General features: G+C 35.6%; 1 protein-coding gene across 1 annotated transcript; it reads left to right on the top strand.

The window, feature by feature from the left end:
- Window positions 1-15,815: 15,815 nt before the first annotated feature.
- LOC104523897 (neurexin-1) lies at window positions 15,816-60,225 on the top strand (the record flags this gene model as incomplete). Its single annotated transcript, XM_010166624.1, has 5 exons — window positions 15,816-16,296; window positions 26,425-26,808; window positions 34,251-34,454; window positions 36,824-36,850; window positions 60,103-60,225. Coding segments are annotated over exons 1-5 (1,219 nt in total), but the record flags the coding sequence as incomplete, so codon positions are not given.
- Between the last annotated feature and the right edge of the window lie 3,591 nt (window positions 60,226-63,816).

Below are 63,816 nucleotides of genomic sequence, written 5' to 3'. Positions count from 1 at the left end.
CAGGGGAGAATCACCTACCTCGACCTACTGGCGATGCTTCTCTTGGTGCAGCCCAGGATACGGTTATTGGCCTTCTGGGCTGCAAGGGCACATTGCTGGCTCATGTTGAACTTCTTTGTCCACCACCGCCCCCAAGTCCTTTTCTTTGAAGCTGGTCTCAATCCACTCATCACCCAGCCTATATTTATGTTTGGGATTGCCCCGACCCAGGTGCAGGACCTTGCATTTGGCCTTGTTGAACTTCATGGGGTTAGGACAGACCCACCTCTCAAGCCTATCAAGGTCCCTCTGGATGGCATCCCGTCCCTCCAGTGTGTCAACCACACCACACAGCTTGGTCTCATTACCATTAAAAAAAAACACACAAAAACCTTCCAAGATGGGACATGGCTCAGAGGAGTGAAATTTTTGTGTGTTTGTGTGCACATGCCACTTAACAATTAGTGGTGGTGTGTTATTCTACCTTTTTCTGAATCTCATCTGATCCGGAGCAGCTGAATCTGTTAAAAGCAGCTGAAATCTACTATTTTCATTTGTTCAGTAGAAAACAGATGGATTAACTATAATTGTGATTGTTGCTGCAGTTCATTTGTTCTAGCAGCTGTAATTTCTTTCTTTTCTCAGAATTTTAATAGTGAAAGTAAATTGATTGTTTTCTGCTTAATGTTTTGGGAGGAATGTAATACCAGTGGTTGCCTGCAGAATTGTGTTTTAAAGCTGAATACACATGTACCCGCATCATGTAATTTTTAGCTAAAGAAAAACAAGGAGTGAAAATGAAGAATTTGAGGGGTGTTTGTCTCCTTTACCCGCATCATGTAATTTTTAGCTAAAGAATAACAAGGAGTGAAAATGAAGAATCTGAGGGGTGTTTGTCTCCTTCCCCCCCCCCAAAAAAAAAAAAAATAAAACCAACCACAAAGAAAATTAATCAGTACTTATATTTCTTTCAGTAAGTATTATGTTCTAATACTAGACTTTAAGGACATAACACTGAAATGGAGTATTTATTTAGGAAATGGCATTCTACAATCCTCTTTTAATTTAGACAGTTTTTAAGACAAGAATAATAACATCCAGTTACTTGAAATACAGAGCTTGTGCTATAAAATTAATACAATTGTACAAGAATGAAAAAAAACTTCACAAACAACTGTTCTCTTTCCAAGACTGATTCCAGGAGATTCCAGCTTAAGAGCTACTGAGGGCTGAGATGCTTTTTGGTCATCTAGATGTTGTATATTTTCCAAGTTTTGACTGGACATTGTCTTATTTTTTCAAACATTTTAACAAAGATTTATAAAAGTATAAAAAATTTTCCTACTGATCCAACCCAGATATAATCTGTCAGACTGAAAATACAATGTCTTATTTTTTCAAACATTTTAACAAAGATCTATAAAAGTATAAAAAATTTTTTTACTGATCCAACCCAGATATAATCTAACTGTCAGACTGAAAATACAGCTATTTGACTTTTTCCCAGTTGTTTCAATATGTTCAAGTGAAGGTTAGGTTGATATTTCCACCAGTTTTTCATAAAAAAATATGTTTAGTATACTTTTAACACAATGGGAAACTATCAAAATTGATGTTAAAAACCCTAATTGCTAAGTCATTTATATAAATATATCAATATCTCGGTGTTCTAATATGCTCAAATGAGCATATTCTTTAATTCAGAAATTCATAGTCAGTTTTTCAGGTATTTGCAGCTCTAGATATGTGTCTGGCTTGTTGGTATCAAGTGAGACTTGTCTTCATTGGTTGGAAGAATTGTAGCCTGAGCAACTTTGGGTTTTTTTTTTAGTTAGGTGTATAGCTCAGAGATCTTCGAAGTTGCAAATAATAATGCTATGCCTATGAAGACTGCAAAGAGCTATAAAGGAAATTGAAAATTCGATGACATAACTTGTGTGGGTAAAAGCCTAAGTATTTTTTCTCACCTGTGAACATGCAAACAAAATTATTAGCACATCTGACACCTTAAAGTTTTGTAGAAATATTTGTTGTATTTGTGTTTCAGGGTTCCATTCTTAGAAATTTCAAGAATTGAAATGTTGATACGCTGACATTGATAAGAAAACTTCTGAGCAGCATTATTTCAACTAAAAAACTATAGCAGAGATGAGCAGGAACATGTTTTTAGTCCCTGACCAAAAAAAACCCCAAACAAGAAACCCCGCTGCTTGGTACATCGAGGTGTTTTGTAAATAGTTTTTGTAAATTGGTCTCAGTTTAGTGGTAGTAACCTATGATGTAATTCATTATGCCAGTTGAAAAAGATAGTGTTTTCCAATCTCTTAATCAGGTATGTAGTAAATAGCAAATTTAAGCTAAGTATAAAAACAGATACTCTAAGTTTAAATAAATCACATTAATGAGTATGCCACTGTCTCTTTTCTTATAAGCTTAGAGGAAGCTGATAGGAAGTATTAAAGTCAAATTTGACATTCCTGTGAGACAGTTTTAGCAATAGCTTGACTTACAGCAAAAAATCATGCCCTGAAACCACTATCTGTTGATTCTATGATTATAAATATCCAGGGTGGCTAAGAATTTTAGTTGTCATTTGAAAGCATATTGCCATACTCAGCTAGGGCACTGTGCTGTGAGGTCAGTGATGGAGGAATGTTAAAAATATCCTTCAGTGGGTAACTGGTTATACATTTTGCTTGTTCTAAGATCAGCCACTTTATTTGTGTCAAAATGAACTTCAGGAGGAAAAGGTGACAATTAACAATTTTCAATGTAGAACCTTTATCTTAATTTGTACTGATTTCTTTTGAAATATTCTTTCACTAAAAGAAAGCTTAAAGTTTGAATCAGAAATAAAACTATTCACTGTAAAGAAACAGAATAGCTTTTCCAACAATTTTCTTATAGCTGAATTTGGAAACAATTTTAATCTGATTAATCCAGAACTTTTTAAAATTTGTTTAACTTTTTCTGAGAGTTAAAAGTAGTGTGTAGTATTTTGTGTGTATCCTTTCAATCATTATCTTATATAAATTTTGCTGGATTCTAGTTAGAGATACGTATTTTCAAAACAATACTTGGATGTCAGGTCAAGGTCTTGTAGAGATATTTATGCATACTGAACATCCACATGTACTCTTTGAACACTATTCCCATTTTTTTTTTTTTTGCTTGAGAACTAAATCCGCCACTTGTTTGTACAGGTAACAGCCCTGAAAGGTTCTAAAAACAAAGTGGTAGAAGAAACTCAAAGCCTGTTTTGAAAATTCTCTTTTTCTTTTGAAGCAGAAGCTTTCAAGAGATGCTGAGGGAGGGGTGTGTGTGTGTGTGTTTATATCTTGTAAAGCAGCAGTTTCCCTCATTTATCAGTAGTGGATGTCCACCTGGTAACACAGAAAGAACATTCTGCAGAAAGGAAGTGAATACAAATAGAAATAGCATGGTCAGGTTTTAAAAGAGCAAATTATTAATGTCGCAGTTCCCGAAAGCAGTTTGCCTCATGGTATCTCTCATCCTCATGAACCACCTGTCTGAAAGCCAAACACTTCCAGCGAAAAGACTGGATTATGCCTTGGGTCTGATGCTAGTCCAAGCACATAGGGTGTACCCTTTTGTTTTCTGGAGACATCACATGCGTACACATAGTAGGATTTAGTTTCATGCTCTGGTATTATTTATTGGTATATATTAAGACTAATACCTTATATAGATGGGTTTATTCACAGTATTTTTTCTGTACTAAATATTGTGTTCAGATATACTTTTTAGTCAGAATAAGACTATTCTGAATTCATTTGCTTGAGAAAGGCAAATGCTTTTCTTTGTGGGCTACAGTAGTAATGAGCCCCATACCACACTGAATTTTATCTTATCTATTATCTTCTAATGAATTAAAGTTTTTATTAGACATGATCAACAGCTTGATACTTAATTCAGAATCAGTCTTTATAAAGTAGTCTTTCTCGCAGTCTTTAACCAGAAAATAGTGGCTTCAGTGGGACTGAGACCCCACTAGAGAGAGCAGAATCTTGAAAAAAGAATTTGGAAAACTTTTCCAAAGATAATGCAAGCTACGATGCTTTGCATGGTCTTCTATTGTTTTGGGGTTTTTTTAATGTAGTTGCACTGAGATGAACACAAGCAATAGCTGGTAGTATAGATTCTTTCTTTAGGTTTCATGTATACCCTTTATGACTTTTTTATTTATGCATAATTCGGCACATGTCCTGTATGTAGTCCCAATAAAGTATTTTGGTGAAAATGGTCAGAAGCTGATTTTTGCCTGACACTTTTTCTCAATGAAAAGCCTGTTTCCATCCCCCATCCAGTTTTCTAAAGTGATGCTTCAAAACATTTTAAAATATGCTTGATATAAAAGGTAGCCTCAAGTTGAAGTGTTTATTTGAAATAATTAAAAAAATCATTAAAACACCAAAACAAACAAACAAAAAATGTTTAAAGGTGAAAACAAATGTCAGAACACTGCTGAAACATTCAGTTGAAGTACACAATGACATGGGAAAGTGAGAAATGCTTAACTGTACTGTCTAGCCTTTACTAAGAATTAGTCCTCTTTATTTTCCAAATAAACACTGATAGGTGTGTTTATTGTGACAGTCACTTAGGTAAGGAAAAATATTTTAGGAAACATAATATGTATAGAACAATCTACTAGTTTGCATATGTATTAGATTACGATAACCAGTAATAACTTGTGTAAAGGTACTTGGTAGTTCATTTTCTATAGCAAACTGCTCTTCTTTAATGTTATTCGGCAAGGTTTGTTGTGGTATTATATGTTTTTACTGATTATCTGTCAAAAGAATTGATTTTGTTGGAGACTGAGGACCTATTACTTGCTTCAGAACCAAAAAGTGGGTTTTAATATATGGCATTCCCTTAGCAGTAAGCTAATGGCAAAGTCTCAGGCTTGGGGGTCATCTGGCAGAATCAGACCCTTTAAATGCCATATTTAAGTATGTATGCTTTGCTTTGTTCTCTTACTGTGAGATGCCACCTCTTGGAAACCAAATAATACATCCTTGTTCCTTGTCATTACAATGAGGATAATTAATTTGAATTAGTTCAGCAAGTTTATTTTGAAAAACAGCTTTAACGAGTAAAATTTGTTAACTTAAAGATGACCTATAGGTAGGCTCAAGTTAACATGCCTTAAATATGAGATGCCTTAGAAATATCCCGAGTTGATTGTGTTCCTGGAAATTTATAAATTACTTTTAGCCATACACATTGTGCACTACACAGATCAGTGTTTGAAGTGGAAGAGCGCTGCTTTTCCTCTTACTTGTCCATGCAAGTACTGTTTTTTATCTGTCATGTCGGGAAATGGAGGTTGTTTGTAAAAGGAACAGGAGCACAGAACAGAGTGCAAAGTGTGCTTCCCAGTAGCCTCGAGGTCTACCTCTCTAGCATTTAAAAATGCTGAAGGAAAAGCTGCCTCTGGAAAAACGTGGCAGTTTGATACCGTGTTCTGTGTGTTGGAATTACAGTAATAACTTTGCATGCAAAAGTATTACCAAAACCAGCTTCCAGTTGTCACAGGTATCTGAGAAGGCAAAGATTGTTTCAAAACACTGATGTGAGGAGTTACTGAAGTTGCAGTATTGGAAAGCAAAGAAAGTTACGTTAAAAGGATTCATAAGAAATTGCAGATGAAGGTAGGGAAGAATTTTCCTGATAGTCTTCCAGGAGTGTGTCTGTCACTCCACAAGTGAAAGGAAAGTTAGCAGTGTAGTTAGTGGGTGGGAATTTTTTTTTTTTTAACTATTTACCTATCATGATAGGACAGAGTTTAGCCAACAACTGCATAAACTGTTGCTATATTACTATCACAAACTGAAATCAGAGACCTGCTAACCTAGCTAGGTACTGTGCTAGCTCCCAGAATGGGAGAAGGAAAGTTTCTATATCTTGTCAACAAGTAGCAAACTTCACTAAACAGATGGTCATCCAACAGAGCTGAAAGGGAAGGATTCTGTCTACATGGAAGCTTGCCATAAATTCACACAATAGCCATGACATTTTTAGCCTGGCATTAGAGGGCTATTTTCCCCTCAGTAGAACAGAAGGTTCTTTCAAACCAGGAATCAAGAAACAGAGCAGATAAGTCAGAAACAGAAAACAGCCAGAAACACCCACAGCCAAGAGCTAGTTATTCAGCTAGATGCAAGAGTGACCTTTGCAAGTGAGAGAGGAAGAGGAGAAAAAGCCAGTTGAGTGTTTATTATTCTTGAGAAGTAATAATGGTAAGAGCTGTAGGTTGGCAGCTAGTGGTATACTGATGGGAGAGGCTGAAGGAAGGAAAGCTAGTGAAGGTTAGAATAAACCCACCTCATTTCGCTAAAGGATATGCAGAATTGATGTTCTGCATTTAAATTGTAGCCAACAGTTGTTGTTTGTTTGGTTTTTTAGCAAGTTTTTAGTTTGTCTTTAGATCACTGACGTCCCAAACTTAGATTCTGTGTTGGGTACCTTTTAACTTTTCCTTTAATTTCATGTTTATTCTTTTGCTTTTTTTGTGACCTCTTCCATGTTGTTCACATACCCTAATTAAAGGTAGCTCAGTTTTTAAGTGCTCCTGCTGCTTTCAGATATACTTGCGTTGAGATGTTCCTTAGAACATTCATTTTTACATTTACATTATTTTTGCCTTTTCCCGTAATTTATGTTTATATTTTATGACCTTGAATTTAAAGCTTTAAGTGGTAAAAAAAGGAAAAAATCTAACATATAATGAATGTTATGCTAAAGAAATAAGGCTTGAACACTACAATGGTAATTATTGCATTCGGCTTTACAATGCCTCTTTCTTGTAGTCCCTAGAGAGTTCTTGTGCTTGATCTTGAGCAGGAAGGGTTAATGAGGAAAGAGGAAAAATATCATGTTGCTGACTTCTCTGCAGAATTAGTCTTTGGTAACTCTTGCTGCACTGTGAAAGAAAGGGGAGGAAAAAGCTGAAATCCAACACAATGGAGTCTCCTGTAGCCCTTTCTTTTCCCACACAGTCATTGGGAAATATTATTTTTCTTCCTTAGACTTTGTATGATGTATTAATACAAAGCTGGTTTTATCTTATATAATGTTTTGTTTTCCTTTTTGTGATTCTTGTTTCTTTTGGTTTTGTTTCATGACTTATATCTTGGTAAAGGCTTTATTCCTACTTGGGAGCTGACTGAGCTTCCGTGGAATCAACTTGTTCTTAAATTCTGCAATTTAGATGTTGCCAAGAAATTTCTGTGAGTCTTTGCCATGGGAAGTTTTTTTTAAAAAACAAAAAAACAACAACAACAACAAAAAACCCACAAAAAACAAACAAAACAAAACAAAAAAAACCCAAAACTTGAGTTTTTTTTCTTAAAAAGCAGTCAGCATAGCAACCACAGTTAGAAACATTTAGCAGCCTGGCAGCGGACAGCCAGACATACAAAAAATAACAAAGTAGTCTATTAAAGAGGGGAAAAAAGATCTTCAAAAGACTTGTGTCCACAGCAGAGTGAAAAACATAGTAAACCCATTATCAAGGTTGTTAAAAAAAGTTATTTTTTTCCTAACTTGTCCTAATATAACATGTTAAACAATATGCCAGTAACCTAGAACATAAAAAGGCGTTCTCTGACATCCTCTTTAGATGTCTCTATGCAGACAGTCAAAGTGTGTGTGTGGGGGGGGGAGAGAAGAAACACACAGTTCTGAGATCAGCATTGGAAACTCCAGCAAGAGACCAGTTTGCCAGTCAGCTGTCACAACTGTATTAATTCTGAAAATAGATGACTGATGCATGAAACTGAGGTGAATTTCCTGGTACTGCACAGTGAATCTAAAGAAAAGCAAATAAAAAGTTTTTCAAAACAGTACCCTGTAATATGAATGATATGCCTATTAATTTTACTTTGATTCTGTTAATACTGATTTAGTTTCTGTAGCTGTATATAACCGTTTTCCCTACTCATGGCAGGGGGTTGGAACTAGATGACTGTTAAGTTCCCTTCCAACCCAAACCGTTCTATGATTATCAACTTTTTTATTGCCTTGAGGTATCTTCCCTGTACCAAATTGAGTGCTATATGTTGTTCAATTTGAAAAAAAAAAAATATTTTAACATTATTATTTGGCGGTAGGACCAGCAATGATTTTCAGATAGTCTTCAGGACCTTCAGATGTGCTTTTCATTTCATAGTGGAATCCCATTTAATTATGATAATTTTTATCCTTTTTTGTATGCATTTGCCTTCCTAGAATTTACAGTAATATAATAAGCAATTTAAATAGAACTTATATTTGTGTGCATTAAGTATGTCAGTTTTCTGTGAACAGAAGTTTTAAAAAGTCTGATGTGCAATATATCCTGTAATACTAGGAAAGATGATTGCAGAAAATGTTCATGTTGCTTAGTTACAGAAACAATAAACATCACAATTTTTTTGTCTCTAGTTAGCCATTCAGTGTGGCATTAAAGCACTAGCTGCTGTATTATCATGGCATTGTAGATTACACTTTTATGTTTACCTTGAGACATATATTGTTTGAGCCCAGCTTTAATTAAGTGGAGCTTTTGACCAGATTGGGTGCATCTTATGTTTTTATTTGAATGGACAATGTGCTCTGTACCCTGTAGCTGCATATTAGAAAGTTGGACTAGAATACTCTTTTTGTCTTAGTGGCTGCCATCCTCCTTAAAAAGAAAATGGGAGGGGAATGACACCCTGTAGAAAATGTGTGTGTAAATATGACTGTTTTTGGATGAAGCTCCACTAGACCCAGTGCTGGTAATGCCAACTTCATTCTTCATGCAAGTTTCTACTCTGTGAGGAAATGGTGTATCCTTTTTACAGAGAAGTAAGGAGAAGTTAAGTTTTCTGTGAGGCATTCAGGTGCAGGTTCAACCAAAGTTCTTGGATTCCAATAGCAAGAATTATTCTAATTATTCTTTCCTGTCTACCTTGTAGGATAAAGTAATCCGTGCAGAGTTTCTGATTTTAAAATATACTTGTTATAGCTAAAGCTATAAACAGTAGAACAAAGTATATAACCATGCTACATGAGCAATATGTTAGCCTCAAAAAAAGTCCATTTCATATTTTTCAAAAGCCACTGCCCTGAGAGGGGCAGGCCTAATAAAGCCAGTTTACTTGTTTCCAATCATTAAATATTATCTTTTCTCCTATTGGATAACTTAAGCAATGTTCAGTGCTCCTTTGGACTTGGACAAGCCTTCATGTAGGCTTCTTTCCTCTTCTGTTGCCATGGAAAAGTATGATAGTTTACCTTAGCTGGTAGCCAAACAAGACACAACCACTCGGAGCACCACTCCCTGCCTCCCCACCCAGGGAATCAAGGAGAGAATTGGAGGAGTAAAGGTGAGGAGACTTGTAGGTTATGATAAGAACAATTTAATAATTGGAATTAAAAAAAAAATAAATAGTAATGATAATAATGATGACTCTCTCTGTATATGAGAGTGATGCAGTGTACAAGTGCTCACCACCTGCTGATAACAATCCCGGAGGAGTGAAAAAGAGCCCCAAAACCGAAGTTGCAATCGCGGAAAAGCAAGCCCAAGTGATTCCTGAGAGAATCCCCCCCCTTTCCCATCACCCTGGTTAATATACTAAACATGACGTAATGTGATATGGAATATCTTATTGGCATATCCAGCTGTCAGTTCTGGGTTTGATTAACTACTACACTTTTCTTTTCCACTCCCCAGCTTCCAGTCCTCTCTTCTTGGAAACTACCCAAGCACAGTGTCCTTGTAGTTATCAAAACTGTTCTCATAACAATCTCTGCTGAAACCAAAACACAGTGCTTCCTAGCTACTAAGAAGAAAATTAACCCTATCCTAGCAAAAACCAGGAAAAAAGCCAAATCCAATTTTAGTAGATTGCATGAAGAGTTGAGTGTGTTCTGTTTGCGTTCAATGGTTTTGGTTGCTCAGAGTGGACAGGAAGAAAAGGCAGGAGAATGTGAAACTCCCAGATATATATTTAATGGAATTTGTGGTGCTGTAGGTGATTAAACATGGTCCTTTTTTTTTTTTTTTTTTTTTTTTGTAGCTCTATTAAGTTGATATTTTTTTTTTGAGCTGAAACTTGCAGAGCAGTTTCCCAGACCATATTAACTGATCCAAGATAATGCAGCAAAATGCACATGCTACTGTCTTCTTCAAGTGTTTGTTATCTATACTATGGAGCTCTGTCCTGTTGTCCTGAGGCTTACCTCCCACTCAGTAAGACTCTTTTAGACACTCATTTTTTTGTTTTGATGCTCAAAACAAACTCCTTTTGAAATGCCTTATGCTACCACCACCACACAGACACACGTTTATATCCACCCCAGGAAAATGAAAATAATTTCATTTGAGGATGAATTAATTGTTTCCTTGGAGCTTTCATTATACCTGCTAATCTCTTCTCTGTGTTCAGAAAACAAAGCCAGTTTATAAAGTTTAGTAATCCTAGAGGCTTGAATAGCTGTTGCCATTCGTATTGTGTGCTTTCACATTGTGTTCAGAAATACACCCCATTGCATACATTTGAACTAGGACCCTTTAAGTTTTGTGTAAATTATCTCTAGTTTATTATATTCCTTGATATATTAATTTTGGAGCTTGGAAATAAATTGAGGCATATTAGCAAAATGTTAATTCACCTGTGAGAAGCTGATATTCATGGATTAATTCAAAACCATTCAGGAAATATTAAAAAAAAACACCAAAACAACAAAAACATGATAACTCTCAATGGTCAGTTTTGCATTTGGATTTATGGGGAATGTGATGCTGTATGCACCAGGTAGTTCTCAGTGAGCATGGAAATTCTAGTGTCTGTTAAAACGGGATGATAAAACTGCCTCAAGCTTCAGTTGCTCTAAGTACCATTGCTGCAGTTTCTGATGTTAGTAAGTTATCTCCCACTAACTTCACTGTGGAGCATAAAATTGTAGGTTAACAGCACCTGCCTGAGCCATTTTGGATGATACTGGTTTTTCCATTATAGAAAATCAACTGCAATTGTTTGCACTAGGAGATCCATGTGTCATGAAAATATTAAAATACTGCTTTATAGTAACATGAGAATTTGAGATTCATTTTTTCTAACAGATTTAGAATCTGGATTCGTTCATTCATTTTCCTAACTATTAAGTAAATAGACAAGCTCTTCAGAGCAAGATCATAATGCAGGTGCTCTGAAATCCTGTTTCTCTTATCAAGGAAACCTAGATGCTGCAAATTAGGTAATGTGATTTAGCTCCCTAAGGATCATATTTTGTTTTAATAATATGAAGTAATTTGAAAGAAATGCTTCATAGTAATTTAAAGTCTTTTAATCATGGTGATTGAAAGGCTGTAGCTAGCAGTGTTGGTCAGTATTCTGAAATATTTGAGTAATGCCATTTCTTCACTCATTTGATGTACAAAATACAAAAAGAAATCTTTAATGTGGAAAGGGCTGTGCTTTGACTTGAAAATGGTGTTGAAATCCAGATTCTTTCACAACTTTCAGGGTTTTAAAGTTCATGGGATAGGGGTAGTAGAAAGAACTGGTAGTTTTGTTGATATTAATGTTTTTAATATATCAACTTTTTAATTTGAACAGTTGTATATACAGGATACGTCTCTAATATCAACAGTGAATTATTTTTCTTCTCCTTCACTTTTTCTCAAAGTCAATCATACATTGATGATTTATTGATATATTTTCATGGGCTGCTCTGCTACATTTTTTTGTAGTTGAAGACCATGATGACTGGCAAGATCTGTAGTGAATTCTTAATACATTTCTAGAGTTCATTGCATACTAGGCCCCTGGCTCACAATAAGTTGTATACATGACGTGTCTTTGGAAAGCATGAATTAGTTTCACTTTTGCTTCAAGATGACCATAGACCATGTTAAAGAGAACACTGAGCCTTAAGTTAATACTTGCTGTCTCTTAGCTGGACTTATTTATTAAGACTCAGCACTGTGATATTGTAAGTTACCTGGCATGTGGTTGGCCTAGATGGGTAGCAAAGGGAGCTCATATCTTGATTGTAAAATGATTTGTAGGTCTGTTCTTTCTCTCCTGGAAAACAAATTTATTCCTTGCTTTGAATAGCTCGATTGCAAGTTATGTGGGGAATTACTAACTGCTCCTTTTTTCTTGGGAGTTCAGGTGACCTTTTCCAATTTCCAAGAATGAGGTAATTTATATAAAGACTGAGGTCTCCGACCTTAATATTAAGAGGAAAGAATACAGTGAATAGAAGACAAATTCAAGGTGCTCTTAATAGCACAATACAATTCCCTGAGGGCTTGCAGTTTCATGAGCAGGAAAATTATATTGTTGTTGCTCAGTTATGAGAGCGAGGACAAGAGCAAGCAACCTTTTACAATGGCCAGCCCAATAGATGTGCCAAGAAAGCACACAGTGGTGCAAGGATACTGACTGCTAGGTTGTATATAGGAGCAAAGGTGGATGTGACTCAAATATTTCTCCATTGCAAATTACCTTCACTTGACTAATTGTGGATCCATTTCTCTATTGGAAGGAAAATGTATTGAGTTAACATTAAAGAACAGTATGTTGGGTGTCTTAGATGGAAATAGCAGTGGATAATATAAGCCCTATTAAAAGCACGGTTGTCCTTATGTACCTAATGGATAATATAAGTCCTATTAGAAGCATGATTGTCCTTACTCACCCAGAAGGAAAAAAAAAATATTAAAGGGTGGAATCTTTGGAAAATAAATGAGTGAATTATTTGTGCCCTAGAGGTTATAAATTCTGAAGTGTGTTACCTCCATGAGTTATAAAGCAGGTATTAGTCTCAGAATTATTCCTTACTGTTCAGTTTTTAATGACATTTTACTTTTTGTGAACATACTGCTTTTCTCCTTTTTGCTCTGCTTCACTGATGGCTGAGTACATCTTTCATGGACAGGGAGATGGGGAAAGGGGTAAGAATCTCAGCATAACACCAGGAAATGGGCTTCCAAATGCCAGCTGTATACAGTTCTATTCAATTTTGGTTCATGTATTCCTGTTTTAATACTAATCATCCATGATAATTCTGTTCTCAATTTTCATTTTTTTAAGATTAAAAAGAATATAAACATCCTAAAACATAAAACATAAACACTCTAAAACATACATGTAGGCTTTACTTTGGTTCCATACAATGAATATAGTAAGATGCAACCATTCACATCTCGGTAACTACGAAGATTTAATTATGGAATATGGATGTAAGAAATTTTCATATATAATATCTAGGGATTCCAAGAATGGTTTAATGTTGGTGACATAAAATTCCAAATATTTGCCACTCTTGCTGAAGAGCTTTAGCAGTTTTTCCCTTGTATGTTATATATTAAGCTAAAGAGGAGGTGGTAGTGAGCTATTGAGAAAACTATTGCCAGTATTCCTATTTGCACTTTGTCCATCAAGTCCTTGAACCATATTTATTAAAAAATATTGTTTCTGAGTTGGCAAATGGCTTCAAATCCAATAGAGCTGTTTTAGGCATCAAAGAAAGCTTAGCTCTCCTTTTGTCTGCTCAGTCTTTCTAACATAGCTATTAACTTTTAATGTTATTATTCAGTCAACCAAATTTCATTAATACCAGACAATTTGAATTTTTCCATAAACAAGAAATTCTCTTTGTACATTTATTTGTATTGTCCTGGTACCTACCTTTGTCCAGTAGGCAATTAAGAATATTTTCTCCTCATAGTCTTTGTTGCCTTAGTTACTTTAATTGTCAACAACATGATTTAATTTTAATGAGACACCATTTGTTCCTTTTTTTGTCATATCCTCTAGCCTCTCTTTAATGCTTTTCAGTCTATTCTAGAAAGGTTGCTCCCCTGCAACTCCTTCAAATGCGACTAAAGCTATCTAAAATCCCTCTTGCCATAGAAATAGCCAATGTTTTGAGAGACAGATATCTCAGGCTACTGGCTTCTTGCTGCATTCTTCTGCCTTTTGACTTTCTTCGCTCTAAAGACAGAAAGTCACCCCAACGGATGATGACTTATATGTGGTTATTCTCCAGTACTCTTCTAAATTCCTTCGCGTAATCTGTGATCTCCGAGGTGTTACAGAAGTATTTGATAAATGCAAATATGGATCCTTATTCTCTGAGGTTACAAGTTAGTCCAATTCTAGTCACTTCTGCTGTCTTCACTTAAAGAAGGCTACGCATTATCTGTCTGTGGCAGTGTATTATTTCTGCTGTCAGGCATCCACAGTGAGGTTTATTTGTTGTCTTTTAGATGCAGCTCCAGTGGGAGCAGCAGTATTTATACTGAACCCTGAAATAAAATGGAGAAATAGGCTTATTTATTAACTTTTAGGACACATTTTTAATGTCGTAGAATAATTCTGACATAGCTGATGATGAAATTTGCTGAGTGGATAATGATATAATGTGAAAGAACATAATTCTTACAGTAAAAAATTGTCCATCTATCAATCATGTCTTTAGTGTTCTGTTATCACCGTTTTTCAGTAGCAACTGTCACTTGTGAGGATATGCCATCTGCGGGTGTGTATATGCTAGTGTTTTGATTTCTAACAGTAGCAGAGTTCTTCAGTGCATCCCCCATCTCTTGCACTTACTGTGTGTCAGTTCAGTGTGCAGATTGGGTCTTATCTGTGTTCAAATTAGGCTTCAGAGGAAATTAATCCAGAACCCGAAGTTTTCATGAAGCCTTCTCTAACCTCTAATGGGGATTTAAGGTCTAAACCATTGATTGGTAGCCCGAACAGCTTCAGCCTATATTGTATAGTTGGAACACTGGATCAGGGGACAGACATGATCTTGTCCTGAATGGTATAGAATCTGTAGATGAAGAAACCTCAGAACAAAGTGCTTTGATCTGCTGAGATGTTGCTTTTGCTCCAAATTGCTTTCTTAATATAAGCTTAATCTTGGAAACAGAGAAGAAAGTTTAGCTTCTGTCACCATACGTTCATATTCAGCCCTTCAGTGGTCTTTTAGCTTGAGTATATAATTTATTGAATAATTAAAAATCTTGACAAAATACTTGTGCACACCTGTGCTATTGGGGAGCTTCATTTAAACAGTCCTTGTATCCTGAACAACACAGAAATAGCAGCAATTTCAGAATGTACTAAAAAAGACTGGAATCCTGGGAAATAGTTATAACATGACAGGCTTCTGTGGGCAGAGTAAATATGTGTTTTGAAGCAAGAATATTTGCTCTGGAGGTCAACTGGATTTAAAACTAATACTGTCTTTCATTTTATCAGAAAAGTCTTCAGTCAGGGAAAATACGTAAGTGATTTTATTTTTTGTCCAATTGAACTGGCTCAAAGATTGTTCTGTCTTTCTCTGTTTTGATCTTTATGATACTAGTTTCCCTACTTTGTAGCTTCATTAATACCACGGATGCTACTGTTCCTCAGCCCCAAGGGCAAACTGGAAAGATGTTAAAGTATCTGACCTTGGTATATTTTCCTGTACACGAACAGAAGAGTTAAGACAGTGACAAAGGGTTTAGTGGACGAAGAAATCTAATATTTCTCTAACATAGCAGAATGGCTGTGCAAAGAGGGCTTTTAAGCAATCAAGGCCACACAAGCTAATTTGTGACTGAGTATAAATTATGTGCAGATTCTTTCAGATTGTTTGAATTAACTCTAGGGATATTTTTAGAGCAACTTTGTTTGGTTTAATGAAAACTATTATTAAATCATTAGTCAATGAAAACAGTTATTTCATTTTCTGTACGTGTAAATTATCATATTCATGTGCTATCATTATTTTCCTTTAAATAATATGCCTATTCAGGATTATATCTGTTTGGTTAAATGGTCAAGTTCCTTTTAGTAACTTCTGTGCTTTGCTTGCAGGTTGTATATAAAAATAACGATGTCAGGTTGGAGTTATCTCGGCTTGCCAAGCAAGGAGATCCTAAAATGAAGATTCATGGGGTTGTAGCATTTAAATGTGAGAATGTTGCAACCTTAGATCCAATCACATTTGAAACACCAGAGTCTTTCATCTCTTTGCCAAAGTGGAATGCCAAGAAAACAGGCTCAATATCATTTGACTTTCGTACAACTGAGCCAAATGGCCTGATTCTTTTCAGTCATGGAAAACCAAGGCACCAAAAAGATGCCAAACACCCACAGATGGTGAAGGTTGATTTTTTTGCCATTGAGATGCTTGATGGCCACCTCTACCTGCTGTTAGACATGGGATCAGGTACTATAAAAATAAAAGCCTTGCAGAAGAAGGTGAATGATGGTGAATGGTACCATGTGGATTTTCAACGGGATGGACGGTCAGGTAAGCTTTTTTAGTACTCAGCATGGTTTTTCATGTTGTATTTGAAAGAATACTGAGTATATATTATATTGCTACCATTAGAATTGTGCATCATCTGAAAAATGAGGGAAATATAAGAAGACATTACTATCAGGTACTGAAATGCAATAACTTTAAGAGTAAAATATCTTATGTTAACATTTATTGGGTAATCAGGTACTTAATCTTGCAAGTAAGTGTGCTGTGTACTTCAAAAACAAACAGTAATCTCCCTCTGTGCTTGCTCACACCAAATAGCTGAAGTGTTGAGTTTCAAGAATAAAAATAAAGCAAAAAAGAATTATTGAGAACAATCCCCAACATAGGGAATAGTTGGCCCACAGAAGCAGCACAGACCTTCCAATCATGTCAGCAAATCTCAGTATAATTAAATGATATGCTAATGAATGGTTAACAACACTTATCAGCAGAAATGGAAATAAGTGACTTGCCATGTTGATTCATGTTCTGTAGTATTTTACTTGACAAATGATCTCACTGAAAAGGGTAAAAATAAAGAATTCATAAATCTTTCCTAATGCTACTGAAATCTGTTATAGCATAAAATGCATTTAACTAGTGAAACTGTCCTTGTGTTTGAGCTGCATTTGATCTTGAGTATGTATGTTGACTACAGTAAATAATCGCTATCCATTAATTGAAGGAAAAATCTATTCTATGGTATCTTTCCTGTAGCTCATGCCAAGATTTGAGGGCAGGGAGGAATGTATTGAGTCTGTAATTCAGTCCATTAAAGAATTTTCTGATTAATATCAGTATCCAGGCTGAAGCTTAGGTACACTTAAAATCCTCTTCTGGATTTTGTGGGGTTTTCCCCACTTTATTCCTTCTAGTGACTCCTTTTCCATTACTTGCATTTATAATTTCTTTCTGAAACTTCACCCCAAAAAAGTTATTCTTTTATGACTTTCTTATTACCCATATATCAGATTTCAGATCAAGCGAGTCTTAGGTGGAGGTTTAAATTGAAGATTTCTGACAGATCCATGCTGAGAGTTAGGCCAAGTTCCATTGATCAGTCTGCCCTAGGATTATGAAAAATTATTTGATTCCTAGGCTGTGCACCTTCAAATTTTGATTGTAGAGTTTGATTTATCATTTGCTTATTTACATTTCTTGAGGCTAAACAAACAGCAAAAAAACCCAAACAGCAAAGCACACAACTTTTCAAAACCCTCAACTGTGATTGAATATCCAGTGGTTATATTATTTATACTACAATCTTCATTTCAGGGTTCCTTCTTAAGTGCTGTTTCAGTGAGTCACATGAGGCAGTAAATCCTGTAATAATTGTGCCTGTGGGACTCTACTGAAAGCAAAGTTTATTCTTGCATCCAATAACACAACTATAAAGAAAAGAAATAAATGAATAACAATTGTTTAAATTTGAAGATACGTCTTGCACTTTCATTGCTTCACAAAAACTGTAACTCACAACTGCCATTAAGAGTTTAGGACATTATTTAAATCTTCAAAACTGCTGATAGACATCAGCAAGAACGTAGAGTAATTTCAGGAAGCAATACACACCTGGCAATCAGGACTACATATTATTTTTAAGTAGAATTGTAAACAGTCAAATATATAGGTAAAAGAAAAAATAATGCAAGTGATGAATTGCCTATGATTGAGATGCTGTGCTTTATTTACCCTGTAACTTTTGAAAACTGACCATAGTATCTATTTGCCCTGAAACGTTGAACTATTACCAGGGTTAGTTAAAAAATGTGTAGACGTATGCATCGACAAACTGAATTTTTAGCTGACAACTGAACCAGACATCAAAGTTTTCCTGTGATTATAATATGTACAATAATACTTTACAGTAGGAGAAATACCAATAACAGTGGCAGTGCTGTTATTTTTCTTAATGAGAATATTAGCTGAATAGCATATTAGACCATCAGATTTAAATAAACAAAATGACTGCCTAACAATTAGAATAAACAATGAACTGTATGTTCCTATTTTCTCCTGATTGGAACAGAAAGTACTGATGTGTTATGTTTAGATTTTTTTCTTCATGATTTATGCATGTTGGTCTATTATGCTTTTTTCCATGAATAATAAAATGCACTTTACTGTTCCAGGAAGATTTTGCATTTACATTCTCTAGCCAAAACCCAGCATACTGGAAATCATAGGAATATGATCACTTTTTATTTGCTTACCTTCAGAATTTTTGTATAAGTGAATAAAAAAGTTTGGGCTTTTCTGAGACTTTCTTGTTGCTGCTGACAAAATACTTCCCAACCTATCAAGTATAAAGGAAGAGATTCTTCTATTAATGAATCAGTAGCTCAAATAACTCTTTAAGTGAAGTTTGGTGTCTTGCAACCTTTTACTCTAGCCTTCAAATCCAATGCAGAGTGATTCCCTCAGATAATAGAAAGCTGTGACATTTACGGAGCTTTGCTAATTTCCTTGACTTTCATATTAGCTGGATCAGCAAGTACTTGATTTATTTTTTTATTTTTTGTTCTCTTCTGGACTCTCAGTCAGAGGGAGAATCCACTCTAAACTACTGACTTTGCCATTTCCTGTTTGGGACTGTAACAAGGAAGATGAAAGGAATGAGAGGACACTTTTAAACCATACTTATCCAGGCCCTATTCACTGGATACTTCTACTGATCCCCTCAGATTTTGGGAGATACAAGAAAGGGGGAAGAGATGATGCCCTTTAATTTCCTTATGCTGAAGGAACCTTTGACCTGTTCTTCTTGTAGAAGGTTTTCACCCTAGAATCCCATCCTGCTGCCTGTAAGACCTACTCTGAGTGCTTCCTTACGTAAAAAGCAGATCTTTGCTGAGAATGAATGCCTGAAATGCTATTTCATACCTTATCCATCACTGTATCTTTCTTGCTAGGTACACAGGAAAGGAAAGGGAACGCATGTTCTCCAGCAGTCTGTCTTTTTTTTTTTTTTTTTTTTTTTTTAATGTATACAGCAGAGGACACAACCTGGTGTGTTGTCATGTGAGCCGAGTTCCCTTCCAGTATCCATGGTTATTCTCAATTCCTGCAAAGGACAGAAGCTTTATAGCTGCTTCACATGTGCTCTGTCTTGGCCACGGGCTGTACGCTGCGGTCACAGTCCTCATCACAGCTATTATATTATGCTTTAGCAAGCAAGGTATGAAGTGTATTTAGAATACCTTGCTCTGATTTTTCACCATTTCTTACTAAGCAAATGTGTTTCACATGCACAAAAACCAACTAAATAGGTCACGTAAGGTAAGCATAGAGAACAGAATATTTCCAATAGCTGTAGTTATTCAGTTATATTTAACCGATCAGAATTGAGACAAGGTTTAGAAATAAGTTTTAGTTTTTTATACTCAGACTTCTGAAAAAGGAAATTGCTGAGATAATGAATGTGATTGGAGAGGCTCATTAATTCATACCTAAGGGAAATATTTGTCTGTTCTGCTCTTAACAGTACTGCCAACTCTGCAGTAAAAGAATTTGGGAAAAAAATTACCAAACTAAAACAAACAAAAAAACCCAAAACAACAACAAAAAAAACATGAAGCAGCTGCAAAGGTCTTTGCTAACAGTGTTTCTTGTAACGCAGTAAAGTTAGGTTTAATAACTGTTTTCTGAGGCTTGAGTATTGTTTAAAATTTTGTTAAACTGTTTACCATATTCAAGGGTAACCTTGCAAGTGTTTTTTGACTAAACTGCTATTCATCCTTTGTAAATCATCATTACACAGGGAATTTGGAGAGGAAACTTATTCTTGTTGTCAACTTCCAATTGTGTATGGCGGTGTAAAATAATGTATCAGAATGCATTCCTAGGTAGGTAGCAGTTAAGGGCTAAGAAGTCACTGAAATTTTGAACTAAAGTTAGAATTTCAGCTTAAATACCAGAAATTATGCCTGAAGTATGTAATTAGAGCTTAATTATAATCAATCTATCCTTACAAGTATTTCTTTGTTGATATCCATTACATGCATTGTTGTTACGGGTTATTTTTTTACATATACCTTCTATATGCTTATTCTTCTGTCTTTCCAACCTTTTAAGAACTGCCAGATTTATGTGTTCCTATTTCAACGAATGTTAATAGTTTATATATTCAAGATAATATCTTGCATTTTAAGGAAGATTCTTCCAATGATCCTGTTAGTGGTTTTTCACTTATTCATAAGTTCATAAAAAAATTGAGACAGCGTGACTGACCTTAAGGGGTCCTCTGTTTTACTCCTGCAATGAAAGCAGTGATAGTGTACTTGTGTCACTCTTGACAGATGTTAGTTGAGTTACCACCAGCAGTGGGTGCTGTACAACATCCCCATGTAACCATTCATAAACTGGATATTTCTATATGCAGAACAAGCCATTTTGTCTGTAATTTCCTTCTTCACAGCAGGCGCAAAATACACCACGCTTTTCTTGCATCATAGCTATATACTTTTCGTTATTTGAATGCTGTCAGTTTCCAGTTTTCTTCGTAGACTAGGAAACCCCAGCTGTTTCCTATGTCTATATGTTATGCTCTGTAGCTATTGACCATTTTTATTGCCATCTTCGGCAGTCTCCTCAGCTGATCTACATCTTTCTTGGAGTTCAAGGTAAATTTTAATGCTCAGTGAAGTGGTGTGATAGTCTTCTCTATACTTTTGAAGATATTTCCATTTTGCTTATATGTATGTTATTGTTTACCTATATTGTTGACTCTTCCTTTGAAGAACTGCCCACTGATCAGTTATCCTTTAAGTCAACAACTTTTGCTGAAAATCATGATTTCTTTAGTTTTCTCAAACTGTTCTGCCAGTGCATAGAGATGTTTCTGAATTTTTAAATTTCATTTTGCTCTCAGGTGAAATGCTATAGAATCAGAGCACCCGCAGGTCATTGTAGGACCCTTAAATTTATATCCAGTTTCTGGAGATAAGAAATGCTACCTTTCTTTAGAGTAAGAAATGCTACCTTTCTCTACCATTCTAGATCATGAATTCCCTGACTAAGTAAATCACCCCACACCTTCCTGTTTTACAGTCTTCCCCTTTTTCTTCTTTTAGGCTGGACAAACCAAATGCTATCAGCTTTTTCCCATTTCTTTTTTCTGGTAGAAATACAGACCATAATTCCTACTTTGAGTATTCAAAAACTTTGCAAGGAAGCTGCTTGTTTCCTGGCAGACATTATTGGTGCAGTGTTGCTCTTTTCAAAGAAATAGTATAACTACTGATCTGGTTATGGGGGCTGTTACACTAGTTACTGCACAAAGAAATAACTGAAAGGATAGTCCTCACTACAGAGATTAAGGTTATATTTTTTTTTTTCTTTCCATTGAGAGGCCAACACTCTTCCAAATCTTCTGCTTCCTCCTCATATTGTGTTGTCTTTAGGTTATTTTGTAAAATGAAATATGTCCAATTCTTTTAGCTCTTATCCAGCTTGACAACTCTGGTGTGAGAAAAGTTGATGTTACATGATTTGCCTGTCTTTACAGGGTAAATTATTAACCTTTTCCTGTGCTGACCACATAAGATGTTTGTATGCTCCATTAGCTTCATTTCTCTGGAAAGTGATGTCTCCTCATATTTGTAAGTAGAAACATCCAAATAGATTGGAGCACACTGGTGATTTGACAGAATGATTCCTTTTAATGTGCCTATAATTCCCAAAGAAAGCAGGATTGAAATCCAGCAAAGGGATTGTGCATTGCTATCCCTGGATTCTGCCATTGTCATGAGGTCCAGCCTAAGATGGTTTCCGTAGAACTAGAAAACTTTCCCTGAAGTAAGACAACAGGGTTTTTTGTGTGTGTATTTATGTTGTTTTTTTTTTAAAAGAAAGAAAACAAACAAACAAACAAACCATCCAGAAACCTCCCCAAAAACCAAACCAAAACCAAAGAAAATACCAGCTGGATGAAACAGCACACTCTACCTCTGTGTCACAGCTCTAGATGCACTGGGAATCCAAAGGTGTTTCTAGACCCATTATTTATTTTCTGTAGGCCCCATGTTATATGAACTTGTTCTATAATATCTCTTAGGATATTTAAAAACAAACAAACAAAAAAAACCTCATAATTTTTTATGTATTTTCAAAGTTGTCTTTTGTGGCCTCTGATTTTTCTTGAATATTTTTCCTCTCCATTTACAAAGCAACTAGTAAGTAATGTTTGTGTTGCAGTTAGAGGTATATAAAAGAGAATTTGGATACCAACAGCAGTAATAGTTGTATGGATATCTGCACATGCTGTTAGAAGTTCAGAGAGAAATTACAGTAACTTAGTAACGATAGGAAAAAAATCTTGGTGCCCAGGCATGGTTTTTCTACTAGCTAGACTAAAACCTATTTGTATTATAGCCATAGTTCATGTTCTAGACAGTGAGCTGTATGTTATTTTGGTCCTACATAACAGCTGAGCCAGCATGAGTTATTAAAGCACCTGAAGAAGACTCAAAGCTATGTGACTTAGTGTAACTCGCAACAAAAAGGATTGAATAAAGCTAACGTACAGTTGCTTGATTAAGGGTTATACACACGGTATTTAGGTCAGTTCAAGTGTTATGGATATGTCCAGCAGTAAATTGGAGATAGTTCAGCTGGGTAATAAGGGTTCCATGGCCTTCCAAAATATGAAAGATGCACAGAAGAGTTGTTGCCTGTTGTGTTTTTCTACCCATAGTCATCAGATGCTATGATTATATTGATATTTCAGAGGACTGCTCCCAAGAAGTATTTTATGTGGTGTCATTTCTTGGGGAGAGGAAAGGAAAGCTTCATTTCTTTAAGAAGCTGTTGATATCTATTAAAAAAAAATAATACTTCAGCTCTCTCCAGGGTAATTCTTTATGACAAAAAAAAATTTCTTGCTTCAATCAATCACCTAACTATAACTCACAGTCACCAGAGTGTAGTGGTGATCTACAGTTCCCTTTATCATTCTGCATCTGGGCAGGACCAACCCCAGTTGTTCCCCCAGTTCCAGTATAAGCTGGGGAATGATCTATTAGAGAGCAGTGTAGGGGAAGGGGATCTGGGAGCCCTGGTGGGCAGCAGGATGACCATGAGCCAGCACTGTGCTCTTGTGGCCAAAAAGGCCAATGCATCCTGGGGTTCATTAGAAGGAGTGTGGTTAGTAGGTCAAGAGAGGTTCTCCTCTCCCTCTACTCTGCCCTGGTGAGGCCGCATCTGGACTATTGTGTCCAGTTCTGGGCCCCACAGTTCCAGAAGGACAGGGAACTGCTTGAGAGAGTCCAGCGCAGAGCCACCAAGATGATGGAGTGGAGCATCTCCCTTCTGAGGAAAGGCTGAGGGAGCTGGGTCTCTTTAGCTTGGAGGAGACTGAGGGGAGACCTTATTAATGTTTATAAATATATAAAGGGTGAGTGTCACAAGGATGGAGCCAGGCTCTTCTTGGTGACAACTAATGATAGGACAAGGGGCAATGGGTGTAAGCTGGAACACAGGAGGTTCCGCTTAAACTTGAGAAGAAACTTCTTTACTGTGAGTGTGACAGAGCACTGGAACAGGCTGCCCAGGGAGGTTGTGGAGTCTCCTTCTCTGGAGACATTCAAGACCCGCCTGGACACCTTTCTATGTGATCTCATTTAGGTTCCTGCTCCAGCAGGGGGATTGGACTAGATAACCTTTTGAGGTCCCTTCCAATCCCTGACATTCTGTGATTCACCTTTCTCAGCTTCCTGTGTTTGTTACACCTACATTTTGAACAACCATGTTAATGTTGCAGCTATACTGGCTGAGATTTATCTGTCTTTTCCTGGGCATTGGAAGCCATCGATACTTAGCTGATTTTTAATTATTTTTTTTTTTAAGTAGAAATGGAGCCCTAGATGTCTTCTAGCATCATGGATAGCTTGAAAACACAAGTGTCTGTGCAGCAGAAAAGAGCACTGTGCAAATGCATAAGCCTTGAGGTTGGAAGCTGCAGCTAACTTGTGCTGCCTGAACATGGATTTAAAGCATTTGGTCCTAAATTAGGCTGTACAGTAACAGGTTGGAGCAAGCAACAATAGTAATACTGTGAGCACAAGTATGATTTATATTTACAGAATCTTTTTTTTTTATTTTAAAGGAGAAATGATCTATTGTCTGTAAGCAGTCCTTCTTAATACCTAGGGTGCTCTCGGAAAAGTTAGCTATCTTGGTTTAACAGGTCATTCACAAGCGTCTTTGAGGCAGCTGATTAATAAAATCAAACCTCAGAATGTTTATGCTTGTATGCCTAAGGTCAAATATATAGCAAGTGTTCCATATGAGTGCTAAGTATTGCTTCAACTATCTGAACAGCAATACAAATATTTAAAGTTAACAAAATATAACAGTCTTTGGAAGAAAAAGGATCTTGGTTCAACATGCCTATTTCTTACAGTTAAGACTGGAAGTTTGTTTTACATCTATGTGATTATTCAGCTGAGACAGAAAACATTTCTGGTAATACATAAAAAGGAAAACTGAAAACTGACCATATCCTCAAACATTCTTTAAACATACTTATAAAGATGCACAAAGGCTATGCAAACCTTTGTTTTCACTTTTTACATCTCTTCTGATAGTAGAGAGACTGTTTGTAGTAGTTGTACTATCCAGCCCTTCTGAAATCCATACACCTCAAGTCTCCCATGAGAGTTAGTTCTCCTGAGACATCTGCCTCCAAGAGCTTTTACTAAAGGTTAATCTATTGAACCACCAAAAGAATAAAATACGTAGCTCCCACAGGACTCCTCTTCATTGCTAAGAGAAGACAAAATTTTAGAATGTGTCCAAGAAAGAGAATGATCTTTTTCTGACCTGCCTCTTTTCTTGCTGAAAACTCATTTTGGTGTTTATCCTATAAGAATTATGAATTTGTTATTCTCATGCACAACTCCCACCACAGCAGAAGTATTTTTAATAATCAATGTTATCTTCTGGAATCTGTCATGCTGACAGTGGAAATAGTGAATTGTGTTAGTTTGGGGTAGATATGTATGATAAAAACATTGTGGAAAATGTGATTCTTCAGTGTATTGTCACCATTAATACACTTTTAATAGTGGACCCAGTGGATAAGTGTTGCATAATTTTTCTGGTCCATTATAATAATCTGGTGACATATATAATGTTTTGATTTACATTTTGCTTGCTTTTGCACCTATATCAAATGGCAAGGAGTCACTTCTGTGAAGATCTACAGGAAGATTCTTTTTTCAAATGATTTTACTTAGTAAATAAAATTAATTTTGGTTGACATAAGTATGTTCTGTGACTCTATGTACTAGATTTGGTTTTCTGCCTATTCAAATTGTAAAAATTTGATAATTACTTTTTTAAAGTACAACAAAAAGGATCTTTACAGTTGATCACAGTTTCTTTGTTCAGGCACTTTGTAGGAACAGGACTTTATTTTGGACTTTATTTCGTTTATTTATTTTTTAAACTTAAATGGAAAAGACACTTCTGACTTCCCGGGGTTCTATATATATCCTCTCTCCCTCTTTTTGTAACATGCACGCATTTCAAGGTAAGTGTCAGAGGCATTGATTTTCCCTCTAGGAGCACATCACTGTCTTCTTAATTATTGCCTGTATGGCAGCCAATTGATAGTATTTTCCTTCTGCACTTAAAGAAAAAAGTCTTACCCAAAGCCTACTTAAAGTGGTGAGAGTCTTTTAAAATATTGTGCTTGGATCCAAACCAAAGACACAGAATTGCTTCCCAGGTTGCAACCTATCAATGCAATATCAGCCTTAATGATTTGAAGCATGTATGAAGTAGTGAAGAGGTTTTTTGTTGCACAAGCAGGATATTTCTAAAAATAACTATGAAAAGCATTCCCCCTACCCCTACAAAATTGGTAAGGTGATTTTTTTACTGGGTTCTTTTATATTGTGACCATGCAGTATTGTGCATAAATGTTTTTACATTGTTTACTTTGTGACAGTATTTGTACTACATTGTGATTAAAATAATGAACTGTATTATAGTATAGCTATACAAATAGAATACGTATTTTTCATGTATAGATATTTGCCAGAAGCTAATGTGGCATGTAGATTAATGAGTAAAACAGTACCAATATCTTGAAAATCATGCTTTTTTTTTTTTGTCTTGTCTTCTCAGGGACCATATCTGTGAACACATTACGTACACCATATACTGCACCAGGGGAAAGTGAAATCCTTGATCTGGATGATGACTTGTACCTTGGAGGCTTACCAGAAAATAAAGCAGGTCTCATCTTCCCAACAGAGGTGTGGACAGCACTTCTCAATTATGGATACGTCGGCTGCATTAGAGATTTATTTATTGATGGTCAAAGCAAAGATATACGACAGATGGCTGAAATTCAAAGTACAGCTGGAGTAAAACCTTCATGCTCAAGAGAAACTGCAAAACCTTGCCTTAGCAACCCCTGTAAAAACAATGGTGTATGCAGGGATGGGTGGAACAGATATGTTTGTGATTGCTCTGGTACAGGGTACCTTGGCAAATCATGCGAAAGAGGTAGGTTCCATGAGATGGCTACATTTCTACTTTTTAATCATTGTGCAGGATTCTATAAATGGCAAAATATCATTAACTCTTCCAAAGCAGAAAAAGCATCTTTGATTTCACTTGGTGTGAGATGGAACCCTGTTCTAGACTGAAAGAAGTAACTCTAGAGGGAAGATCTTAAGGAAGTTGCTAAAATGCTTGAAGAAGTATTAGTTGACTATGACAGAGAAACAGTACTGCTAAATGTCTCTTATAAAATATCTCCTTCTCTGTCTCATCACAAGTTGCTGAGTTCTAAAAAGCTTTGTGAAAGTAATTTCAATCATTATTGCATTACTAAATGGTCACATTCTACTTCCAAACTGAGGTCTTGTTATCTGCCTATTTATGTCAATACCACTGTGTAATTAAATTTCCTTTTGAATTCCACAGTATCTCTTAAATCCATGGCCAGAACTTTAGCTCTGAGTCAAATCAGTGAAAAGAACCAGTGTAGGAATCTATATTTCTTTCTTAACTTTTTTTTAAAGATCATAGTACCCAAGGAAGCAATTTCTACTTATCTTAAATCAATGAGTATCCCTATTTCCTAGAAAAGGTAAGTGTAAAGTTGACAAACTCCATTTATTTAATTGAAAAGGTGAATAGTGGCAAGGAAGACAGATGTTGAGATTAGTTTATAGGAAGAAATCTCTGTAATTTATTTCAAATTACAGAGTATGTTAAGAAAAGATTTTAATTTAAGTAGGAAAACAATTTTTAAAATCTTAGTTAATATTTTAGGTATTTATTTTTATTCTCATTGGAAATGGGAAATGTTTCAATGACAGAAGTTGTATTTTTTCATCTCACAATTGACACAGTACAGTTTATCTTCAAGCCAAAATCTAAATCTAAAGTTTATTGGCTGGGAATGTAACTTCTTTCCATCTATTTTGATGAGGAAACAAATGTATTCTTTAAAAATAATAATAAAAAAACCAACAGATGAATATTTAAGTTGTATGTAAATAGATGTGCATTTATATAGAATTAATACCATATTGTTAGCATTTGCACATAGATTCCCAGTTTCTTGTTTTCTGTCTTATTTTTTGAATATATATGCTTTTGGCTTGTGGCCAGTTATTATGAGATCTCCAGGTTGTTCTGTTACTGGTGGAGTGAAGCTGGCAGAGGGCATAACCGAGCTGTCTGATGCATTACAAAAGCCTTCAGTTAAACATGTCTGGTGTACCACCCTGTGGCAAAATTCTGCTATTGCATATGGCAGAAGTAAAAATAGGATTTGCATTTTTTCAACTTGAGAGCTAGGAAATGGGTGTTAGAGACAAAAACACATACAGATCTGCAAAGAACTTAAAAGCAGGCTTCATCATAGCAATTTCTCATAAATATATTTGACAAGTGGTAGTGTTTTATATAGAAACCTTTGTCTTTATTATTTCCTATACTTTGTTTTCAACTAACTTCCAATGAAGAGCTTGATTTTCCTAGTGTATTCCCCTGGTGGGAATGGTGGTATTACGGTGGCAGTGTTGGCTTTTCTACCATGGTATTTGGCTCTTGTCCAACAGAAATATGTGCAGCACTTTAGACATTATTGGGATCATTTCCTGCTTTTGGGTTTCCCTCTCCAGAGGAAACTACACTGAAAGGACATCTCCTTCCAGTAATATTCATATCCCAAATGGTCATGCATTAATAAGATTATAGCTTTTGGGATTCTGAAAGCGATGCATTGGCATCTTACCACACAAAGTTATAATAACTACTATCCATGTGCACTAACTGATAAACTTTTGTATTTGACGATATAAGCAAAACAATTATAATTGTTCAAACTAATTTAAATAAAATAGGAGCATGTTCATTTCAACAAACAATACAATTTCACAAAAAAAAAAGAGAAAGCATTAGAATAAAATATTGGAGATTAAACAGCTGGAATATTTAACTTAAGTGATTAAGGTATCTTCAGAAAACAAAAGCATGTAGCTACTTTTTAGTACTGTCCTTTATTTTTCATTTCCCCTAAAATAGGAATCCTAACATCCATATGTGGGTGTATCGTGTACAATGCTGTATCTGAAATAATTTTGGTCAGCTTATTAGTGCATAAAAAACATGGAACACAACTCAGTTCTGTTTTAATTTCAGTATACTTAATATTTTTTTAATATCCATGTGCTTTTTATCATGTTGCAAGTTATTCTTGATGTTATTCTAGATTTTCAGCAAGGTTAAACATCAGTATAATCTGTAGATTGGTTTTAGTAGATTATGGAAACTACAGCAGATGGACAGACAGATGTCACAGCAATATAATTTGGCTTCCTGTTGTACTTTGATTGTGGATCACAATACATGACTGCCTCTCAGCAAAGTATTTTACAGGTGTATACTTTTGACTGGATGGCTAGGACAAATGTGCAAGAGTAAATTAATCAAACAGTGATAAGAAGAAGTAGGCATGCAAGGAAAGATTTATCAAAGTGAATTTCTGAAGAGAAAATATATTTAAATTCATGTGTGTAGATATGCATGCACACGCATCTGCATACACATATATACATTAAAGAAATATAGCTTTCATTCCTTGCACTATCTCTAATGTTTAATTTATTTTTTTTTAAGAAAAATACAGCTAATATTATGATAAATGATAAAGAATAATGTGTTCAAAATATTATAGTAATTCCATCTCTGACTTAAACTAACTAATTGGTCTTGTGTGTCAAAGTTCTAGCATCTTTACAATGTGACTTAGGACCTCAGTCCTGAAATAATACCAGTGTAGGAATTGGGAGCAATCATTTCAACTTCTACTTACATATTATCTAGTAACTAACTGCATGATCAAGAGCTGCATATGTTAGATTGATGGAAAGCTTCCTCATGATTCTCCAAGGCTGAAGCTTTGGGCTCAGATAGACTGAAGTATCTGCCATAGAAAACATGCAAACAGCGCTTAGCTGAGTGTATAAAAACTAAAAGTTAGAATTTGAATCAGTAGCCACTGATATGCCTGAATACTCGTACAAGTTATATGAGTAAAATAATATATATCAGTGAGAGTTTTCGGGGCAGGATATTGTTGCTTTGCTTTTACTGGTAAATAAAACAGGGTCAGAGACAAAACCTGAATACTTGATTATTGATGATCGAGATTTTTCACCTAGGTCCTTGCATGCCTCTGAACAGCATTGTCTGTCACTTTCTGGGCAAAGTTTGTGTGTGATTTCAGAGGGAGCAGACACAGAGGGTGATTTCATGCTTTAAAAAAGGCTCTGTGGGCTGCAGCACAGTCTTCATATTATTGCAGACATTTTGAAACTGAAAAAGTAAGAAAAATTAATAATCCTGCCTTTAGGACTTTAGAGGCACCACAAGGGGTGCAGAGGAAAGAAGATCCTGTTTTATTTATTAAAATATGTGCAGTAAACATCCATACTTACCAAGCATCATGTTGTTAAAAACGACACAAACTTGACTGCAAAACTTATGAGGTAGAACATTGAAATTCAAATGCATAGTCCATACTTCTTTCACTTTAATTTAAACAAGCTGTGAATTGAAGAATAACATCTATTTGGAAAATTCTGTTTTCTCCTCATAAATATCACACTGAGCATTTCTGAGGGTAGAAATAGGTGTGGGAAAGTTTCTGAAAGAGCAGGGTGCCTCAGTCACTTCAGCAATTTAGGTAATCCCAGCCCAAGTGAAAATTCAGATCCTGAATCTCCTCTCATATTGGTACTGGTCTGTGCATCCTTGGTAGCAGGCACAGAGCTGATTGAGGTAATATATATATATATATATCTATATCTGTGTGTGTGTATATATGTATGTACATACACACGAAGGAAGAGTATCCAGCCCTGGAGATTTCAATCAGACACAAATTGAAGAAAATGGAGAGGTGAACTTAAACTTTCAGTAGTTTTTTTTTTTTTTGGAGGGGGGTTGGTTCATTTGATTGTTTTGGTTGGTTTGTTTTTAGCACAGAAGCAGCAAGAGTTTTTAACTGTTGGGTTTATAAAAATATCGAAGAAAGAATGTATAAAATAACTTTCATCCATTTAGTTTAATACATACTTTTAGCCAAAATGTTCCTTTGAGGTTTGTATAACTGATGTTACCCCTGCTGCCTCTCATTCAGTTCATCATCTTGTTGACCAGGCCTTGCAAATTAACAAACTATCCCGGACAACTGAAGTAACTGCCAGATGGAAACAATTCTGTTAAACAACTAAAACAGTCTCTAGTTCTAAGAAAGCCAAAACAAAAGTCCTTTTATTTCATCTTGAAAACAGTTTTTTCCTACTGTCAGAAAAACAAAGTTTTCTATTAATATATGCAACGAGGCATAATGATAAGGCATTGCCAGAAAGATTAGAAGGAAGACACCAGTAAGGGAAGAGGGAACTCCTTGTGCTGCCAAAGGTCTCATGTGTACTACTACATGCATTCTGCCCAGCCAAGACCAAGAGAACATGGAAATTAGAGCTGAGAGCAATGCTGGTTCAAGTGGAAGAGATGCTGAGTTGAACAGATGATTCACATGCAAAACCCAACTTGCCATCCTTGGGAGCACAATATTGGTGAAGCATCATCCAACCTTCTTAATGTAGCAATCATAAAAAAAGTTTTTTCCCAACAACACTTGTACCAGCAGACTAATTTCAAGTCAGTAAACTGAAAATAGTTGTATTTTTTTTTTTTATTTTAGTGTCTTCAGTTACAGCTCTCAGGGCAGTGCTAAATCACTTTTATCAAATCATCCCTGCTTTTTGCCAGCTCTGTGGGTTTTTTTTTTCTATGATACCTTTGTATTTAGAGAGTCTGTGACTTGGAGCTCACCTTTTTGATATGAGGGGGTTTTCTTATTGCCCCAGAGCTTTTAAGTCATTTGATCTTCTGTTTAGTCTCCTTGGTCTGTTCTTGGAACATCTGTTTCCAAAATAACTGGTGCAATATGGTTTAGGAGGATTGAGTATCTAATCACAGCAGGTCTGTTCACCATGATGTTAAATACTCACAGGTCATCTCTGTTTAAATTAAGACAGTTCTTTCTCTCTTTTTTCTGTAATTTCCTAAAAGACTGACTAATTATAGGAAAGGCACCAAACAGTACTAGTGCTGATTCTGACAACTTTCTTTATCATAATTTATTAGCAACAGATCTCTGATGTTATTTAGTGCTGTTCATCCTATAACATCTGACTTTGCTCACTTTATGAAAACCTTATTAAAAAACAGTATAAGTGTGGGTTTTTTTGTTTTCTCTGACAAAAACATGTAACTTAAATTTTTATGTTGGACTTCTTTAACCACCTAAATCATGTTTATCTTGATAAAGATCTTGGGAGCTTTTCATGCACAGACTAGACAGCTAGATAGAGGAATGAACTGTAAGCCCCTGCTCCGCCTGAAAGCTCTTTGATTTGAAATCTCTTAGCAGGATGGTGAGAGTTAAGTATTTAATCTGCTTCACAGAAAAAAAAAAAATAGGTTTAGTATATGCATAAAACATCATTACCTGTATGGTTAGTGTTCTTTCAGTATCATTAGAAATCACCAAACCTGTAAATGTGTATTTTCTAACCTGTTAAATCTAACGCCATTCACACCAGTATTAGTAATCTCTCTTTTCCAACATTAAACTGTTTTCTTCAAATTTGTATTGGGGAAGTCTGAAATTATTAGTTAACATACTTTCTATCATTTTTGCCTCTAATATGCTTATAGACTTAGTGGAATATTTTGTATTTTCACCTTCTATGGACTGTGTAGGCTGGAAGTCTTGAAGAGCTTATCTATCTTTAACTGTATACAAGATATGCAATGGAAAAGGTTTTGAAAAACTGTCATAAATATTGATGTTTAAAAAAATATTTAACACCGTTTCAGTTACAACACTAGCATAGTATCAGTCCTTGAAAATATTATTGTATGTGGGACCACAATACACCTTTGCTGTAGACAAGTGACTGCATTACACTGTGGCAAATTGGAGTGTAGAGAAGCTTCCTGCAGATGTTCTCTGCTGTCTTCACTCTCTGCTTGTTGCTCATTTGACCTGTTATTGGGCAAGCAACTGCTATTTTTTTGGTGAGTTGAGGTGCCCTCAGGATTGCATCTTTTTCTAAGAAAGATTCTGTAGCATCCTGTTTAGACCTCGTCATCTAACACTTCAGCAGTTTCTAAGATCAAGACTTTTGGGTGGGTTAAAGAATGTAGAAGATACATGGAAGAAGTTAGAAGGTCTCTAATGAATCAGTGGTAGGTAAGCAATCATTAGTGCATAAAACAAGGCACATTCAGATAGTCTATTTTGCCATTCAGGTAGTGGGTTTAGCTATGTAGTGTGGTTAGTTTTTGTATGTGACTGTGAAGCCTACTGAAATTCCTGGCAATCTGCCTACTCACTCTTGGCTTGGAGTAAAGGATGTTACTCATTCACTGCTTCTTCCACCGCGATGTGCCACTATCCAAAGGCTGTGGTGGTTAACTGGCCACAATGCTTGATCCTCCTGCAAAAAAGAACTTCCTAATACATTTCAGAAACAGATGTGTCCTTAGCTTTCTAGGACCTGCTGTGCCTTCCTGTGAGCAGAAATGCAGTCTTTCTGCTACCTTTCTCGTTACCAGCCTGAAGGCTGGGAAAAGACTTGTGGCTGGTTGCTCTGGGGTCTAACAGACTGTGCCAGGGCCACTTGCCAGGAGGGTTTCTTGTGATGTCTGAAAGTGACAGTTATTTGCTTGTCTCAGGGGTTTTGAGATCTTACCCTCAATATGCCAAGTTCAGTCTTGATCCTCTCATTGAGGCTGTCATAACGTTCATACGCATGTTTTTGATTTTTATCATACTGTGGTCATTGTGGTTGTGAAGCAATCTGTGCTCCTTCTAAACCATACTGAGCATATTTACCCATTTCAGGTGGCTTTTTTCTAACTGGATGGTAATCGTAACTGTGGTAGTAGCGATCCTGATAGGTTTATACATTAAGTATCCCAAGGTATTTATCTAGGTGGATAAATAGGTCAGACATTACCTTCTAATAGGCTATATGTTTTACCTGAATAGCTTTTACTGGTTTTAACCTCTTTTGAGTAGTACGGGCCTGGTCTGGCAAGCATTTCTTCACGTGTGATTTTATCCACTTGAAGATGTGTCCATAAATGGCTGGTTCATTAGAAGAGCGATTTAGTTGCTTTAAAAAGCACCAAAATACACTGCTTAAAAAAATGAAACAAGACAGAAAAATAAACAAAAAAACCAAACCTGAACACAACTTTGCTTTTGTTTCCCAGTAATAATTGTGATATGTAATACATAATATTTGTGTCATACAGAGTGAATATACATTTACCATCTTGTCTTTGAACAGTTTGACTAAATACAATATAGTTCTTTAATAACTTATTTTCTCCTTTAATGTTTTCAGAGGCAACAATTTTAAGCTATGATGGAAGTATGTTTATGAAAATACAACTCCCTGTTGTGATGCATACAGAGGCTGAAGATGTTTCTTTACGGTTCAGGTCTCAGCGAGCTTATGGCATTTTAATGGCAACTACTTCTAGGGAGTCTGCAGATACCCTTCGTTTAGAGTTGGATGCAGGACGAGTTAAATTAACGGTCAACCTAGGTAACAAACTCTTCCTCCAAGAAATTAGCATTTTATTTACATTTTTCTTTTTGCTTGCAAACATTTATGAAACAGCCTGTTTTAGCATTAAAAGTAAACTGAAATGATCTATAAACACATGTCAATGCAACATTTGCATATGTACATATGCACACAAATACATGACCATTATTATACTTAATTTTGTTTTCTTTTGCATTTTTGTATTCTTTATGTAGTCTTAACATAATCCATCACAATATTTTTGTACTGTTGTGTATTCTAAAAAGAGAAGGCTGGTTCATCAGTGGTATTTTTGGGCTAAATTATTATTCTTCATTGAGGAAGATGGGTCTCCCACCACAGCTTTTTTTCACAGTAGCAATTCCACAATTTAAACGTACAAGCAGAAACAACGTGTATGTAGGTCAGTTCAGTTTTACCTCCACCAATTAATGTACAACATGCAAACATACCAAAGAATTTCTAATAACACTGAAAATGTTGCAATTGAATATTCCCACTGATGGATTTCTTGGTCTTCTTTTTTTAGGTGTCAAATCTATAGTAAATCCATTTCTTCTTTTTTAAACAATTCTGTAGTGGTATTTTTGTAGTATCGAACAATAACACAACCCTTCAATGCCCAAAGACTGCGGCCCTCAGCAAACAGCCATGTGAACACAGGAAGCACAAACCCTTTTACAGAAAAAATTGCTTTCCTGGTTTGAAATGTGATGGACAAAATACTAGGTAATGGTTTTGTCTAGTTTAAATAAATAAATTAAAGTGCTTCTGCTGTGCTTACAGATAAATCAAAGTCAGGACCTGAAAGAGAACAGAAATACACCTTGGGAAAATGCTCATTCAGTGCAATCATTCCCGTTCAGTAGAATGCTCTTTTTAAAGGGAATTAAGTATTTTATAGTTTTAATCGCACATAAAATGATTTCCAGAAAGGATGAAGGGGGGAAAAAAACCCAAACAATCACCTAACCCTCCACTTCATAAAAGTGTTGCTCACTGAAATACTGCCTCGGTGTTTAGGTTTTGGAAGGGAAAAGGGAAAGGTTCCCTTGGTTCCTCTTCTCTTACAGTCCCCTCTAGTGTCGAGCAGGGGCTCCTGCAGCTTCACGGAGCCCCCCCACTCCATCCCTCCCCCGGGAGCGCTTTCTGTTAAAGGCGGGGTGCAGGTGTTGGTCCTTGGCTGTTTGCAACCACTTTTCTGATGCGGTTGACGACACATGACAAACTCAGCTATATGGCAACAAAATCTAGGTTTGATGGTATACATGTTCCTCAAAGGTATAAGCCAGGAGTAGCTGTACCAACTAAGAAGCATGGCATAGATTTTTTTTTTTATTTTTATTTTTTTTTCCTCCTGTAATAAATGCAGATAGCCCAGCAGAGGATACTGGTACACATCAGGTCATTCTCTTTATATACCAAACACCACCCTCTGTCAGTTTTTACCTGCTTCTGTAGTTCAAGAAAGTATAAACATCTATGCCTTAGCAATATTGTTTCTTCCCCCAACACCCCTCCTTTTTTTCTTCTACTTTCTTCCTCTCCCTTCTACTTTCTTCCTCTCCCTTCTACTTTCTTCCTCTCCCTTCTACTTTCTTCCTCTCCCTTCTACTTTCTTCCTCTCCCTTCTACTTTCTTCCTCTCCCTTCTACTTTCTTCCTCTCCCTTCTACTTTCTTCCTCTCCCTTCTACTTTCTTCCTCTCCCTTCTACTTTCTTTCCCCTTCAGGCAAGGAAATAATCTGAAAATAGACAGTATTCTCTAATTGTCAGTGTTTATAAATACATTATTATTTTCTCTGTATTAATATAGCCTTAAACATAGTCACTGTTCATTTCTTAAGTCTATACATTAAGCAAACACAAACCCACAAAACCCTATTTTTGTAGGCCTGGGAAATGAGCTTTGTATTTTACTACTCATGTTTTGAAGATCAGCCTTTGAGGTATACTATACACAAGTTGTCCAAGGTGTGTGATTGTGGTCTGGCTTGCTCTATGACCCATTGTGACGGAGCACTTTCTAATTGCACTGAAAGAAATTACCTGTTCTTTCACAGATGGGTAGAAAGCTGCAGCCTGCCTCAGTTAAGCATCTTTGACATTGAATCCTGATTTTTCACTTAGATTTGTCACCATGTAGCTTTGTTTGAAATTGGCCATTTTTACCCTATTTGTCGTTTCTATTTATAAAGATTTATCGCAGTATATCTGGGTTTTAACAGTATGTAAAGACTGATGATATGGAGTGGCCATATTTGCATGTGTCTGTCCCCGGAAGGGTGGACTGTGATTTTATTGGATGTCTGCAGCTATTACCTTGAAGGATAAATTTTCATTTTTCATCTATTCTTCCCCATCTAGACTGTATCAGGATTAACTGTAATTCCAGTAAGTGCCTATTCAAACTTTTTAAAATGTTATTCCACCATTATAAAATATGCAAACTAGATGAAAAAAGATTGTGGACAGCTTGCAAGCACTTGATAATTTATTAATGAAATGTGATTATTAATTATCGTTGTGTAAAAAGTCATCATATACTCTAGTGGGTATCTTTTGTCTATCCTATAGGATACAACTTTTAACTAGAATTTTAAAAAAGGATGTATTCTACAGGTTGTAAACCTACATAGAGGAGATGGTACCTGTAGTACTGTGTTATTCTAGACAGGCTATTCTATTGACAGTAGCCATAGAATTTTTGAACAAGGATTGCTGATAAGTTGTTACACATTTTGCTTTGCACCCTCCTTTTAGTTTTCTTGACATTTTACCTCAAAGTTGTGGTGAGACTACTGGAACATAATTGTTTGTACAATAATTTCTATTTTATAATCTTCCTAGACAATTAACTGTATTTACTGGCTGCTTATAACACAATTGGTTTTGCTAAATCTTTGTTTTATGGAAATGTAATACAATACAATAAGGACATTATTAAGTCTGAGAATAACCATATTTCTATGATGATTTTTTACACTCTAATAATGTAAGAAACATTAAATTGAACAATTTTTCTCTGTGATATGCATGTTTATGAAACAGAGGGAAACATTTGCCAGATGAATGGACTAAATTTTAACTTCTCTGATATTATTTGGATTAAGAGGCTATATTCTGAAAGGAGAAAAAGGACTGTGATTTTATTTTGAGTCTATGGAATTCCTGAATGGTGTCAACAAAATTATTGATAGTAAGTATGGTAGATCTGAGTTTTGGGTGGGTTTTTCTTTACCTTTCTAACAGATTTTGAAGGCCAGAGGCCTGGCTTTATGCAAATAGAAACAAAGCTAAACAACAAACTGCGTAGGTAGAATTTGCAGTTGTTAATACCTTCCCAAAAGTCATTAACAAAACATCCAACAGCTTTACGGTACACAAAGTAAAACAGGGAACTGCAGTTATTTATAATGTGTCATCTACTAATAGATTTTTGCAATGAATAACCTTACAAGACAAAAATACAGCATTTGTACTAAAAAGCAAAGTTTTTTTGGGGCAAGCTTTTAATCTAAACCATACTTAAATCCAGACAGACCTTTCAATACAGTAAAGGAAATGCTTGCAATTAGCAAGGCATAAAGATAGTTTTGTTGTATTAAAAAAAACAAACAACTATTTAAAAAAAATTAAAATTGTTCAGTTATAAAAATAAATATTTCCATTTGCCTAAAATATCCATTGTCCATTGACAAAAAATGTATAAGATCATGAAAAATCTCAGAAACATTTTGTTGGTCTGTCATAGGACGCTATTTTTTTTTTCCTCCTCATGAAGTCCCAATTAGAAAAAGATTTCTAAGTATAAGACAAGCAGCTTTTTTAGCAGAAATGTAATGAGTTTGCCTGCTGCTGGTAAATTCCTTTTTCTCTAGAAAAAGCAGTATTACTTTTTTCTCAACTTTCTTAATAAAATTAGAAAATCTCTTTGAAAAGAGAATAACTAAGACAGTAAAGCCACAATATGATAGGTCTTTTGGTTTTTTAATCTCTTTTGGACAAAATGAGGTGTCATAAAAATAATTGAAATTATTTCTCAGTTCCATTTTTAAGCAGGTTTTGGATCAAAACAGAACCTGCAAATACCGAGTAAGCAATAAGCCTCCTATTAGAGGATTGTAAACAGGAGAAATATATGTACTGAACTGAATTAGCAATTATGAGGAGTTCTTGATCTCATACAGAAGCAGCATAACCTTTGTAAAAATACTCATAATTTTTTTTCCTTTACAATTTGTTTATAGCCTTTTTGTTAATATAAATGAACTTTCATGTTTAGTTGCATCTCCCTTTGGTGCTTGTGTACTGAACAGATTTTTGTGAGCTTTCGGTGTGGTAAGTACTACAATGCTTTCTTATCAGCCCTTCCTGTAGGTTTTCAACAACTAGATAACATTTCATGGGCAATTTCTGTCTTTTAATTTTTAGATTATGAAGAATTATTGCTCTAAGCACTCCTTAGAAGATGCTTTAGACAATATAATGGATTTTAGTGGAAAAGACAATTCATTTCAAAGCAACAGCATCAAGAACTTGAGTCTCAATTTGCTAAACACTGTAATAGTAGTAGTCCAGTGTCTATCTTTTTGGGTCTACTAAGAGCTGGATGTATATCAATCCTGATTTTATGTTGATAGAAGTAAATCTGGTGTTCATTTTGAGAAACTCTTTTCAGATTTTCCCATTTCTGTTGCTTAGAAATTAGTCATGTTAATATAATTCCACTGTTACGATTGAAATACTGTATTATAGTTAGACTAGTAACGGTTAAGGTCAGGATGAAGCTATCTGGTTTGAATTCGGAGAGACAGCTTTAAAAAAAAAATAAAATGAAACATAAACAAAAATTGGGGTTTTGCTTGGGAGAGGGAAAGGAAAATAAGAATCTAAGCATCTTATTACATGCAGTGAATTACAAACCTGGTGAATAAAATATTCCGTCTCTTCCTCCTGTTTTCCCTTGAGTGCAGCCTGAAACCTGTCTTCTGCTCACTGCAGATCAAATGACCAACTGTTGACTGGTCAGAGCTGAGATATTGGTACCAATTTGTTCTGCACTTTGTCATGCCTCCACCTTTAGCTAATGTCCTGTGTTGCAGAAGAGGTGGCATTTTGTGGTCTTCCTTGTTTTAAGTACAGACTTCTTTCAAATTTCGAAATGTTAATCAGATGTCAGGTCACTCCTGAGCTTGTGTCTCATTAACGACATTACAGAGACTGTTCACTTCATGCCATTTTTATGGAACTGAGTGGCATACTAAAGTCAAACTATGTTTTTATTTTGTGCTAGGTTAGAAGATTGGTATCTTTATAAAAATTTACACCACTAGAAATTCTCTCTCATGTCAATCAGAAAATACCATTGCTGACATGTTGAGTCTGTACATCCTTAAATCACTTCACTATGATTTATAACAGATTGATAACAGTTTTTGAATTACTTCTGAATAAATATAGGTGTGCTATGTTTCTATACTCTTCACTGCTGCAATGTTAAGGGCTACTATATTGACTTAATTTAAATTCCCTTTTTTCCAGTTTTAATGTTTCCAAAACACTAGCATCTGAAAAATTCCAGGTACTTGTAACTCTAAAGGCTGTTGGTTTTTATGTGCAGTATACTATTTTCACAGGCATGTGCAGTTATTTCATCTTTTGTAATGAAAATAAATTTTCTACGTTTTTATAAGAATCAGCAGAGTGGGACCATAGGATTTTTATTATTTGTTACATTTTATACAAATAATAATGTTAACTGGTAACTGGTACATAGCTGGCTCACTTCTGAATCTGATACTTTTGTTCAATATGAAAAGATAAAGGCTAATACTTTTTTGAATGCTGCTGTGAAAGATTGCTCTACTAGTGGCACATGCTGGTGTGGGAGTGCTTTAGGTCAGTTCTCTGGTACAGTTTTGCTTCTGTAGGCAATAATTCATAGAGTAATCCCACTGAATTCATTTATACTCAAATGTAGGACTGTCATAAGAAATGAATAAAAGTTGCAGAATGTTAGGAAGCAGAGACTACTGTGGCAGTATGTAAATGTATTCTATTCCCCAGGGAATGTATCAACCAGCTTTGCTAGCTGGGTATCCATCTTTTCAAATTGGAAGAATTTCCTGGGTTTTGAGTCTTTTCTGTTTGTCCTTCCAGTGAAGTGCCCCTTCATTTGTTGTATTTACGTGCACCCATATCCTTCTGTGTCTACACAGTTCTTCATCCATTGTCTATATATTTTTTTCTCTCATTTTATTTTCTCAATCTATTTCATTTCTCTATTTTTCCCTACAATCCTTAATCTCTATTCTTTGTTTTGTATAACCATCCTTTTAGAACTTTGCTGTTTTGCAGCTGTGCGCCTTACAGATGATTAAATTAAATTATTCTGTTTAGAATATGTGACATCTGTTACTGAAGCATTTTTTCCTTGTTAAGGTATCCTACAAATCCAGAGCATGATAATGAGCTATGTCAGATTATTGATAAATAACAGGAGAATTACATATATTGAATAACCAACAATGGTCTTCAATTACAGTATATTTTCAGTTTGCACCTAGATTTTTAAGCAGCAGGAAAGGTTATATGAATACTATGCATCCTTTTGAAAGCTACTGCTTGTAAAAATGCATTTGTTGCAAAGTCCTTCAGCTCTACTCTTATGGATACTGCAAAATCTATTGAGATGAGCAAATCACTAATATGCTTCCATGTATTAACATCTCATTATATGTTGAAAATAATTATTAGAATGTATTATTTGCTCCTTTTTTGTTGTTATTGGCAGTAGAAAATCATTAAAATGACACAATATTGTAGCTCCCCCCAAAATGTAACATTTTGTATTTGGTATGTTTTCTTACAGAGTGCTTATGAATTGTGTGATATGGTTTTGATCTTTTTCTCATTCAATATGGCTGACAGCATGCTAAAAATAGGCAAAAGAGCTTTACCATAGAGGACATACAGCAAATCATCAGGATACTTTCACTGCAAGGGACTCACCTCTACTTGGGGTGTAAAGTTTGAAGTAATAATAATTATAAATAATAATTTTAAAGCTTTGGCTATACTTTGCAGATTCAGCACATGGGGTCATTGGATTCCTTCTCATTCCATAATATCAGTTTAAAGACACCTTTTCACATGATTTCCTGAAAACTGGGGTCTGCTGCTGTGCAACAAAACTGGAAACATATGTTCTGATTACAATCTACTAGTTGCTAATAGAAACCATCCTTTGAATCTAATCAAAGAAAACAGGTTGAAAGACAACAAAAAAGAAAAACTGCTTCTTTGCTCAGAGCTTGTCACTGGAGTCTGTAGTACTTAGTCTTGAAGCTGCTCTAATACCATCCTGTATCTTGTTTCAGGCACTCTGTGGGGTAAGGTTGAAGACATCTAGGCTAGGAAAAAACGTTCAGGTGTGAAAGCAAAATAGGCTGTATAAAACATAATCAAGAGGACTAAAGTAGTTAAGGGACAGCCCATAATTTATTCTGTACAGCCAAAGAAGCCAGTTAGGAAAGATCGTTCTGATTCCTTATTCTCTGTTAAATATAGGATGAAAAGAAGTTATACTATGGAAGCCCATCACATTAATTGCCTTACTGGAGGTTTTATGGCAAGGCCATTCACCTCATCCTTCAGTCTACTTGCTCACCTGCTCTGGAGAAAAGTAGTAGCTGTTTCCCCTTGTTTGTAACCTGCTTTTGCTCCTTGGGAGCACCCAGGGCAAGGTCTATGACTGTTTGTTGTTTTTTTTTAAATAAAAAATCATAAATATGCAGTAGGCATTTCCTGGATGCTGATAGATGTTAACACTCAAAAATACTGAGAAAGTAATCTCTTCTCCTTGAATGGTAGGAATGACTTAGCTGAGAATGCAAAAGGAACCAGCAGGGCTTTTTCAAATGCTCCATATACCATTCTTTGGGGTTTGTGCTGCAGAATTTCATCTATCTCTTAAAAAGTTTTTCATATACTTTAAAATTGTGTTCTTCTAACCCTTTTCCTGTCTGCTGGTCCTGCTCTTGCATTACCTATTGCTTTGCTGCTAGCAAAATGTTCAAGCATCCATGTGGTGAATTTGACTAAAGAAGTGACCCGTTAACAGAATTGTTAATTTTAACCTCCTGCAGTTTTTGAGCAGCTTTATCACATAGCACATATGAACACCTGCTGAAGAATAAAACAAGAAAGGGGGAGGCAGGAAAGATGTGGAAACAGTAGAAAAAGAACCTCTGGTAGAGAGAATGGATTGCTTTTTTCATCAGACTTATGCTGTCCCAAAGTGAATTCATCTGGCCTAAATCTAAGTAAGAACATCCTGGAAAAATATGTTATCGATAGGAAGGCAGAAACATCACTTCTTGAGAAGTAGAATGCTTAATCTATATCAGTTAAGGACAAAATATTTCAGACATCCACAGGGAAATGTTGTAAGGGTTTCTGGGTAAATAACTGCATCTTCAGTTATATACATCACAAATATTTTCCTTCTCTCATGATTTTGGCTCATAAAAACAGTTGTAAGTTGAACCTAGGAAATACCTGAGGCTGTTTTAGAGAGTTTCAAGCTTGAGGGAAAAGCCATTGAGCATTAAGAAGAGGATACATATTAGGAGATGCTAGGTGAGGGGAATGTGCTTTTTGACCATTCACACAAGATAATGGAGGTTCGCAGTCTGTTTCATGTTGTGGCATTTTGTGAAATTTCATATGGAGGTAGTTTGACTTGAGAGAGGCTGGGTGGTTAAAAAAACAAAAACAAAACAAAACAAACAAAAAAAACCACTACAGTCTTGTGATATACTGATTCCTCAGCTAAAATATATGCTTTGGTAAACACAGAAATCTTGCAGGGCAATACTCAAGTTATCTAAAAGGCAGCCATTTTTACCTCTTCCTTATCTAGTTATAATTGTTAAAAAGAAAAAAAAAAAGTAGAAACTTGAACTAATAAAAGACATAGGAAAATGTGAATCAACTAGCTAATTATAAAGAAATCTTGAGAAGTCTTGCAAATGTATAATTTATCAATGCCAGTGGTGAGACAGTCATAAGTTCCTCTCTAGCTCAAACCTGAACCTGGTTGGCTGGAGCATGGGAGAGAATTATCATGTTGACACTCCAAACAAAAGCTCAAACCTCTATTAAAGTGAAAAGAAGTGCTTTAAATTTCCTGGCTGAACATTTAAGAGTCTATGATATTTACTTTCTCCTTACTGACAAAGCTTTCAAGGTTGGCTGCTGGGGATTGAAGGCTTTGCTCTATCAGTTCTTCCAGCTTATATGAAGGACAGCAGTAAAGTTCATTTCCATGCCTGCATTCTATTTGCTGCTTATAAAACCTCATCTGTGTTTGCTTTTTTTTAGCTAGCGGAGAGGAAAATTGTCATTAGTCTTCTGGCAGACTGTCAATGAAATATCATTTCAAGTTCTCTCACTAGAAAACAGATGTTTTTCTTTTTTGTGTGTCTTTCCTTTCTTTTCACTCTTTTCATCCATCTTATTTTTATCTTTCTAAGTCCCACATTCTACAGTACTTCAAAAAATATAACTGATTGAATGAGGGCCTCAGTAATCAAATATATAACAGTAATATATCTGTGGCTTTCTCAAGGCACAGTGGGGTGCTCTGCAATAGCCAAACACAGTAAAAAAAGGCAACAGTAGAAGCTTAAATGTATGGTTATTTAAGTGAATTTGAAAATTCATACAGTAAGGATAGTTGCCCTAATTGGTTGTGAAAAAAATCATGAGATATATGTTCAGATAAAGACTTGCTTTCTTAGTACTACCACATAAATGTTTTCAGGAACTTCTTTAAGATTGCTAAAAAGTAGTAGATTTTCTAGCTGTGGTGTTTCATTGTATAGTTCAATTTTACAAGGCCAGGTATAGATATTTTTCAATGTAGTGTATATGTGGGGATATATGAGTCAGGGCCATAGTGTGGTTATACATCAGCTGGGTCTGAGCATTGGTATGCTGCCAAGGTATTGCCAGCAGAGCCCGAGGGCATGGTCTGGAGTTGACTGAAGTTGTTCTCTCTGAACCTTCAGCCTGAACTCTTAATGGGGGGTAGGGAGCAGGAGATCCTCCAAAATACTAAATTTGACAGGAGGATTCTTGGAGGATAGGAAAGCAAAGATTGCTGCAAGCATGTAATCTCTGATTTTACCAATAGGGACAAAGCAGCCTCCAGGATGTGCTAGATCTGTAAGTGTAGTTTGTCTTGAATTAATAAATCCTGATTTATATGCATGAGAGTTGTATGTGTGTCTAGCTCATACTGTTCCTATCAAATCTTTCATAAAAGGACTTTTCAGAAGACGTAAATCAAATCTTTCTACTATTTTAACAGGAAGAAGCAGTAGAAAGTAAGTTATTTTTAATGTATAGCCAGGTCCTAAATTGATCTTATTTTACTTTCATGTTTCTCTCATTTAGATTTTGAGAAACAAGATTACTTAATCACATTACAGGACTGGTGATTTAAATTATCCTCATTATTTTTTTTCATGACAGAAAGTGGGTATTAGAGTCTAATTTGTGAGGATATTGAAGAGTGGTGTTACAGTCAGTACTAGCAAGCAATTGAATACTATTTTCTTCTAGAGAAGATTATATAAAAGCAAATATAATGTCCCTTATATTAGTGAACTGGGCTGCAATGGCAATCATTTCACAGTAAAACTCTGCTACCAACTGGTCCCACAGGAATCTCTACTGACATGTTCATAAAGGATTGAGAGATTATTTAGGAAAATCAAATTAATTGCTGCATGTGAGATTTTTCTGAAAAGTTTCAAAATGCTGAATGACTGGATAGTAAAATGGTAGGTGGAATTAAATATCAATATGTAGAAAGTAATTCATACTAGAATAAGTAACCTTAATTATGCAAACACAGCAATGGAGTCTGTTAACACTGAGCTGAAGAAATTGTGCAGTCATTGTAAATAGCTCTTGTAAAACGGTTCAGTGCTCAGAAGTGACCAGAAATCCCAAAGGATGTTAGTTGCTATGGGGAAAGGAAGTCAGACCAGAACAGAAAACAGCATTATGCTATTGTGCAGTCATTGTTTATCCACATCTTGAATGCTGCATGTGTTTTTAGTTCCTGTTCCTCATGATGAATAGGAAAAACAGTGAACTGCAACAGGAAGGATTCCAAGTACAAATTGACTTTTCTACATGGAGAAGCTAGGCAAGCTAGGAAAAAAAGATACCTGAGATAATGTATTTTTATAAAGATATGATTATGCAGCTGTAAAGAAGCATCAAGAAGTTAATAAGTAGTGTGAAATTGAAATACATCAAGGACTTTTTGTAATAAGGCAGTTCTGTAGTTCCAATAGTCTCCAATATATTAATCATTGGAAGATGTGCCTGTGTTAAAGTAGAAATTAGTATACTTTGGCCCTGCTTTTCTTAGCTTCTGTTGAAAGCATGGTGCTGGGCTAGCTGGACTTCTGGTCTCACTGCGCAAGACCTCACGTTTCCAAAAACATTTTTTTTATTTTTTTTTTTTAATGGAACAAAGGTTTGTCATTGGTATTAAAGTTGATGATCTAGATCCGGCCTTAGCTCAGAAGGTCTGTAAACTACTAGCTGCTAGAAGGTGGCAGCAATTAGGGAAAAGTCCCTTAAAATTGTTTCCTTCTCTAAACATCAATTGCTACTCATCGTCAAAGGCAGAATGCAAGACAACACAGAACTCGGTTGTAACATTCAGTAGAGCAGCTTTTGTCTTATGCAGCATTTCTTCTCTTATTTTGCAGCTTCTTTTCCTAATTATTTTATTGCTAGTTTATACCCTGTATTCAGAGTAAACAGGAAATTGCTAGTGGAAGTAATACATAAATCTGTCATTAGCTGGGTTGTATAGAGTAATCCTGAAGTGTGTAATAAGATTCTATGAAAATTATAGTATTACCAAACTCACAGCAACAGATGGCACAAGCCAATATTTCGATAATTTCTAAAAAAAATTTAAAATAATAATAACAATAAATTCCATTAACTGATATAAACAGTCAAATTAGGATAAATCAGTAATTAATTTGTCTATTTCATATGTACTAATAGCTGTGAATTTATTTTGGTTTTTACTTATTGCCAAGAGTTTTCTGGCAAGAAATTTTGGTCTGTAGCTCTTTAAAAAGAAAATCATTGTTAGTGTTCAGTATTAAGAAAAAGAACAGTAACTCAGCACTTCTTAGCTGATAGTGCTTCTAAATTCTTTATTTGCTTTTCACCTTATTCCTCTCTTTTTTTTTTTTTTTTTTTTTTAAATTTTCCTTAGGAGACTTTTTCTAAGAAATAATTATGTTGTGATGCTCATTTGTTAGTAATTTATGGAAAACATTTAGAAGTGCTCTATCAATGAAAATTCTGTGGAGAAACACTGCAGTCTTTCTCTTATAGGATTACAGTTTGAAGAGGCTTTTTCAGGTGATAGAAATCTGTCTAAAAAAATACCAAAGTCATTAATAGTTTAGTTCAGAAAGCATTTAAGTGTATTAAGAACACACATAGGACTTTTCCTGAATATGATGCCTTACTGAATCAGTGTGCTTATATCCAGAAGTTTTCAAGGAAAACTGAACAAATTGCCATCTCTCTGCAGGCAGATACTGCTTTTCTGATAAACATATCACATGCTTACAGCCATTATTCTGTCCTAATATATACTTGTAAAGAATTAATATGAGTATTTGGGGTTTTTTGAATGAAAGGGATTTACATGGGTAAGAGATAAGAGAGAGGGGAAATATAGAATCAAAGAGAGTGAAATTTGAATGGGGTGTCTGATTCTCAGTAGCACAGCCAGTGAGCATTGCAATAGGCCTAGTATATGTTGAGGTGAATTGCCAAGTTTGTCTGTCGCTCTCATATTAATAGTTATTATGAATAGAACACTCCTACATTATAAAAAAAGTGCAACCAACTTTGGTGAGAGTTAGGTCAGATCCTATTTACCAGTTTGGTGTGATTAGGAGAACTAAGCTGCTTAGAGAAAGCTTGACTACCTCTTCTTCAGTCAAAGAGGAAAAAAGGAGGGGGGGGAGTATCAAATTAATTGTAATTAAATTAAAATTATTCTGATACCTTTGTAGTGCTGGAAGTCAGGAATAAATCCCTGGTAAGCAATTATCTTACTCCTTAAGCATTAAGGTCACTGGGATCTGATTACAGACAGCAGTGAACAGTACCTGGGCATAGTCTTTGTCTTTTCCATATGTAGTGCTCTAACACAGAAGCAGAGTTCTCTGCCTGTTTGCATAAACACAAGTTCACAGAACCTGGTTTCTGAGCCATGTGTGGCATTTTGATGGCCCCTCCTTTATTGTGTCTGCAGAAAATATTGTATAAGTATGTATTAGCTTTATCTGTATGACTTTCAAAAAGGTGGGCTATTTTATCATCACTTCACTTCTCTGCAGCAAGTCATCATTTTATAAGTTCAATCTTGATGAAGTCTAGCAAGCACTTAGCTACGATATTATTCTCCATTAATGTTATAAGAACAGTAATTCATTTTCCAATGTGCTTTTTTAAAAGAACTAATAGTGTTAAAAACATCTACCCAGTGTGTGTCACTGATGAACAGTTTCTTATATTAAAAACACTTACTCTGTACCTAGTACATTTTGCATTTGTGTCTATTAAAATGCATGAAACATCTATCATAACATTTTAAGCACTCAGGAGCTTATTACTGGAACCACATAACTACTTCCATATTATCTCTTCTTGACAATGATTTTAATGAATTATATTCAGGTAGTTACTAAAACTTCCATCCAAGCACATTTCATTTTTGGATGACATGTCAAGAGGTTAACTTATGCTCCCTTCCAGCCGATTTCTAGGCCTCAATCCATCAGACAAGTCACTTCAAAGGAGATATTACTCTTGAGTTGAGACATCAAGATAAAGTTCGCTTTCTGAGATGCAGTCCCCTTTGGGAAGTGTGCAAAGAGTTCTTCGGCAGTTATTGGTCTAGGCAGTACTGAAGCAACAAGACACAAGGTGAAGACCAAGACATGGAATGAGAAAAAGCTATTAAAAAAAAAAAAAAAGAGAGAGAGAGAGAGAGAGAGATGTGGTTAATGTAGCTTATATTATTTTTGGTATTATTTCTTATTTATGTTCTATTCCATGAGATTTTTCCTCCAAGGAATGAAGTGCATGTATGTAGAAATAACATTTCATTAGCTAAAAGTTCCTCTCCGTCTTTGCATATTAAGTCTTTTCTCACTAATAATAAAATCTGTCTGGAAAAGAAAGACTATATAGGTAAGTCAACAATTTCATCTTTCATTCACATGGCATGAACTGTTTACATGTGACTTGTGGAAATTGGTTCAGAAATGAAGAATAACATGCATTGGTGGTGTGCTTGTTACCATTTAAAGAGTTCTAGTTTTACAAAAATTTAAGCACTATAATTGTTGAGCATAGATGAAAATTACCTGTTGAATTTGTGTTGTGGTTACTGCCATACTTTGAATTCTCAGTGCAGTTTTTGCTATGTAGCATTTCAGCAGCTTTAAAGCAAGTATGCTGTTTCCTAAGAGGGAACAATGTGGACAGACACCACGGGCTCTCAGGGAAGAAGTATTCTTGCATCTCAAGCTAATGTTTTGCAGGTGATAGAAAACACTTAGGAAATCAGTTGACAAGCTAATCAGCTATGAATAAGAGCAGCACTAGCTAAAAAAGACTCCAGTGTGGATTCTCGATTTCCTAAAATTACATTAAAAAGATACAGAGTGCATCTTAAAGTACAAGTAGGAAATTCTGTCAAGAAGATGACTCATTCTTTTCAGTAACAAAGTTGTCATTCACTGACCCTGAGCACAATCTTTAAGAGACAACAAATGGCAAAAGAGTATTTGAGACATTCCCTCAATGTTGAAATGAATTCCATCCACTCAATTTTAAAAGTCATTCTGTTTTACTTTTATATGGGCATGCAAGAGACCGAGCAAGCAACAGCCTGGAAATAATAGATAGCAAAAGGTGCTTGACTGTACTTATTGTTAGTATGCAAATACTTGAGTAGCTATAATTGCAAAATAAAATTCTCAAAAGTTGCCAGTAAACAATGAAAAAGTAAAACTAAAACTCACTATTGCAGATGTCACAGTAACTTCAGTTTAACTCAGCTACCAGAAATATATGTCTGTGAAAGTAATAGGTTTAGAAGCAGCTAAAATGTAGCATGAAAAGTTTGATGTAGAATGCAGGAAAAGGCCTTGTTTGCAGAAAAACACATTGGTCTTTTGGGTGAGAAGTCACATGAAGAAGCTGGAAGAGTTGGTGAAAATTTACCTTTCATGAAATGCCATATTAAACTTCTACAAACTGTCTCAAGCATACATGGTATCTAAGACAGTTGAGTTCTTTTGTTCCCAACAAAATCTTTAAGTATGTAGTATTTTTTTATATATATATATTTTACTTAAGGCTCAGGAATCCTGAAAAAGTATGTCTGAAAAATTGCTATATTTATAGGTAATTATAATAGGTTCCCTGATAATTAGTATTGAGATTGCTTTCTTGCAGATAAGGAACATCAGACCTAACTCAAAATCAAAAGAAATGTTTAAAGAATATTTATAGTATTGTCTACAATTTGTCTGAAAAAATCACGGCCTTTTTCCTGTAAAATAAATTTTCTTTATAAGAAAGATTCAAACTACTATGTAATGTGCATTGTTTATCCCCCCCCCCCCCACTCCTCTTTTTATTTTTTTTTTTTTAAGTAGAACTGGAGCATTGAAATCTCAAGATACATGTTCATTTTGTATGACCCTGATACTGATAATATGCTAAGGCTCTGCCTTATGGCCCATATCACTGAGAATGTCAGTAATCTTAAATTCTGGATGAAATCTGGTGCAGTTGAACTGGTTGGACTTCAGAAATTGAAAAGGTCTAAAAGTAATCCTGAACTATTACACTGTAGTGATGACACTTTACAAAGATAAACATGGAGCAAGAATGACATGACATAGTGATAAAGAAATGTACAAATGAAAGAGTGGTTTTGCTATTAATTTGTGAAATACTTTAGGAATATACAGGAAAATAAGCATAGGCATTATGTTGTCTATTGTGTAAGGCAGAAGAAATCAGACCAATCCCATACCTGTGAAAGTCAGTGGAGACTGTTTACAGAACAAGATTCATCCTTTATCTTCATCTATTTGTAATTTCTGAAAATAATCTGAAATGTCTGATTTAGCACTCCTTGCTTTACTTCTGTCTATGTAGAAGCATCCAAGAATAAGCAGTGTCAAGAAATTGTGCTTTTCTATCTATAATGAGTATAAAAATATTTAAAAACAAATAATCAGCAATCACAAATCTTCAAACATTGTCTTTACCCTTAACTGGGCAAAATGTTATAATTCAGCGTTGTCTTTTTTTCTAAAACAAAGAGTGTGGGATTTAGTTGTTAGATATTTTGTAAAAGCTGTACCTTGGGATGAAGACACCTGTAAAGTAAGAGGAGTTTATTCTTAAAATAAAGTCACAGTCCAAATTCCTTTCCTTTCTGTGCCAACTAGTTGCCAATCTGCTTATTTTTAAGTATGATATGCAAGATATAAGGGTAAAATGAAATATTTAAGTGTTTTTTGCTATTATGTTCATTTTTGCCTAAACATAAAGGTAATGTTTTTTATAAAAAGGTATATTATAGAGAAGCATACTTAAGTTGTGCTTACTTATATTTTTAAACATACTTCAGAGTTTTGACAGTCATGGTTTGATATAAATGGGCACAGTCAATATCAAAGTCAGAAAGGCTAATGTGTGATCAAAGCTGTTTTCTGCTTCTTTCCAGTTGCCAGTTATAATCTAACCAAAGTAAAACAAATATTCCAATTCTCTCAGGGGTGAAAAAAAAAAAAAAAAAAAAAAAAAAAGTGTGTACCAACTTTTTCTGCAAAAATCACTGTAAGTTAGGTTACTTTTCCTTCACTGGGTGGAAAGAATGAGGGCAGACTTAGCAGTAGAAATCAGTAGCACACATTCTTCAAACTCATAAAGGGTGTCTACACCATCAGGGTACACTTAGAGATCTGCTACAGGTGATTACACACTGGTTCCCTGTAGCAGCTGTGTATCTCTGTCTTCTTTCTATTTATTAGCTGATTGACAGTGATTTGTAGACTGGTGATTAAGATCCAGATTATCAAAGTTATTTAAATATAGTTGTCTCATGGTGAAATCTTTCTTCCAAGTCAGGATTCCTCCAGATCTGTTAGGTTCAGAGAAGTCAGTAAAGTTCCTCTGGAAGTTGAGGCACTGTATTTGAATGGTAACTTGTAGAGATGATGTCTAAGGAGCTTGCAAGGTGTATCACTCTCCATTTCTCTGAAAGCTTAGAGGAATATTCTTGGTCTTTTTAGAAAGCCAGGACAGGGAATGTATGTGTTTCTGACTTTTGGATTGTAGGGGTTCAGGGCATTTAGTTTGGGTAGTCAAAACAAGAATAATGAGTCTGCTGAGGTAAAAATCTAACTCTTTTTGGGAAAGCAGAAAATTAACTCATCTTTGGATCACCTGTTTCCCTTAGCTTAAGCCGGTATCTCATAAATCAATACTATTGACAGAACGCTGAGTTCACACAGAATTGATGAATATTGCACATCATGGATGCCATTAAAATAATAGCAGAACAATGAATATTTCCTTTTAAAAAACTGCATTCTTGTATTGCTTAAAATTGGGGTTTCATGTTAGTCTTGATACTATTTTACAGAGGAGTTGCCAACTCATTTCTTATGATTTTCAATCCTATTCCTGTTACAGGAGGTTAAAAAAAAGAAAACATTAATAACTCCAGATGAATTAACCATTCTTTTCTCCACCAGTTTTATAAAGTTTTTTGTTAAATAGCAGTTAAAAGGAATTAATTTTTTACTGAAATAAGAAAGATGCCTGTAATACAAGCATGCTGTGTTGGGAAAATTTCAGTGTTGTAAATTAATTAAAATTTTACATTTTATTCTTCCTTTTGCAATGCAGTAGTTTATAGTGGATTACCCTTTAAAAAACAAACAATTTTGATTATCAAGCCAAATTGGGTTTGGTTCATTTTGTTTTTCCTGTGTATTATTCAGTGTTAGTGTATGTCAAGGTGAGTTGTTTCAGTGACAGTCCAGGTTCTTCAAGTCCCTCTTCTCCTTGGTGGCAAGACTTTCCAGATGACTTATCTTACTGTCATACTTATGATCTTTTCTCAGCTTGGCTACAGGACTGTTCTGGGAAATGGGGAGCTGGCTGAGAAAATGGGATAGCAGGCTTGTGAAATAACTGCTTTCCTAATGTACTGCAGTAGTTTATGTAGAATGAAGTTGAAGATGTTGACTTGAAAGTGTTTATTTTAAGTGCAAATTAATTTTTAAAAAACCCAAAAAAACCCCAACTTAAATATATTCAGCTTAAAATTCTTGGAATTTTTTATTATAGCAGCCATGTCAAACTAAGGTAAAAACAAATTAAGATTTTCTAAAATTCATGCAAGTAGCTTGTGGAAGTGAATCTGCTGAATCCCAATTCAGAGCCCTAGGTTTTGTGCGTACCTTAAAAAAAATTACCATGATTCAAGGGAGAATACCACCTTATGGTGTGTTTGTAGTGCTGTGTGATCTTTGCAAGTACACCTTTTTTTACCTGCAGTAAATACCGAGTAAATAATCTTGTACTGAAGTTTGTTTTAAATTAGCATAGAACTGCTATGTATTGAAAGTTCATGTTCACCTTACCTACAGCAAAGTCAATTGCCAAGTTCAACATAATTTCTGAAAAATTTGCTGAAAATGTTCAGCAGTGAGCTGAAAAAGTAACAACCATATGTTTCAAGCTCATTGACTTTGCTGTGCTTTAGTTCAGAGCCCTGGGGTAGATTCATAAAACCTTTAGTACCTTTAGCACATTTTCTAATAGTCATGATCCTTAGAGAATGGTATAAAAGAGAGAAGACTGCACTTTTGTTAAAAACACAGGGATTTAGTTGACTTCTTGTTTTAACTTTTAAAATATACTTTTCTTTCATTATTTCCAAGAAGAAGGAAAATTACATGTCCTTAGGACTGTTTATATTTCACATTCTTAGATAATGACTTACAAAACTAAATTAAAATGCAGCTGTTTTAAGTAATGTGTTGAGAAATGTCTCTAGCAGGGTTAAGCATTTCATAACACAGTAACAAAATCAGTTTTATCCTCTAATGTACTCATGAGTTCACATATAGTTGTAATTGCAGTTTCAAAACTTTTTTTAAGAAATATGGTTCAATGCAATTATTAACCACTGAAGCACACTTCCTAGTTCTGAGAGCATGTGTATGCATTTTGCATATACTTTGTGGCAGGAAAATCTAGAGGTCAAGACTTGCAACTCAGAAGTTTACTCCTTTCTGATGTTTCTTTCTCCATCTTGGTGAAATTTCAGTAGTGGTCCTCATTCTGCTCCTAGAGGACAGGCTTTCACAAGACAGTGGTTTATCATTGGCACCTTTCTTGGCAGACATCAAGAATCCTTAGATTTAATTTAGTTCAATAGTTTATGTTCTGGACTCCCACCTTGTTCCACTGGCTCTTTTTAGATACTTGTTAATATCTCACAGCTTCAAAGAAATTAAAGGTTGAGTATATGCGCTATCACACCCAAATTAAATAGCTTACTTAAGACAAAAGGTAGACAAAGGTGGGAGAGGGGAAAAACTGAGTAGCTTAGACTGTGGGCAGGGGAAGCATGCTTGCAGAAAAGAGGAAAGAAACAGATAAATTACTGTAGAAAACTTTGTCTTCTCAGACCTGAATATGGTGCTTGATTCCTGGATTAGTTTGGTTTTTATATCCCTCTATGTATTTTTCTTTGCCAGTGTGTTCACTATGTATGCTGATTTTCCTTACTGGTGAACTAGATCGATATTCAATGCAGTCTGTTTGTAGTTTGGTCGCATAGAGGAAGCCAGTAGAATTTTCAGAAGTACCTTGTTTAGCTTTCTGCATTTCTATATGAGTGCATGTACAGAAACAGGATTAATATTATATTTCTGTTACTTAAAATAATACAAACAAATCTATTCTACAGCTGAAATTAAAGCTAATGAATTATATTAGCAACTCTAGTCTCCTTCATTTTAATTTCTGAAATGTCATGTTTTGTTTTAAAATGTAATAAAAATACCCTAAACTGCCAATACTTCACACAAATTGCCAAAAACAATTTTGTCTATAATAAAACTATTGTGGGCTGGAACACTTTGATCAAGCAGTGCAGATTTATATGTTCTGCTTGATATGATTCAGTGAATATTCTGTTCTTGTAGAAGTTTGTGTACAAGTCTATTAGGAAGAAAATACAGTTGACAAAGCATCTTTGACTTGCAATAGGATTTTCTCAAGTTAATTTATCAATTAGCTTTAAATGATAAACTGATACACATCATTGATCTTTACAAGGCAACTAAGTTTTTCTATTAGTAAGAAACATGCCCAGTCAGGGAATTTCAGGGTGATACAGATGCAGTAATTTAAAATACAGTTGATTCACCATAATAATTGACTTTTTAAATTCAAGTTTACAAACGAGTGATTCGGAAGACCAGAATTGTTTCTGCAGCCAACCACCACAGAAAGGATAATGAAAATTAAGATGTTTTCCCCTATTTGTCTTGTGTTTCTGCATCTAGTTCTGGATGGATCTTTTCTGAACATTTTTTGCTGCAGACTGATGCATAATATAGATGCCTTACAAGGTTTGCATAGTGACTGTGAGACTGGCTGCTTGCTGGAAAAGAAGCTTAGATTATAGGCATGCTAAATTTACCCTGGAAAGCAGGATAAATGAGAAGGCACAGAGTTGTCTCATTCCATATCAGTGTTTACAATAACACCATTAAGTGTCTCTTAGAGCCACTCAGTTGTATTTACTTTACAATTCAGCTTGCTATGTATATATTGTCTTAGCTCTGAGACTCCATCTGAAATCCTGGTATCCCTGATCTCAAAGTAACATTCCCTATTAACTGGAGTGATCTCAGGGTTTTGTCCTATTGTCCACTTATTCTCTCAAATTTCAAATGAGAAATGCCACTCAGTATTGATGGCTGTAGTATGCATAGTTATCCATTAGCAAACTAGGCTGAAACCACTGCCATTTCTTATTCTGACCAATAAATAGACAGTAGTGGTTTACCTGTAATGAACTTGGGTTCCATAGGTTAGTATAGCATTCACTGAACCCTCCAGTCTCCCTTGCTAGTCTCTGTATACTTTCTTTCTTTTGATGCTTCATTTTTTGTATCTACTTTCGATCTGAGCAAGTCTGGGTGGCCTTTTGGTATGTGCCATGGTGGTGGATGGCATTGTAAGAGTAGTCATAATTCCTGTGTTTGATTCAGGCAACTAGTTTTGAATGTGGTTTAGTACAATGCTAAAAGCTAGTATCTTGTTTCAAAGTGACCAGTTTGTTTTTATGATGTTCTGTTCAAATAGTTGGTTAAAAGATCCCCCAATTTAAGTACAGTAGGATAGATATCTGTAAGAGAAAAAGTAAGTATGTGTGTTACCATCAATTAAGAGGCTTATTTGAATTCAGCAAATTTTTGGCGCTTGAATTAGGCTGAACAGGCTCCTCACAGGATAGTAAAGAGAATAGGAATCTCCAGAGAACGTTTGGACTATTCAGGACACTCAAAATTAGATATGTCTTTTGGAGGTTCATACTTTTTTACTTTAACTTTAAAAAGGACCAAAGGCAATGAAGTTCTAACTGAGGTACTGAAAACAAGCTCAATTTTGGATGCCTAAGTAAAGGCACCTACCTTAGGATGTTTGGAGCTTTACATTTATATGTCCTAGTTCATAATGAATTGTATCAAGATTTGAACCTCTGTCAGCTGGCTTCACAGTCTGCATTTTCCCATGCAAAAAGATGGTTTTACAAGAAATTATCTGCTTTTAAATGGATGTGCAGATTTTACTGGCATGGTGGACCGTGAGCAAATTGTGGGAGCTGCAAAAGTGCCTCTACTTTTTTATTTGGTACTATCCATTCACACTAGGGGTGCATAAAATCCAGTATTTATTTAAGACTTCAAAATAGGAAAGAGCTGAATATAGACATTGATAATAACTGTCATAGTTAAGCAAGAGGAGATACTTAAGAGTACTTAGTGTATTTTTAGAGGTTACAGCCTGTCTCTGAAAGGAAGGGTTTATGATTGAGGTATTAGTGTCTGAGAGAATTGGTAGCTCAGAAAGTGAGTGAGTGCTGGGTGCATGAAGAAAATTAACTGTCATGTCTAGAAAGAGACAAATGAGTTCCAGGGGAAGGACAGCATAGGAAATAGGAATGGAGGGACATAAGGTTGGAAGGGTAGTATCAGTCCATAGAAAACAAATAAAATCTTTTTCTTTTTCTCTTTAAACTAGTGCTCTTGCTTTTTTTCTCATGGGAAATATTTAATGTTTTTAAAGAAGAGAGGATAAAAATAGCCCAACCACCAAAAAAATGGCAATATGACAATTCTTATTTAAATACAACAGCCCTTTCTGCTGGTGTGATTTAATTGAAGTGAAATCAAATCAGTGTAAAGTCAGAATAAGACTGGAGAGACAATGATTTAGTGGATTTAGATTTATAGTAGATTAACTATAAGCTAGAGCACTATAAACCAGGACATATTAAGACTCTGAACTGTTCTGATATCAATAATATGAGGCTGACATTCATTTTAGGTCAATATATTTGTAAGCCAGTGAGGAAAGTACTAATATAAACCATGTTTGAGGTTGGCCAGTGCCATTTAACAAGACATGTTAAGAGTTTCCTTCTTCAGTCCTTGTACTTTTTTGTGCTATCAAGGACTACATGTTTTTGTGTTTAAGCATTTAGAAAATGTTGTCCTTCATACACTGCTCACAAGCACATTTACTACTTTAATACAAAAAAGCATGTTCTTGGCAAGGAAGCAACCCAAGCACTACATTCTCGACAGGAATGGTGGGCATCCATCCTTCCCCATCCATCTCTTCAGCTGCCATGGAAAACTATGCTACTTTGCAGAGATGCAACATGATGTGACAGGTACATACACAATACCTACTCTTTTGTAGTTCCTTGCACTCTCTATGACAAAGCAAAAACCTCTCTGTTAATAGTTCAGCTTCAGGAAGGAAAAAGCCTCTTTTCTATGCAAGGTAGCTAGTTTCTGCAAGGCCAGGACTACTGTCGGTGCCTTGCTCCCACAGTGTGTTATACCCGGGTTTGTCCCTTTCATAGTCCTTTCACCATAGTTCCCCTTAATCCAGATTTGGGCTGTGTGCACTGTGAACAAAGGCAGCTCACAGGCAATTCTGGTCTGATTTTTTTACTCAAAGTACTCTTGCAAATGAAATAGACTGATACATAGGAAAACATATATTTATTTTTACAACAGGAATAGTTTACAAATCCCTAACAATTAAAAGCTAATAGACATATTTGTCTATAAGAATCTGAGCAGCCAAGTTGAATTTGATATATATGTGTGTGTGTATATATATATATACACACACTAAGGCACCTTTACATGAATGGGATGCTACTGGGTGTTGTTAATGTGAGAGCAAATTAAAATTCCATTTGCTTTTAGATCCTTTAGAGATCTGCTGTGAGATAAGGGAGATTTAGTTCAACTACTTTAAAAAAAATAAAAAAAGGAGTTGTACTAACAAAGAAGGGTTAACATGTTTGAGGTAACAGTAAGTGATGTATTTTTAGTCAAGCCTATTGACTCTTACTAAGGTTTTTACTCATGTCATTTAAGCATTTTTTGTAAATTCATCCCTTGTCTCCCAAGTCTAGTTAGAAATTGTTTCCACTGAAGCCCCAATTAAAATACAGAATAATAGAAATTGCTTAAAGAGCATTATTCACTGCATCCATATCACCATACCCAAAGAGAACGTTATTCACTTAAGCTTTATGCAAAACTGTTCTCTTGTCAGAGAAAGTAAATGTATAAGGAACAGAACAATTCAGGCAGTTGACATCAGTGAGTACATATACATCTTTTTCTGTTGTGTTTGCGCACCTTTCCTAGCCTAGTGTCAATACAAAAGCATAGAGAAAGAAACATGTTATCAGAATCTCACTGCCTTTGCTGTAGCGAGTATTTTTATTCCTGGACATCCCTTGAAATGCTCAAAATAACAAATATTGCATATAAAAGCAGAGCAATCAACCAGCAGCAATTAAAAAAATGCAGATGGAAAAAGTCTGAGATTAAGTGTGTCCGATATACTGAACAGCTACATCAAGCTATTAGTGTCTTTTCCCTCTGTGCAGTCTTGAAGTCAGAGAGGCTTTGATTTTAGACAATGTCATATAGTACCTATTTATTAATAGACCTCTTCCATCACATTCTTAGAAAAGAATCCAAAAAAATGTGGGAGAGTTTCAGAGCCAGTAGCATATCCCTTTTTAAACAAAGGCTGACACATGGGATGTAGTCACCTGGAAAGACATAGTGGAGGTAATGATCTGACTCGATGTAACCTTTATGTCTTTGTGTCAACTGTTACTTTATTATGTCTCTTTCAGTTATCAGCAGCCTTTAGTATGCCACAGGAGCTGAAAAACAGGCCAGGGAGGTCTCTATCTTGCAAGAACATAATTTGTTAATTGCAGATGAGCTTTACCTTTCAGATTCTCACCACGTAGGACCAGTAACTCAGGTTTGAGTGCAGGAGTTTTGATTCGTTCAGTGCTTGGTCAATCAGCTACTTATATCAATGATAGTTCATAGTCAGGATTTTTCTCTTTCTTTCTTGGTCAACAGTGCAAGGGACAATTTCTATAATAATTTTCTTGAGATATTTTTTCCTTGATTTTAATGGTATCCTGTTTCTTAGATTTGTGACTACTTCAGTTATTGCACATTGTGCAATGTGCTATAAGTAGGATTGTATTTGCTTCAAAAGTGTTTGTTGTACTGCTTACAAAAATAACAGATCATAAAAAATAGGTATCCATGAAATGAGAAAGGAACGTATGGTTCGGTGATCCTCTAACAGAAGGTACTGGATCTGAATATTAACGAGTCATCTGGATGATAAGGTAATAGATGATCTTCTGAGAAGTCCTAATAAACAAATACAGGCTGAGAAGCTGACACAGATTGAGAAAAATACAACACACATGAAGACGCATATAACACTTGTACCTTTCCTCAAAACTATTTTTAATGAAGGAGGGAAAGTTTAGTCTTAAAAACACATGCTGAGGTTCTGGCTGCAGTAATTCCATTTTAAAGGCATGCATGTAACTCAAAAACACGTAACTAAATCCATGTTGACTGTGCCTATTTATGACAACCTGGTTCATTAAATGTGCTTATGCAATACGTGTATATAGTTAAATATACAGTAGAAGTGTTTTAGCATAGTAGCTCTATATTTTGAGGTTTGCGTATACTTTGTAATTTTTTTGCTTGATGTGACTTTTAACATTTGCCCAGCCAGTCTCTCTGTCTGTCTCTCTTTCTCTTTCTCTGTGAGGTTCACATGTAAACTGATTTAAAGATTGCATAATCACTGTTTGGCATATCCTACAGGCAAAGGTCCAGAAACCCTTTTTGCTGGCTATAACCTCAATGATAATGAGTGGCACACAGTGCGTGTGGTTCGGCGAGGAAAAAGTTTAAAGTTAATGGTGGATGACCAGCAGGCCATGACAGGTAGTGTTGCGTTGTGACTCTGTGTTACTGGGGGGAAGCACAAAGTAAAAAAATTACAGAAGTAAAATGCCTTTATCTGAAAGTGACAGATGCTTTTTTCTTTTCTTGAGTAAGATAAAAAATCCATGTTATGCAGTTTGAAATACTGCTGCTACAAGTGTGTTATTACACTTGATATTAACGTTTCTCCAACATTGCTGGTGAAATTAATGAAAACCTCCATGCTGACATAAATTAATGTTTTTATACTGTAATTGGAAACAAGTCATTTGATACATCACTAATGAGAAGGCAAGTAAAATGCTTTTGGCAACACACTGAATTTATACTAAGGTTAAGCTCTAAACCGTTGCTGTAAGAAAGAATTTATTAAATGTTTGAAGGATATTCTATTGTGTTTTAAATCTTGCATCAACTGTCCTCAATAATTAAATGTTAGGCAACAGGGTTGCTTTTTTTTTTTTTCCAAATACTGAAATAGCAGTTGGGATGGGAGAAATAACATTGCATGCTAGCAGACATTAGAAATATATTCCAATGTATATATTATTAGAAATTATAATAGAGAAGACTTTGGTTTTGTTCTGTTAAAGATAAGGCTTACACAGACCTGGCTTCTGGCCCCGATTCCTTGTACAATAGAGTGTACCTGGTTTTGTGTTAGCTGTTTAGTGTATTCCTTTGTTTTCATGTAGTATTAAATATCATTATTCAGAAAAGTTCAAAATATGTCTGAATGTCTAAGATGAAGTCACAAGGTTTCTATCATTCATATATATATAGTCTAGTCAAGTGAAGCAATAAGTAAAGAACACAGGGCTGCAAGTTCTTGTAGTCATTCTCAATTGCAGATGACTTCAGTTACTATCAAACATTGTGGTCTCAGCAAATAGCTGAGGCAGGGGAACAGGCTTCCTAGAGAGGTCATTGATGCCCCAAGCCTGTCAGTGCCTAAGAGGCATTTGGAGAGTGCCCTCAATAGCATGCTTTAACTTCTTGTCAGCTGTGAAGGGGTCAGGCAATTGGACTAGATGATTGTTGTAAGTCCCTTCCAAACAAACTATTCTATTCTAGCTGTTAACGCCAGTGAATCTTTGAATCACAGAATCGTAGAATGGATAGGGTTGGAAGGGACCTTCAAGATCATCTAGTTCCAACCCCCTGCCATCAGCAGGGATACCTTCCATTAGACCAGGTTGCTCAAAGCCTCGTTCAGCCTGACCTTGAACACTTCCAGGGAGGGGGCATCCACAACTTCTCTGGGCAACCTGTGCCAGTGTCTGACCACCCTCACAGGAAATAATTTCTTCCTAATAGCTAATCTAAACCTACCCTCTTTCAGCTTAAAGCCATTACCCCTTATTCTATCATTACCTGCCCTTGTCAAAAGTCCCTCCCCAGCTTTCTTGGAGGCCCCCCTTCAGGCATTGGAAGGCAGCTATAAGATCTCCCCGAAGCCTTTTCTTTTCCAGGCTGAACTGCCTGAACTCTTTCAGCCTGTCCTCATAGGAGAGGTGCTCCAGCCCTCTCTTCAGTTTTCTCTTCAGTTACCTCCTAATTATGCAGAAGTGTTGCCTGTGGGCCTAGCTTTCTGGTACAACACTTGTATTCTTTCCACATGCCATTACCTGTATCAGAAGCTGGTCAGGTCCCTCTAAGTTCTTCAAACTGGAAGTTGCCTGCATTTGCATAATCCATAGATGTTTAACGTTCTTCATCCAAGGGGAGAAAGTCATCCCAGTATTTTGGAGGGAAAAAGTCGTCCTAGATTCTCTGCAGGTTGCTGTGTAGCCCATCTGTGGCCTTCTCCATCAGTGAGGAGGGAACTGGCATGGGAGAAGGAGCTAGAGGGAACTTGAAAGTCTGATAACACAGGAAACCTGCTGTTAGTTACAGGAATATTACATTTTCTACATGGAAAAATCTTTATTGCCATACAGAACTGTGGTTTGCCAAAGCCTTCATGAGCTTAAGTTTTCACTCCCATCTGGCAGAATGTCAAATGTACACAGTGCAATTTAGTGTATTGTAGCTTTGAATTTCCTAAAGTGGTAGTGAATGAGTTGCTGTATCAGACTGGAGTGCTCTTCCTCTAAACTGCTTAGAGCTTTTCTTCAGATGTCTGAACAATCAGAAATGTGTTTAAAATGTAACCTGACAGTTATTTCTGTGAAATTTTATTATAATATTATGGGAGCATGAGGAAAAAATGGACTTTCTCCCAAAAATTCCAACTTCCCCCGCTACATGGTATGCTTTCCTTTTTTGATTCCATTTTGTATGTTACTGTCCTGATTTTGCTAGGATATAGTTAATTTTCTTCTCATCTCAACCTATGGGTCTCCTTACCTTTACCCCTCCAATTCTCTCCCCTGTTCCCTAGGGAGGGAGGAGGTGCAAGGAGCTGTGTGGTATTTGACTGCCAGACAAGTTAAACTACCACAGTCACGTATGAAAAAACCCCATCGGATCTAGAAAGCTTAAGCTGGAAGGCAAGCCATTAAATAACTTAGCCTCCCTCGCTACCTTTTACAGGTTATAAAATATCACTTGTTTAATCCACGTACTGAGCTTAGTTATCTTTGATGAATGCATAATTTGTGCATGGATAAACAATATCTTTCAGAATTATAGCTAGCTTTCATTGGAAGTCATATACGTGATTTTGAAAATTACTCATCATAGCAGAGTTTAAATACTTGCAGCCCTGATGCACTTTGTTTTCTGGAAATGTATAGAAAATAAGTGGATGGAAGGAGGTCACTACAGCTGGATAATGGAAAGAATGCCTAGCTTATGGTTATGAACAGAAATTCACTTGGTCTTTTGTATGTCCTATAGCATTGCAACAGGTAATGTTGCAGTGCAGCAACCTGACAATTTTTTATTTTTTATTTTTTAAAAAAGGGAAAACGAACCCAAACCTTATAAGCACAAACTGCAGTCTCTCTTTTTCTTCATTGCTGTAGTTGCAAATACTGTGGAGCACTATGTGAAGTCTCAAGCCCTGGTAGCATGTTTGTACAACTGATATGTTAGAGGGAGTTTTGGGATGTGAGCCCAGATTCTGGAAGTTCTTTATTACTATGCTCAGAAAAAATACATTTAAGATAGTGAATGTAGTGAGGCTACTGTGCTACAGGCCAAAGCCTAGTGGATTTTTGCCATTACATTTATGCAAAGCCATCTGAAGTGATAGAAGACTGGAATAGATAATGTTCCTCCTCTAAAACATGATCTTCAGCTCTCTAGCTGTGATCCAGTACATAGCTCTTGGCCTTGCAGAAAGTTACAGATTTGGCATTTTTCAGACCAGCTCCCTGAGTCATTATTGTAAAGAAGAATCCACCTTTGGGAATACATTGGAGAAATGGTATCTTCAGAACTGATGCTTAGAAACAAGAACATCAAGAAACCTGTCTTTTGGGGATTAAGATGCCTCTTGCAGTGCTTAGCCTGTATGACTGCAGATCCCAGATGCTGATGATGTTCAGTAACATCAGTAGAGTTAGGTCAGAATGAATCCTGAAGCTAAGATCCCTGTAAATATTTATCATAAATTATTAAAGCAATTTTCTTTTTTTCTTTTTT

The sequence above is a fragment of the Antrostomus carolinensis genome, unplaced genomic scaffold (assembly GCF_000700745.2).
Source record: "Antrostomus carolinensis isolate BGI_N321 unplaced genomic scaffold, ASM70074v2 scaffold734, whole genome shotgun sequence".
Classification (NCBI taxonomy): domain Eukaryota; kingdom Metazoa; phylum Chordata; class Aves; order Caprimulgiformes; family Caprimulgidae; genus Antrostomus; species Antrostomus carolinensis.
The sequence above is the reverse complement of the archived record's forward strand: the minus strand, read 5'-3'. Positions and strand labels throughout refer to the sequence as shown.